The sequence below is a fragment of the Oryctolagus cuniculus genome, chromosome 11 (assembly GCF_964237555.1).
Source record: "Oryctolagus cuniculus chromosome 11, mOryCun1.1, whole genome shotgun sequence".
Taxonomy (NCBI): Eukaryota; Metazoa; Chordata; class Mammalia; order Lagomorpha; family Leporidae; genus Oryctolagus; species Oryctolagus cuniculus.
The window spans coordinates 103,489,934-103,562,022 of NC_091442.1; the positions used below are offsets into that span (position 1 = coordinate 103,489,934).

General features: G+C 38.5%; 1 protein-coding gene across 6 annotated transcripts; it reads left to right on the forward strand.

The window, feature by feature from the left end:
- Window positions 1-212: 212 nt before the first annotated feature.
- Window positions 213-41,847, forward strand: GAS2L3 (growth arrest specific 2 like 3). Of its 6 annotated transcripts, XM_051846578.2 has the most exons (11): window positions 213-358; window positions 6,151-6,292; window positions 8,528-8,616; window positions 10,585-10,638; window positions 14,944-15,112; window positions 16,788-16,903; window positions 17,945-18,086; window positions 23,584-23,647; window positions 24,279-24,417; window positions 28,047-28,154; window positions 30,337-41,847. In XM_051846578.2, the coding sequence occupies exons 4-11, from the start codon at window positions 10,615-10,617 to the stop codon at window positions 31,642-31,644; spliced, it is 2,070 nt and encodes a 689-aa protein (XP_051702538.1). In that variant the 5' UTR covers window positions 213-358; window positions 6,151-6,292; window positions 8,528-8,616; window positions 10,585-10,614; the 3' UTR covers window positions 31,645-41,847. The 6 variants fall into 6 exon arrangements, with proteins under 6 accessions (XP_051702538.1, XP_008255178.1, XP_051702539.1 ...); XM_008256956.4 differs by lacking the exon at window positions 8,528-8,616; XM_070051483.1 differs by lacking the exons at window positions 213-358; window positions 8,528-8,616 and adding an exon at window positions 478-748.
- Window positions 41,848-72,089: the final 30,242 nt, after the last annotated feature.

A 72,089-nucleotide genomic window follows, 5' to 3' on the forward strand; every position in this document is an offset into this window, starting at 1 on the left:
GGGCTGGGCCAAGGCCATTTTGGCTTGGCATGAAAAGAGGGGCTTGGCCACCAAAACCCCGAGACGCCAGGAAGTTCAGGGCTTGGAGCCCTGAGACAGAGAGAGAGCGCTCAGGATTGAGACAGGCGCGCAGGTCTCCTGCTCAATCTGCGACCCGGGGGCGGGGCTCCTGACCACGCCCCCTCCGCCTTCTGATTGGCCATTTCGAAACAGGCGGCGGCGAAGCGCGGGGGCCCTGAGGCCCAGGCCGCGGCGGCAGCCGCGGAGGCGCGGCGGTTGGTCAGGGGCGTGTCAGCCGGCACAGATTGAGCCGAGATGTCGCCTCGCGAGCAGCAGTGACCCTCCGGTGCCTGGACTGGTGAGTACTTTCTTGCTTATTTTCTCTTTTCCTTACGAACTTTTCTTCGCCTTCTCGGGATGGGGGGGGAGTCTCGAGCTTCAGCCTGAGGGCTCAAGGAACCCACCCACCCACCCAGCGCTCTGCGGGGGTCGAGCGGAGGTTTGGTTGGGTCCGCGAGCTGTGGAATTCAAAACGTCCTGCGATTGGTCGGCTGCGGGAGTCGCGCGCTCTGATTGGCCCCTGGGGCCGTCAGGGTGACGTTAAGCCTGCCTTCGCCTTCACACCCTGGTGGGGTGAGCCGGGCAACAGGTGCGGGGAAAGCGGTGGGGGCGCCGCCGGTGCGAGCGCGTTGGGCCTGGAGCGCCTGCCCGCCCTGCCTTGGAATCCAAAGAGGGAGCAGAGCCGGAGGCCAGTACAGGGGCTCCCTCCTTCCCCCTAGCTCTGGGACGGTCCCTGGGTTCCTCGCTTTGCCACCTCTTAGCTGGTCTCGCTCTCCGGTCTGTGCAGGACGCAGATCTTTCCTGCACGTACAGACCTAGGGAGCAGAAGCGGAGACCCTGCGCTGCGCCCCCACCCCACCCCACCGTCCCCGCACCCCTCCGGCTGGAGGACTGCATCGGGAGAGGCGTGCAGATGGCCCTGGGAGTCGGAGGAAGATTTGGGAGCACCTGCGTCTTTAGACAGCCACGCGACTCCTTCCTACTGTTTTCAAGCTAGGGCTTTAAACCTTGTCCGTTTAGAATGACTCGTGGTAGCAACACGGCAAGGGAGCTGATCCAGTCGTCACTCAAGGACGAGATAGTTTGTTTCTTTCAGGCAGGGACCAGGGCAGAGCTTGGGTTTTTGCCTGCTTGGGTGGAGAGCAGTGGTAGCCACTCTGAGAAGATGGGCAGTTTGTGAACGGCTGTTTCTGACCACCTCTGTCACCCGCGGGATTAGGAATTGGAGTTCTCAGCACGGCAGGTTCCCTTTAGGAAGAGCTTGCTACTGTTTCAAGCGACAAAGCGGAAGCTCCAGCGAGAATGTTCCGACATGGATTATGTCACATGCTGTTCCTCCGACTCCGTTTCAAAAACTCATTGAAACTAACTGGCAGTGGGCGTGCCTGCTAGTTTGACGTTATTGAAGTAACAGCAGCGTTTCTTTTTTAGCATGGTAGAGTGACTGCTAAGCTTGTGGGCTCTGCAGTCAGACCTTACCGTGTGACGTGAGGGAAATGGTTTAATCTTTCTAAACTTGAATTACCTAATCCGTAAAGGAAGGGTAATAATAGTTCCTACTTTATTGATGAGAGAGTTGTGAGGATTAAATAAAATAATCCATATAACTAGCACAGCGCCTGAGTCATAGCTCTTATTACTGCTCCACTGTTTAATGTCTTAAAAGTTGCAAGCTCTCAGCAAAGGGTGGGGAGAAGCAGAAGGAGAAGGCAGCCTCAGGGGTTATCATTCATTGAATAGATAGCCCCACATGGAAAGCACTTAGAACAGTGCCCAGCACTGTGGTAAACTCATTGGTTGCTATTTATCCCACATAGTATTACCTGGAATGTGCCAGGTGCTGTGTTCTGAATGCCTGCTTACATCGTTCCTAAACCTCTTAGTCATCCTGCAGTGTAGCTGGTGTTATCTCCATTTTCTAGAGGAGGAAAGCAAAGTTCAGCGAAAGGAATAACTTTTGAAGGTCCACCTGGCGTCCAGTCTGGACTGCCTCACTCCAGCATTCAGGCTGTTTTCCGTGTGGCGCCACTTCCGCATTACATTCCTAACATTAAGCAACTTCCCTGCACTGGAGTGTTTGTACGGCTCAGCTTCATTTCTGCTGTGGATGTGGGCTGATTTTGAATACTTTATGAATGAACAAATCGTGAGGTCACTCGTGATGATGAATCCAAGTGTGTGAGAAGAGAGTGATGTCCTCAGTAGACATGCTATTAGTAAAAGCGAACTTATGTCTAGAGAATTGGTCAGTTCAGAAGTAACGTTTCTTAATTTATACATTTTCTGTACCTCCATTTAGAGATAAAGGAAAGTTTCAGCTATTTCATTTTTAAAACTATTGATGAGAAAAGAATTAGTAAGTTAGTGTACACTTTTATTATATTTTGCTTTCTTGCAGTAATATGTGGGCGTATTTTACTTATTCCTTACTACTTTCCATACTTTGATATTAGTTATACTTTTATATACCTAATGATCTATGTGATGTACATAGAATGTGAGAAAACAAGAAACTTGATACTGTCAGCCAGTTTATCTTGCATTGAGTTTTCTTATTTTTAATTGGAATTTAATTTCATAGAGAAATGCTTCAGAAGTATTCTATTTTACACATATGCTCTCTCCATCACATAAAAAGAATCTCCAGAAAGTTCGTGGAAAATGCACATTGTGAAAAAGCTATATGTGAATTTCAGGTTTTTTGTGTGTGTGTGTGTGGATGTACCAAAATAAATATGTTTTTCCCACAGCTTTTGAAGTGCCTTCATCCTGTTCTACAGGTTGCTTTGGTTCACAGAATGTATAATAAACCTCTTTTTATATCGGTGGACATAGTTCTGTTTTATTCTTTCAAGTGGCTGAGTGTGTCCACTGTGTGAAAGACCTATACATTATATGTATAATTTTCTGTAAATGGACATTTACAAATTATTTGTACATTTCTTTATATTTGTGTATGTGTTTTCTATATAGTCCTTTAGCCTATCATATGTAAAGGAAAACTGGTTTTAAGTTATTTAAAAACATGTTTTGTATCCCACAAAATTTTATGCCAAAGCTTAAAATTCTATCCAAGATTAAATTAAGTTGACTCTCTCCCAGATATTGCAAGATGAAAATTTCAAATAAAGCAAAACTTCGCAACAGATAAAGTCCCTCTATTTTGTGAATAGCATGTTGTGTTTCATTAAACTGTAAAAATCTTGTTCTTTATCTAAAAGTCTTCATCCACTGTAGAAACTGCTTTTTCCTTAAATGAATATACCATAGGTTTATGTCATTATCATTTCCTATTCCCTCTAGTGACTTATGCAAAGATTATATTTAGGAGTAGTCTTAGTACTAATTTTAACATTGAGTTTTACAAAGAAGTAGAAGAAATGTTGCTCCCTTAAGGATCTTATTTTAAAAAGTATAGAGTGCAGTAAAATAGAAATATGTCATATCCTACTGTAGAATCTTTATTGAGGAGATGGCTCAGGGGATACTTTTGGAAGAACTGAACCTGAAGGATGAATAGAAGTGAGTCTGAAAAGAGGAGGAGGAAGAATGTGCAGAGATCCAGAGGTGAAGGAGCATGGTCTCCACAGGTCTAGAAAAACTTCAGCATTGGTAGGCCAGCGCTGTGGCGCAGCGGGTTAACACCCTGGCCCAAAGCGCCGGCATCCCATACGGGTGTCGGCATATGAAACCCGGCTGCTCCTCTGACAATCAAACTCCCTGCTATGGCCTGAGAAAGCAGTACAAGATGGCCCAAGTCCTTGGGTCCCTGCATCCACGTGGGAGACCCAGAAGAGGCTCCTGGCTGTAGGCTTCGGATCGGCACAGCTCTGGCCTTTGCAGCCAATTGGGGAGTGAACCAGTGGATGGAAGACCTCTCTCTCTCTCTTTGCCTCTCCTCTCTCTGTGTAATTCTGACTTTCAAATAAATAAATCTTTTTTTTTTTTTTAAGAAAACTTCAATATGGTAAGAACATAAGGATCAAGAGAGGAGATTTTTTATTATCTTCCTTAGGTTTGAGCTTTATCCTGAAGGCATTGGAGAGCCATTAGTGGTTTTAAACAGGGGAGTAGTAAATGTGCTTAGAGAGTTTGAGAAGGATTGCTTTGGCTGTAGTACATGAAGAACAGGTTAGGAGGCTTGCAGAACTGGAGCAAAGATGTTGATGGCTTGAGCTAGAGGAGCAGTGATAGGTATTGGAGATAAAATTTGGAGCTAGAAGCAACTAGAGTGGTTGATTATACTGGCTGAGGAGAGATAAGCAGTAGGAGGGGTGGACATGTGAGAAAGGAAGAATCAAGGATGGTGTTGGTGTTTTCTCTTAAGACAGTAAGCACAGGAACCTTTGTGAAGGTTTAAATGGTGGATCTACAAAGTCAGGGCCATTTGAGATGGTGGTGACCATGATCCTGATGGCACACACAGAGCTCTCAGGATGAGTTTTGCCTATCAGTTTTACCTCTGATGTTTGTTGTTTTTGTTTTGCTTTAGCTTGCTATTTGCAACTGGTGCCCTTTTCCTCCTTGCTTTAACATATCCGGCTTCTAATATTCTGGGCACATACTATTTTCTAGATCAAACATCCTGACCCTCTGAGCAAACCTTCCTTTTTTTCACTTTTGTTGTGTATTAGTTTCTAATCATGGCAATAAGAAATTACCAGGAACCTAGTGCCTAGAACAACACACACTTATTATCTTAGAGACTGAGGTCAGAAGTCAGAGTTTTAATGGCACTAAAAACGGTGTCAGCAGGGCTGTGCTCCTTCTGGAGCCTCTTGGAGAGGGCCCATTTCTCTGTTTTTTTTTTTTTTTTTTTTTTTTTTTCCCCAGCTTTTCAAGGGTACCTGCATTTCTCAGCCCTTCTTCTTCCCAGCCAGCTGTGCTGCGCCTCCGCTCTCTTTCTCTCCATCTTCCACCGTGACATCTCCTTCTCTCTCTATGCTTCAGCCTTCACACTGCCTTCTCTGGCTGACATTTCTGCATCCCTCTTCTGTGAGGGCTTTTGTGATTACCTTGGGCCCACCTGGCTAGTTTCTCATTTCAAGGCCCTTCATTGGACCAATCTGCAAGATCCCTTTTGCCCGTGTATTAGCTTTTCATTCCTACAATAAAATACTTTATTTTTGTAAAGAAAATGACTTTATATTGATTCACAGTTCTGGAGGTGCAAGGTGCAAAGGCCTCATCTGGCAGCGACCTCACTGGACAGTGGCATTCTTGCTGGCAGAGTCCTGAGGTGGCACAGAGCATCAAGTGATATTCTTCACTGTGTCTTTTGCCTAAGTCACCCCGAAAGGGGGGTGGATAAATGCTTGTTGAACAATTGAATGTTTGTTACATGATAAAGGTAATAGCCTGAACAATGATATAGCCCCCAAATAAGCAAAACAGAGGACATTGAGGAGATAGGCTGAATGGAGCCCAGGGCCTCTGTTAGACAAATTTCTGAAGGATTAACCAGCAGTGAGGTTAAGTCACAGACTCTGAGTTATGATGTATCTGAATATCCTCACAATTATGGTATGGGTATTTTAAAGCTTTTACTTTTATTTTTAAAAAAGCAATTTATTTTATTTACTTGAAAGGCAGAGTGGCAGAGAGAGGGAGAGAGAGAGAGAGATCTTCCATCTGCTGGTTTAATCCCCAGATGGCCACAACAGCTGAGACTGGGCCAGGCCAGAGCCAGGAGTCTGGAACTCCACTCACATCTCCTGCAAGGGTTGCAGGGCCCAGGCATTTGGGCCATCTTCTGCTGCCTTCTCAGGCACATTACCAGGGAGCTGGATTGGAAGTGGAGCAGCCATGACTTGAACTATTACCCTGATATGGTATCCAGCATTGTAGTTGGTGGCTAAACCTGCTGTACCACAATATCGGCCCTTTTACTTTCATTTATATTTTATGTTAGTAAGAGAAACTTTATGCTTAATGATGTTCAAGTATTAGCCTTTTTAATATTTTTATAATTTGATAAATTATATTAAATGAACTATGATTAGGTCTCAGTATTAATAATAACTCATTTGTTAAGTGCTAGTGATATGTCAGTTATTTTATCTGTGACATCTCATTTCATTTTTTCAACAGCCATATGAGGGGAGGTGGTGAGATACCGTTTTACAGATGAGAACATGGAGTCTCATAGAGGTTAACTACCTAGTATATGCTGGAGCTGGAATTCACACCAAATGTATCTGATACTTTCTACTACCACAGTGCTGTCTTTATGGTGAGTTATGTTAGTAATCCTTAAAAAACATGTGAAATATGTTTGGTATAAGTATAGCATTGCTCTTTTCTTTGTTAGGCAATTAGGAAATAGTCAACTCCAAATTATAAAGCTGAGAAACATTTCCTTTTCTGAATAAATCAAAAAGGATATGTCCTTCAGCTGCTTTTCTGAATGAAACATTAGCTCTGCTGAATTATCTTTTGATGTGCAGATGGGCTTGTGGACAAGTGTGGTGATTGGTGTGCTCTCACCACCGTCCAGAAGTGAAACACTACTGGTTTAGGTGAAAGGCCCTGTGCATTCCTCCCCGTCCTGTCTTCCTCCCTCTCCTCTCCTAAGTGGCAACCGTTATCTGGACATTGGAACGCTGGCATTTCGCTCACCCTGGCAGCTTATTTATCTTGGCAGTGATCTAGTGACTGCTGAAGGGAAGTGTGAACATTTAATGTTATTCTTTTTCTAAAGAAACTTACTTTATGTTTTTGCTTCTCTTCCTGGTTTTTGCTTCTCTTCCCCAGATTAGTCTCAGCACTAATACTTTGAGCTATCCCCATCCTATCTCTTAGAATGAGAGAGGAGTGAAAATATACTCTGTAATAGAACTTGTAGCTAAGGGACCAAGAATCAATTCAGCAGGTTGACTTTTTCCCCTGTTATGATTGAATTCAAATTGGAATGAATGGGGCTGGCGCTGTGGCGCAATGGGTTAATGCCCTGGCCTGAAGTGCCAGCATCACTGGGTGCTGGTTCGAGACCCGGCTGCTCCACTTCTGATCCAGCTCTCTGCTGTGGCCTGGGAAAGCAGTAGAAGATGGCCCAAGTCCTTGGGCCCTTGCACCCATGTAGGAGACCCGGAAGAAGCTCCTGGCTCCTGGCTTTGGATCGACACAGCTCTGGCCATTGTGGCCAATTGGGGAGTGAACCAGTGGAATGGAAGACCTCTCTCTCTCTCTCTCTCTTTTTGCCTCTCCTTCTCTCTCTATGTTACTCTGACTTTCAAATAAATAAATAAATCTTTTTAAAAAATTGGAATGAACAACCTGCCACAGATAATCTTGAGCACCTCATGACCGAAATAGTTTGAGTGGGTTAGGCCTATAATCTGGTCATGTTTTAGGTAGCTGAACACTTTCTGTGTTTCTAACATTTTATCTAGATTTTTTTTACATTTATTTATTAAGGATTGTATTTATTTATTTGAGAGGTAGAGTTACAGAAAGAGAGAGGGAGAGACAGAAAATAGAATTTTCTGTCTGCTGTTGCACTCCCCAAATGGTTGCCATGGCCAGAGCTGGGCAGATCTAAAACCAGGAGCCAAAGTACAGGGACCCAAGGACTTGGGCCATCTTTCACTGCTTTCCCAGGCCATCAGCAGAGAGCTGGATTGAAAGAGGAGCAGCTGGGACACGAACTGGCGCCCATATGGGATCCTGGCACTGCAGGTGGAGGCTTAGCCTACTACCCTACAGCACCAGTCCCCTTTTATTTATTTTTAAAAAGAAATTTCTGATTTATTTTCATTTTATTTGAAAGGCAGAGAGACAGTTCACCCTCCAAAAGTTCACAGCAACTGGGCTGAGTGAGGCCAAAGTCAGGAACTAGAAACTCAATCCAGGTCTTCCACAGGGGTGGCAGAGACCCAGTTACTTAAGTCATCACCTGCTGCCTCTGAGAGAGTGTGTATTAGCAGGAAGCTGGATTTGGAAGTGGAGCTGACATGTAAACCTAGGCACTCTGATGTGCAGGTGACACGAGTAGTATTTTTTTTTTTAAAGATTTATTTATTTATTTGAAAGGCAGAGTTACAGAGAGGCAGAGATAGAGAGGTCTTCCATCTGCTGGTTCACTGGCCAGATGGCTGCAATGGCTGGAGCTGTGCCGATCTGAAGCCAGGAGCCAGGAGCCAGGAGCCAGGAGCCAGGAGCCAGGAGCCAGGAGCTTCTTCCGGGTTCCTGTGTAGGTGCAAGAGTCCAAGCACCTGGGCCATCTTCCACTGCTTTCTCAGGCCATAGCAGAGGGCTGAATCGGAAGTGGAGCAGTCAGGATTCAAACCAGCATCCATATGGGATGTAGGCACTGTAGGTGGAAGCTTTACCGACTACAGCACAGCACCGGCACCACAAGTAGTATCTTAACTGCTGTTCAATGTCCACTTCCCCCAGCCCCCAAGATTTTCAAAGTTCAGTATGGTATGTATTCTTATGATCTGTGCATTAATTTGTCTTGTGATAGATTCCCAGCAAAGTTGTGGATTCCGTCACATGAGAGATCAGTTTTTGCCCCAGTCTAAGGGAAAAGACTCAAGTTGGCAAAGAATTAAAGTAAGTTTTTCTAGGAAGACAGAAAAACCTAAGGCAAAAAAGTTGCTGATTAAGATAAGGTTCTGAAAGTAAGGTGTTACAGTTCAGGATAATTGGTTTATATAAAAAAAAAATAGAGATTGCGACTTTTAGGAAAATAAAGAAAAGAGGGAAATATTACATTGAATGAGAAGCAAGAGCTGTAAATGTGACCAGATCAGAGGCTGTGCTACTAGGCAGCTACTCTTGGGTCATTTGCCTAAAACAAAAAAAAAATAGTTTCAAAGAGAGTAGTGAATGACTGGAAACTGTCAAAAGTTGGCTGTTAGTGTCTGGAGCATAGTGAGTACTCGTTAATTAATTGATGATTGACTAACACAGTCTTAACAGTTTATGAAACTTTTCCAAAAAGTTTATGTTCATGTCCATAATAGTTCTTCATATGTGAAGATACATTTTACTTATCTGAGTACCATTTTATCAAATAATTTCTTTTTAAAGGTAATCCAAATGATTGTTTTTATCATCTTACAAAGTAGTTATTTTTATTACACAAGAATGATTTGAAAAAAGTTATATATGATTCTTTTTATAAAGTTTAGTGTCCAGATGTTGAACACAAGTTCTTCATTTCTTTCATAAAAATAATTTTGTTAAATTTTCTATAAAATGCAAGTACTGAACATTCTTGTGATAGCTTCTTTGTGAATGTGTCAGTGTTCCTGATTTGCGCATGCCTTATAATTTAGGCTTTCTTTTGTTTGGGGTTGGCAGTTCCAACTGTTAAAGCTCTTGTCTGATTCTGTGGAACTCCATTTTAATGGGAGCAGCTTCTTTGCTGAATTTTTAAAAAATGGTCTCGGAAGCTTCTTACTGTGGATCTTTGTTGAGGACAAAGGATTATTTATGCTAAAGGAAAATGTATTCCCCACTGAATGAGCTCGTGGGAAGGATAACAAGCTCATTAATAATGCTCACTTGTACTTTGGCCTTTTGCTGTGGCAGAAAGAAGGAAAAATTACATCAAAAAGGACATTCTGTTGTCTTTTGCCTTCCTGCAAAGAAAATGTGGTATAATATTAGGCTCTTTAGTTCAGTTTAGCTCAGGTTCAACTTTGGTATCAGAAGAAATATTCCTGAAAGGAAAGGGATAGATGTAGTTGCTGCTGTGTATCAGGTATGTCCATTGAAACTTAGAAAATATTTTTTGTTTGGGAATTGCTAGTCTTATTATGTTGCTGTTAGCAATTAAAAATGCTAGTTTTATTATGTTGCTATTAGCAATTAAAAATCCTCGAACTTATATGGCCTGTATAATTTTTAAATTTTAAAGGGTTTTTAAATTCTTCATTTTTTTCCCCTTGAAAGTACATTGGTTACTTTTATTAACCTGGTTATTTTCTCCTTGTAGATTTCAAGAATAAAACTTCCGAGCTAAGATTGGTGTTTCTTTTGGATTTTGCCTTTGAAAAATTATTACAGAAAAACATTGAGTAGTTTTTTCCACAGTTAAATATATTTCTATGTTTATGACCTTATTGTGTAGTAGAAGAAACTTTTGGTTAAACTTGTAAATGTTTACAAAGTCTAGGTGACTTCTATGAAGGTTAGATACTTGTGATATCATTTGTTGTGGTATTTATATTATTATATTTACAAGGGAACATAAAATTCTTAAAGACCTTTTATTGTTAATTTTATTTTATTAGCTAAATGCTTCAAGAATTACTATGATACTAGTGCCAGAAAACTACATATTAAAGTGTATTTTAGGTTTTCCTCTTTTAAATGAGGAGTGGCTTTTATGAAACAAGAAGCCAGGAAGGATTATTGAATTCTCTTATAGTCTAACCATTCCAACTAGAAGAAAAAGTTTTAGATTTTCAGTAACACAGGAGAACACAGCACATTTCCAATTTTTGTGATTTGGGTGTTTTAAGAAGTAGGAAAATTGCCATTGACTATGAATTATTTTTTTTCTGTTTTCAGAAAAGCAACAAAGGAACTACATCAATATAGATGGCCATGCAGCCTGCAATTCAAGTAAGTGATTTATTGGAGAAAAAGATGCATTTAAATTTTGGGATGAATATAATTGAATTATAATCAATAAAATACTAAATTATTACACAATAATTTTATTATGCTAGTTTTTTAAACATCATATTTTAATAACAAGGAGACTACATTTTGACTTTCTAGTTCTGAAAAGATTTTAATTGCAAGCTTTTTTTTATACTGAGTATTTGTAAGAATTGGGTTGGGAGAATTCTTATTTTTCATACCAGCCTTGAGAAAGAATTGGAATATTTTGTAGTTTCCTCCTCTTTATGGCTAAATGAGCTTCTGGGGAAAACATGTGCAAATTTGTTTCATTTTGGTTTTCTGTTTTTTTAGATAATGTGCATGTAGTCAGCGCACATATGTGACTAGGCATTAAACTTTTTAAAGAATGATATGTGTGTGTGTGTGTGTGTGTGTGTGTTTTGGTAGGGGGAAACATGCAGTAGGTAATGAGACAAACCAGAATAATCCTAATTTTGAATGATTTCCAGAGTGGGTATTTGCTATATAATTCTTATATCCTTTTAAGTGTTCTTTCTTTTGATATAAATAAACATGATTATTAATTTAATAATAAACAATTTTAATTAATAATTAACTTAAATAAATTGAATATTAAAGGTCTACCTAGAAAGATGCAAGCACCTAACAGTAAAATTTCTCCTGGAAAGTGAGAATGTTAGAGTCAATCAGATTTCAGTTCTAATTCTAGTTCTGCTACTCTTGGCTGTGAGATTCTGGCAAGTTATTTTACCTCTTCAAACCTCTGCTTCCTTTTCTTTAAGGTGGTGCAGGGTAGTTGTGAAGAATCAGTGAAATAACATGTTCCAAGGTCCTCCCAGAATTTATGTTGTCTAAGAAGCACATTAGAAGTTTGTTGTGGGGCCGGCAATGTGGCGTAGTGAAAAGCTGCTGCTGGCATCACATACGGGTGCCAATTCGTGTCCTGGCTGCTCCACTTCTGAACTAGCTCCCTGCTAATAGCCTAGGAGAGCAGCGGAGGATGGCCCAAGTACTTGGGCCCCTGACACCCACATGGGAGATCTGGATAAAGCTCCTGGCCCCTGGAATTAGCTTGGACCAGCACTGGCTCTTGCGGCTATCTGGGGAGTGAAGGAGCAGATGGAGAATGTCTCTCTCTGTCTCCCTCTTTCTCTGTAATTCTGACTTTCAAAATAAATAAATAAATCTTTTTTAAAGAAAAAAAGTTTGTCATATGGTTGGTAAACCTAAATTATATAGATGTGGGGCCTATGCTGTGGCATAGTGGATAAAGCTGCTGCCTACTGTGCCAGCATCCCATATGGGTGCCCGTTTGAGTCCCTGCTGCTCCATTTCCAATCCCGCTCTCTGATGTGGCCTAGGAAGGTAGTAGAAGATGGCCCAAGTGCATGGGCCCCTGCACCCATGTCGGGGACCTGGAGGAGGCTCCTGGCTCTTGGCTTTGGATCAGCTCAGCTCTGACTGTTGTGGCCATCTGGAGAGTGAACCAGAGAATGGAAGACCTCTCTCTCTCTCTTTCTGACTCTGACTCTCTGTAACAACTCTGCCTTTCAAATAAATAATTTTTAAAAAAATTATCTAGATGTAAAACTGGAAAAGAAAGAGGGCTTATCAGAACAGTGGATGACAGGCTAAAGAAGGAGCATTTGTTTATCAAATGGTTAGGAACATCCCTGAATGTGTTGTTGCTTTTACACTTTCCTATGCTGTGTAGCTCTACTGTTCTCCCCTGTCAAAAAAGAGCTCCATCACGCTGTGTTTGTTTTGGGACTTGGGAGTACACAACAGCCGCCCAGAAGCTCATATTTTTTACTGTAGGCCCTCTCTCCTCCACTGTTAGTATGCTCAGTAACTCTTCATTACTTCAGACATTTTTATCCACATCTCAAACTGTCATTAGTTTCTTATTGATCACCATTTCTTAATTCCTTATTGAGTGTTTTTTTAATCACTGCCACACTGACCGTGCTAAAACTCATTAATATTTCTTAATTTTGTGATTCTTTTCATAGTTTTATCTTAAGGCTCCACAAAATCTCCTCTGGTCTAGATATACTGAACCATCTTCATTGGGTGTTCACCAAGAATAGTCTTGATATCTCCCATGGAGATTTTTGCTTTTCTCCCTGCTGAATATCAGAACTCTCCAGGACTTTCACCTTTTTCTCTGCTAACTATTAGACATTTATATTCATAAGTGCCTTTCACAGGGGATACATCTAGCAAATAGCTGTTATCAATTAATTTCTTATTAATTTAATATAGTAAGACAATTCATGCCCTTCTTCTGTGTCTCTCATTCTGATTAATCGATAAACAACCTAAAAGTTGATGTACAATAGTTCTTAACTTCTTTTGAATCATGACCCTTTGAGAATCTGATAAAAGCTACAAACATTGTCCCTGAGGAAATGTCAACTTGCACTTAGTAATAAAATTTTCCTTAAATGGAAACTAGTTTATATACCTAAGTTCATCTATAGACTGGCTATGCATAAGAATTTCTGCAATATAACAGTTTTTGGCATGTTTTAGAATAACTTTTACATAGTTTTTGCTATTAACATTAATATGCTATTGACTAGCCCAGGTTATTATAGTCTTCTGGTTATAATAATAGGAAAATCTAACATGTACTCTTCTCTCTAACATAGCAAAAAGTAACAATGACTTTTGTTAATGCTAACTTCTCCATTTTCACATGTAACTCTTTCAGAACCACCCTCCTAACACATGCTTCTCTTTCCTTGCCAAGCATATGTACCTGCTCTTCCCTTTTCTGCCTTAGCAAAATGGTTAATGGACAAATAGCATTTACCATTGGTTGTATAAGACATCAGGGTCTGACCCATTACACAAGGTTGTCCCCATGTGTGGTTGACCTCTCACCTCGCTCAGGCTCTGACTCTTCATTTCAAGCCACTCCCCGCCCTCTTGGAAAACCTCCTTTTCACATCACTTGGGCTCTAAAAATATCCTTCCTGAGTTGTTTAGGATGGGGACGGACAAGGGAGGAGTATTTTTATCTTTTTTAAAAAGTGACTCGAGGCCGGCGCCGTGGCTCAATAGGCTAATCCTCCACCTTGCGGCGCCGGCACACCGGGTTCTAGTCCTGGTCGGGGCGCCAGATTCTGTCCCGGTTGCCCCTCTTCCAGGCCAGCTCTCTGCTATGGCCAGGGAGTGCAGTGGAGGATGGCCCAGGTGCTTGGGCACTGCACCCCATGGGAGACCAGGAAAAGCACCTGGATCCTGGCTCCTGCCATCGGATCAGCGCGGTGCGCCGGCTGCAGCGGCGGCCATTGGAGGGTGAACCAACGGCAAAGGAAGACCTTTCTCTGTCTGTCTCTCTCACTCTCTCACTATCCACTCTGCCTGTCAAAAAAAATAAAAAAAAAATAAAAATAAAAAAAAAAAAGTGACTCGATAATGACATGATTGCTTCTTTCACAACTTGAAGAATTGAATATGACATTTTCTATAAGTACTCATATAGTTGTATTTTAAATTTTACAAGCTTTGATAGTATGCTTATGTCAGTTTTTACTCTCAACTAGGAGATGGCCTGATAGTGGTAAATATTTTAGGCTTTGCCAGCCAATAGGCAAAATTGAGACTATTTAAATAGGTACTTTTGTAACAACCATCTTAAAATGTAAAGACCATTATTAGCTTGTGTGCTAAACGAAGGCATGTGACTGAATAGAGTCAGCTTCATGGACTGTGTGGCAAACTACATAGTTTTAAGTCAGAATAGAAATTCTTCTTTTAAAGATAACACTGTTAGTATTTGAAGTTTACAAAATATAATTTATGTTTTTATGCATACATTTATCCACTCATTCAATAAATGTTTATTGAATCTCTGATACCTGCTAGGCCCAATGCCAGCTGTTATGAAGATGTATCTTTTAAGGCAAGGAGTCATAATCCACTTTATAATTAGAATGCTGAGACACTTGTGAAGTATGAGAACTTGTTAAGCTTACTGTGCTCACAAGTGAAGGCAAAATAATCTTGAATTGTTTTTTCTTGGCTCAATAGTAGAATCCATTCATTAATTAGGGGTTCATGTAAATTGACCACAGTGTTGAATATTGACAACATCTCAAGTATAGGAACATGTCAAGGGCTAATAGTGTACTTCTAAATAATATGTTTTCTGTGGTTTGCTGTAGTTTATATATATAGGGAGATTATACTTCATTATTTAAATGTAGATGTGAATTACTATGACTTTTAGTATAAGGCTGCATTCATTCAGTTGATCGGCATTTTCTTTAGGTATGGTTTGGAGAAGATCTGCCGTTAAGTCCAAGGAATCCTCTGACTCCCAGACATGGACCAGGATTGGCTGATGTTTGTCAATATGATGAGTGGATAGCTGTGAGGCATGAAGCTACTCTGTTGCCTATGCAAGAAGATCTGTCAATCTGGTTGTCTGGTTTGTTAGGTAAGGCTGGCAGAGATATCCAAAACTGTATTCTCTTGTTCCATAAATATTTACTGAGAGCCTTACTCTTTGTTGACAAGTAGTTGTTCTAGATGCCAGAGTACTGTGATTCTGTAGCAAATGAAATATTCAGTGTTCCCATTGTCACCAAGCGTGCAGTCCAGTTGGGGAGGTACTGTGATTCACCTTGAAACTTGGGTCTTAAATAGTAGGAAATTTGAAGTTTAACTGAAGATATCAGTATGTTTTGAATAAGCAATATTTTCATTGTTAATATTAAATAGTAGTTTTTTAGAAGTATATAGGCTTCATTTTATTTTGTTTTGTTTCACTGACCAGTAAATCTCTTACAGGCATGAGGTTCCTTACGAGTTATATATATATACTAGTAAAATGATGACTATTTCTGAGGCACTGAGGGCTGGGGACATATGAAACCTAGGAGGAAATGCCAGGTTGGAGAATGTCTGGCATTATATTTTTTACTCATTAGATATTTTGTTCAATGCTCTGAACTTTCTCCCTAGAAAAAATACACTTTATTTTTAACTTTTATTTAATAAACATAAATTTCCAAAGTACAGCTTTTGGATTATAGCGGCTCCCCCCCGCCATAACCACCCTCCCACCCGCAACCATCCCATCTCCCACTCCCTCTCCCATCCCATTCTTCATCAAGATTCATTTTCAATTATCTTTATATGCAGAAGATCAATTTAGTATATACTAAGTAAAGATTTCAATGATTTGCACCCTTTAAATACAGAATTTCATGTAGCATTCCAGTGTTTTCATGAAAAGATATATAGCCTAAAGATCTTTTTTTGTCCTCTGAGGATAATTAAACAAATACCCAACATTCACTGTAGTTGTGTGATATCAGTGTGGGATTTGGATCATTTTTATAGTTTATTATGTTGGGGCTGGCACTGTGGCACAGCGGGTTAACACCCTGGCCTGAAGCGCCAGCATTCCATATAGGTGCCGGTTTGAGACCCGGCTGCTCCACTTCCCATCCAGCTCTCTGTTGTGGCCTGGGAAAGCAGTGGAGGATGGCCCAAGTCCTTGGGTCCCTGCACCCGCATGGGAGACCTGAAAGAAGCTCCTGGCTCCTGGCTTTGGATCGGCGCAGCTCCGTCTGTTACGGCCAATTGGGGAGTGAACCATCAGATGGAAGAACTCTTTCTCTCTCTCTCTCTCTCTCTCTGCCTCTCTTCTCTCTGTATAACTCTGACTTTCAAATAAATAAATAAATATTTTTTAAAAATATAGTTTATTATGTGACAACAATGCTTTTAAAAAGGCATTTTAGAGGTGTTAAGTTGGTTATTGGCTATGGTATTATCTTTAATTTTTAAATTATAAACAAAGCCTATTTTATTTGTAGACGTTTTGTGTCAGCAATATTAATATTCAGTGTATTTATTTTGTTTTGAATGAATGTCAGTTTTCTTTAGTTTTTTTCAATACCACATCTCAGATTTTTTTTCCATTCTCTCATCTAGCTTGAAATTATTTGCCGTGTTAATTGTACCTTCTAGAGTGGATATTTGGAGTCTGAGTTTATATTTTTCTAGTGTTTGAACTGTAATCTGTTTCCATTTAATTAAATTTTAATCATATTGTTTGAATTTACTGTTTCTAGAAAAATGTTAACTTTGAAACATATTTGTAGGTATAGAAGTTAAGGCGGAGAGCTTATTGGAAGAACTTGATAATGGAGTACTGTTGTGCCAACTGATTGACATTCTTCAAAACATGGTGAAAACATGTAGCGCTGAAGAACCAGAGGTAAGTAAATGTCTGGTAGTGGTGGTTTTATAACTTGGTACATATTAATTTGTTTATGTCCATTTCTTGCCTCTCTGAGGTTGTAAACTTCCACCTGACTGTGACAATTTGAGTAATTTAACATTTTTTAGCTAGATCTGGGAAAATGTCTTCCTTTGTAAAATGAAGGTATTAACATTTACCTTGAGGGAGTTAACTGCAAGGGTTTTCCAAAACTAAATGAGATATCTGATTTATTTTCCCTTTTTGTAATGATTATGTATTATGTATTCAATGAAAAAGGTATTTTAGTTCTGGAAAATAATAGCAGCAGGAATAATATACAAGGACCGGACAGTAGCGGTTTATTTCCAGGGAGCTAGAGGAGCTGAAGGGTAGAGGTGAGAAAGACATTGTGCTCTGCAGTACCTTCTGCATTTAAAAATAATCATATTCATGAGTTGCTTATTCAGGCAAAAATTTAAATATAAAGAATCCTCAGTAAGATTACCTAAATACTTGGACCATATGATAAAAAATTAGGATTCTGTGAAATGTGAACCATCGGTTTTCAAAAGACTTGTATGAAAATGGGCAACTGTTTCCTTATTTGATAGTCTCCTGGAGAAATTCAGAACATCCTTATGAATATGCATATAAGGAAATAAACAAACATGAGTATGGCTGGTAACTTTTAACACAGCAGTAATTTTGTGTTTGTATTGAACTGTATGTGCAGAGTTATACTATAGAGATGTGCTTTGAAATTATTAAACTGGTTTTTTTTCAATTAAGATTCTTGTGTTATTTAAAATAGAAAGAGATTAGAGGTGTTTGATGCTGCTGCTGATTTTGTTTGTTTAAGATTATTTTCCTAGGAAATATTTTCTGGAATGTACTTCAAAGCATAGTAAACTTAAATATTTTTGAAGGTGGTTTTCTCTTAAAGTTAGATTTTTTTTTAGTTAGATTTAATGCATTGAACACTTACTTAGAAATATTCAAATATTTAATGAAAATATCTTTGATGCCTTTTTGAAATTATTCCATTTTCTTTTCCAGAAATTTCCATTGAGAAAAGTGCCATGTAAGAAAGATGCTGCACCAGGTTCATTCTTTGCCAGAGACAATACTGCAAACTTTCTTCACTGGTGTAGGCATATTGGGGTTGATGAAACTTACCTCTTTGAATCTGAAGGTTTAGGTAAGTGTTATTATCATCACTGTTGTTGTTTTCCATGTTTATTAGATTTTTTTTATCCTTCACTTCTAATTTTTTTTTTCAAATAAAGACTCAAATGGCACATCTCATTTTCCTAGAATAACGTGTACTTTAAGTATATGTGAGAGGCAGGCAGTTGGTCTAGTGGTAAAGACACTAGTTGGGATGCCTGCTTCCTAGATTGTCTGGGTTTGAGTCACAGCTCCACTCCTGATTTCAAATCCCTGCTAATCTGCATCCTGGGAAGGAGCAGAGGTGATGGCTAAAGTATCTGGGTCCCTGACAACCCACGTGGGAAACCAGGATTGAGTTCCTATCTTCAGGTTTGGGGAGTGCATCCGTGGATGGGTTCCATTACTGTAGCTGCATCTCTCGCTGCATCACTCTCTCTCCCTCGCTGTATGCTCTGTGTCTGTTTCTGTCTTTTTCTCTCTCATTACCTCTCAATAAATAAAACATAACTTAAGAAAATATGAAACTATTACTAAATCAAATATATTTTGCTTTTTTTTTTATCATTAAAGAGTTTATTTAGAGTGCCCTAAAACTACTTCACTTCCTAAATGAGTTGGCTGCAGGAAGGTTCTGGACTAATGCCTTACTAATAATTAATGTTTTCATCAAGAATTACTCTACCAAGTTTAAATTACTCATAATTTCTCTTTAACTCAGTAATTATAGAAATAACAGAAGGCCAAATGAAGGGTACTTCCAGTGTTTAGGTTTCTCTTGTAAACAACAGCTGAAACTTGATTAACTAAATGGATTAATTTTTGACAATTAATTTTGAGACGTCATGCTCTACTGAAGAATTATTGACATTTTTTTCATTTGTTTAACTAAACAGAGGCATCTGCAGTGACTAGATGGTAGCTGTTTGATTTAAATTTTGTACTATATAAATTGACAAGCATTTATAAATGAGTGTGTGTATATATATATATATGATACTTAGATTCTGTAAAATGGAATTAAAAGATTAATATTTTGGTGCAAAAATTTTTGAAATCTGTACATACTAGTGATATTCACAAAGTTCATGAAAAATGTGTATTATGAAAAACTATGCATGGATTTCGAAACTTTTATTGCACCAAAATGAACTTATCTTACGATTTCATTTTTCCACAAACCTTTTGAAGAACCTTGTACAAATATATGTGTCCATAAACAGGCACACACACATACACACAGAATTTATAATGTTGTGATAGGAGCAGTAGCATAAATGGTGGGGGCTGTGAGAGTTGTCTTCCCCGTAGAGAGAAGTTTTATCACTAACATTGCTTAGAATTGCTGGTTCTTGGTGATAACAAAAAGCAAACTGACTTTTAGTTGGTTTTATCATAATCTTCAAATTCTGTAGTGCCAGTTTATACTCTTTTAACCTTCACTCAGGGTAAACTGTGACCACTGCTCCACATTTGAAATTCCTCTGGATTCTCCCATCCAACATGGATAAGGTGCTGTAGATTACTGTTCCATTCCTCAGTTTACACTTTGCCTTAAATCCAGGTGTGCTGATTATTATTGACAAGGTAGTTGATTTAATAGCACATTCAGCTTCTTGAGATCAAAGAGAAGAGGAAATGCTTTCCTGTAGTTTCTCTGTACTTTCTGTTTCTGAAAGGATATGATTATGTATTTCTCATTCTCAGTAAAGGACATCGTCTGAATGTCCTGAAGGTCACTGTAGGACTAACTAAAGCACTAAATAAAGTGCTACCAATGCCATAAATTTATTTCTAAATTGAACTGATGAACTGATGTTTTTACTCTATAAATGCCTTTTATTTATTTATTTTGTTTTGCAAGGAACTGAAAGTAATTTTAAGGAACAGATATACAATTTAAAGGTATTTCTAATGATTTAAAAAAAACAAGCTTGCAATTTCTTCATCTCAATTCCTTTATTGGCATGAATTATAAGCTCACATAGGCTTCTTCTTTATTTTAAGAGATTATACTTTGTGCTGGGGGTATACAATATATGCTAGTCATAAATCACAGAACATCTGTCATTTCTATCAAGGAGCCAGTGTACTTGCCATTCATCACATATTGCACTTATTGGATTAGAATTCACAAGTTTCCTAGAGTTTCTAACTCTAAGGACTGGAACAGACAGGAAGATGATCCGTAGCTACTATATTGGTGCATTTAGCACAGATTCTATGATCAGGTTTGTTTTTTTTTTCCCCTGAAAGAGCTCTGTTTATCTTTACCTTACAATTCCTTTTAGAATTCTTTTTACTTTTGTTTTTTAGATTGTTTTAAGATATATATTTTACTCTCTTAAATATCTTTAAGTATAGCACGTTTGCTTTTAAAATAGTGCTTAAAAATTAAGATATGCTACCCCAACATAAAATACATAGTTTAAAAATGTATGTTTCAGGCCAGCGCTGCAGCTCAATAGGCTAATCCTCCGCCTGCGGCGCTGGTACACTGGGTTCTAGTCCTGGTAGGGGCGCCGGATTCTGTCCCGGTTGCTCCTTTTCCAGTCCAGCTCTCTACTGTGGCCTGGGAGTGCAGTGGAGGATGGCCCAGGTGCTTGGGCCCTGCACCCGCATGGGAGACCAGGAGAAGCACCTGGCTCCTGGCTTTGGATCAGCGCAGTGTGCCGGCCGCAGCGCACGGGCCACAGTGGCCATTGGAGGGTGAACCAATGGTAAAGGAAGACCTTTCTCTCTGTCTCTCTCTCTCACTGTCCACTCTGCCTGTCAAAAATAAAAAAAAGAAATGTATGTTTCAGTGTTTTTTTTTTTAATAAATTCACTATATTGTATCATCATTACCACTTGATAATTCAAGTACATTTCTGTCACTTCCAACAGAAAATTCATGCCTATTAACAATTATTACAGGTACTCCCCTGGCTCTGGCAACTACCAACCTAATTTCTGTCTCTATGTGTCTGCATATTCTGGACATTTCATATAAATAGAATCATACATTGTACAGCCTTTGTGCCTGGCTCCTTCACTTAACATAATGGTTCATTTATGTTGTAGTATATAGCATCATTCCTTTTTTATTGCTGATGATATTTCATTGTATAGATATACCACATATTTTAAACCCATTCATCAGCTGGTAGATATTTGGGTCATTTCCACTTTCTGGCTATTATGAATAATGATTCTATGAACATTTTTATACAAGTTTTTCAGTGAATTTATGTTTTTAATTCTCTCAGGAATACCTAGGTGTGGAATTGCTGGGTCATATGGTAATTTTATGTTTATATTTTTGAGGAACCACCAAGCTTCACAGTGGCTGGACCATTTACCATTCCCACCAGCAATGCCCAAGTATTCCAATTTCTCCATATCCTTACCAACACTTGTTATTGTTTATTTTTGTTTTCATTATAATCATCTTGGTGGACATGCAATGGTATCTCATTGTAATTTTGATTTGCCTTTCCTTAATGACATTGACAATTTTTTCATGAGGTCATTTCTGTATCTTCTTTGAAGAAATGTATATTAAATTCCCTTTGTTTGGCTATGTATCTTTTTTTGTTGACTTGCAAGAATCCTTTGTATATTCTAGTCACTAGTCCTTTATGAGATATGATTTGCAAATATTTTTCACACTCTGAGTGTTTTCACTTTCACAATAGTATACTTTGATGGACAAATAGTTTAAATTTTGATAAAGTTTAACTTAACATTTTTTTTCTTTGTTTGCTGATACTTTTGGTGTCGTGTCTTAAAAAGCATTGCCTAATCAAGTTCATGAAGGCTTTTACCCACGTTTTCTTATAAGAGTTTATTTGTTTTATCTTTACATTTAGGTGTTTGACATTTTTAGGTCATTTGGATATTTAGTGTGAAGCAGGTGTTCAAATTAATTCTTTTGCGTGTAGCCAGCTAATTGTCCCAATGACATTATTTGAAAAGACTGTTCTTTTCCTATTGAGTTCTCTTGGCACCTTTGTTGAAAATAAACATTTGCTTATATTTCTGGATGCTTGGTTCCATTCCGTTAGTCGATATGTCTATACTTATACCTATAAACATTGTCTTGAATATTGTAGCTTATAGTAAATTTTGAAATAAAGAAGAATCCTCTAACTTTGTTCTTTTTTGCTCAGAATTTTTAGCTATTTTGTGTGCATTACAATTCCATGTTAATTTTATCATCAGCATGTCCATTTCTAAAAAAAAAAGTTGTTAGTATTTTGATAGGGATTGCATTGAATCTGTCAGCTTGAGAATCGTTGACATCTTAAGAGCATTGTCTTCTAGTCCATGAGCATGGAGTATTCTTTTATTTATATCTTATTTTTTTTAACATTTTATAATTTTCAACATACATTTTTTACATTTCAAAGTTCTTTTTGAAGCTATTCTAAATGGAATTATTTTCTTAATTTCATTTTCAAGTTATTTTATCTCCAGTGTCTACAAGTAATTTCTATATGTTGATATTGTATTCTTCAACTTTGCTGAACTTGCTTATGAACTTGAATTTTTTTTTTTTTTTTTGGTAGATTCTTTGGGATTTTCTACACATAGGGTTATTTCTTCTGTGAATAGAAATAGTTTTCATTCTTACTTTCTAATCTGGATACCTTTTGTTCATTTTTCTTGCCTACATGCCATGGCTAGAACCTCCAGTGTAATGCTGAATAGAAGTGGTAAGAGTGATCATCCTCGTCTTTTCCCTGGTCTTGGAAGGGAGACTTTTTATCTTTTACTTTTAAGAATGACATTAGCTGTGAGTTTATTATAGATGTCCTTTATAAGACTGAGGAAATTCTCTTCTTTTCCTAATTTATTGAATCACTTTTTTAATCAGGAGAGGAGTATTGAATTTTGTCTATTGGTTTTTCAATGTCTATTGAGATAATTGTATGTTTCTTTTATTCTGCTAATTATGTATTACGTTGATTGTTCTCATGTTGAACTAACTTTACATTTCTGACATAAATCCTGCTTGGTCATGGCTTATACCCGTTTTTATATTTTGCTGAGCTTCATGTCCCATTATTTTGTTGAGAACTTTTATATCATATTTATAAGGAATATTGGTCTTTAGTTTTCTTGTGAAGCCTTTGTCTGGCTTTGCTACCAGGGCAACATGAGAATCACAGGATGTGGTAGGAAGCGCTCCCTCCTCTGTTTTTGTGAGTCTGAGAGACTGCTAGCACATAGTGCTGTGCTGAAGATAACCTAGACTAAAATTGTGGTGTTGCATCTCTTCTAAGAGCATCTCCCATTGAGAGAACTTAAATATAAATAATGCTACAAAGATCTAAAATACTATCATCTTCCTCTAAGCCAGTTTTTTAAAAAAATTTATAAAAGATAACAATATGTAGAGATTATAAAAGTGCTTTTTCCAAGTCTTCTCCAAAAAGTAAACCCACTGTTTTCTTTGTTTGTTTTTTTTTTTCCACTTTCTTCCATGACTAAAAATGTGTTTTCCTCTTTAATTCTGCTTCTTAAAATATGTCTTATTTCCACAGTTTTGCACAAAGATCCAAGACAGGTATATCTTTGTCTTCTTGAAATTGGACGAATTGTGTCAAGGTATGTACTCCACTGTATTTCAGAACGTCAATGTCGTAAACATTTTTAAGCTATTTAGTTTTAGCTTATAACATCATTTCCTCTTTAAAAACTTAATTTCCTATTTTAACTTCCTTTTGGTGTCTTTAACTTTATTCACTATGTGTGAGCATATGCCAGCATCTGTTTTCTCATATAAACTGAAAGAGGAAATACTTAAACTTTTTAGATTAAGACTAGGGTAAGGACGCATAGTCTTATTTATAGTTCTAGTCAAAGCAAGTCCTCTGAATGAAGAGAGGATCTGATAAGAAGACCAAGGCTTGGTGTCCCCTCTACCTACTTAAGCCCCATCTTTATTCACTCCCGATTTTAAAGCTGCCTTTCAGGGTCTCAGGAAGATATTGAGGGTATCCAGTAACCCAAGTTTATGCTGTGATATGAAGATTCTAACCAGGACTTTTGGCAATCTGAGAGACATTTAAAAGCGTTTCCAGATGTTCCAAACAACTGGTAGAAGAGAACTATACAGCTTTTGCTTTGAAAATGCGTGTGTGTGTGTTTGTATGTGTATCTGTGTATAATCTGGAAATGCAGGGAAGTGTTTGGGTCAACTTTGCTTGAATGATCAGATCTCCTGGTTGCTTTTCAGATATGGAGTGGAGCCACCAGTATTAGTAAAACTGGAGAAAGAAATTGAATTAGAAGAAACCTTGCTTAATACTTCTGGGCCTGAAGATTCCATCAGTATTCCCAAATCATGCTGTCAGCATGAAGAGCTGCATGAAGCTGTAAGTAATGGCCACATTTTCTTTTGATTTTGATACCTCGGAGTCTTCTGGTTTGCTACACATGATGCTAATGCTTAAAAGACAGTGTTTCTTGTTCATAACATATACCAGTTACTAATCTCCACTTCCTGATGAGTTCAAGGAAATACATATATTTATATATATGTAAAATAGATACGTATTTTCTTATTAAGATTTATTTATTTTGGAATTCAGAGTTAAAGAGAGAGAAGGGAGATATATAGAGAGGAGAGAGATCTTCCATCCCCTGGTTCACTCCTCAGATGGCCACAGTGATGAGGGCTGGGTCAGGCCGAAGCCAGGAGCTTCATCTAGACAGGTGCCCACATGTGATGCCAGTATCACAGGTGGTGGCATTACCTCCTAGACAGTGCCAGTCCCAAGGCACTATATTTTAAAGGTGATTGGTTATCATTTTTGTGTGATGAGGAATGGGTTTATTTGGGGGGTGATGGAGTCAACAGACTGGAACCCTTCATGTAGGATACTGTAGCCACGATAACTCATTGATTCTTTTTTTAACATGGTAGAATTATAATCTGATTTGCATATTATAAGGATTACTCTCACGGTCATGTAGAGGTTATGTTGGTTTTATGGTAGTAATCCATACATAAGATGATGAGAGCTTGAACTTGAACAGCAGTAGTGGGAATGGAGCAAAAGGAACAAATATAAGACACATTTAGGAAGTGGAATTGACAGGAATCCATGACTGTGAGGAAGGGAGAAAAGCTAGAGTGATGTCCAAGTTTTCTAAATATATGGTATACTGGTACTTGGAGAATCCAGGAATAGGAATATTTGTGAGGGAAAACTGATTTTTTTTTCTAAATATTGTCCCCTGACAATATATGTAAACTTGTTAGATGATAGATTGAGACTGAAATGTCTTCTTAACTTGATCTGTTCATTATATAAAAGTTAATAGAATTGCATTTCATTAGGCTGTGGGTTTTCTACAGCAACTGCAGTATTAAGTGATCTTAGGTGAATTTGGTATCAGACATTTTCTGCTTACTGTTGTTTAGAATAATTCAAAAGTTGGTACCATTTTTTTAGAAGTGCTTAATGTATAAAACTATTGTAAATAACAAGTAAGTCATTACCAATACACATTTAAAAAGTATTGCTTAGGTTATTTGTTTAACCATAGTCTATAATAAAACCTTAAGGCCTTGCAGGAGAGATGAACATGTCAACCAGAACAACTCTATCAGATCAAGATGTGTTTGTATTGTGTTACTAATATTTATGAAGACTTTGAATATCAGTATGGAAAGAAGAAATAATATACTTGATAAAAAACAAAATTGATTTTAAATCTCTTAAAGAATGATTAAATAACAAGGAAACTTCAGGAAAATATTTTTATTTGATGAGAATTACTAGGTTTTCATTTCCTTATTATATAAAAACCATACAAAATTTAGTAAGAAAAACATTTCTAGTCAGTAAATGGAGCAGGACTGTGTTCATACAAGAAAATAATAGTATTGAAACTTGCTGAAATCAGTGCTGTTTGCCCCATTATGAAAACATTTTTAAATTATGAAACCTGGAAAATTCTGGTGAAACTATTCCTATGTGTTGCTATTGGCAGTGGAAAATGATATAGACTTTTGAAAAATAGATTGACAAGTGGATATCAAGAGCTACAAGAATACTCCTTCCTCATTTTTATTGAAATTGACAAAGAAAATAATGATAAATGAAAATATTACCCTTTATTTATATTGGTGAAAAATTGTAAACAATATAAATACCCTCAAATAGGTTAATAGCTTGGTGAATTAGGATTTATTATCTCAACAAAATAATCATGTTATGTGATCATTACGATGCCTGTGTAGCAACAAGAAAAACATTTTGTGAAAAATATATACATACAAACCAACTGCATGAAAATCATAAGCTTGACAATAATCAATAGTATTGTAATGCCATTGTAGATGATTTCCTTTTTCCTTTAGTTATTATGTTAGTTATACAATAAATAAAACCAAAAGAAAGTATTTCTTATCCACTGCTCTAGTTTCTTATGCTCACTGCCTTGTTCAGATTTTAGGCTAATGCTGATTTATAGTGTTCAATGTAAGTGGTATTTGGAGATCTTAAATAAGGAAATAAGTGACTTATCAGAACACATTTCTCTAAACGTGTGTGTGTATGTGTATGAATACAATGTCCACCTATATATATATGACCTATGGATATCTTGAGGTCATGATTAAAAATAGAGTAATGCTCTGATTTGTCATTTAGGGTTCTGTTAAGAAGTATATAATTGCAGTGTTGTATACTTATGAAATTTTTATGGACAGAAAGTAGTGATTAAAAGAAATGTTTTCTTTCATATTGGTTTGATTAACTAATGCAAAACATGCTTCTAATAATTGTAAACTCTTTACCTGAGTTCATTTTCTTTTTAATCATTTCATGTATATGGTTATGTGGATGTGTGTGTATGAACGTGTGCATATGTATACATATACAAGTATCTAAGCTATATACATGATAATCTTGATTGATTCATGAAAATCCATTTTATTTGCTTATAAACATACCATTTTGTGAAGTGAATGATGTAGGGGAATAAATTCCTGACCTTTATCATTCATTTTTGGTAGATAATTAAATATAATCAAATGAAGTTCAATTAAGGCACAGCTAAATTGTATATATCTGAGGAAATATTCTTTAGATCATATCCAAGTTTAATTAAATGTTTATTTAAATATATTCTGTGTGACAAGATAGTCAAGAAAAATATTTTTGACCTTGCTTTTTCAAAAGTATAATTTTAGGTAAAGTCAAATATTTTCCAATGTGGCTGAAATGTCTTTTTTTTTCAATCAAATGTATTTCAATAAATATCTTCAATTTATTTTAATCTTCATGCTTTAAATATAGAATTTTTAAATATCTTTTTATATTTACAGAAATTTCACTTCTTTTGTTTTATATTTACCGGGGAAAAAATTCTTGAAGCGTAGAAGTAGGGTTCCCCTGGCAGACCATTGAAATGAAGCAAGCACTTTCAGAAAAATCCTTCCTGAATTAAAATTTTTAACAATTTTCTCTAGAGTTGAGTAAATAGAGGTCAGTCTATCTCTGCCTTTTTAACAATAGCTTTGAACAAATCTAGATATTTTCTTAGAATATTAGTTTAGCATCGTGGTAAGGGACAAATGCAAATTACTACTTAACCCTTTTGTGACTGGCCAGACTTTGATTTGGCACAGATAGATTACTAGTTCAGGTCTTAAAACAATTCAGGCCTGATAATGAACTCAGGCCACCTAGCACTCAGTAAGTGTGTTTGGAATCTTTGGCGCCGTCTAATCATACTTGCGTATCTCCTCCTGTGGTCATGAGGACACGGCAAGCCCAATGACACTGGGCAGAGGGAGGGACTTTATCACTGCTGGTATTTATGTTAGATTAGCAGTGTCTAATCTTAGTATGTGTTCACTAGTAAAGGAAAAGAGAAATTAAATGGTTGTACTGGATTTGATTTTCCTAGCTATCAAATGACATTGTATTTTAACTTTAAACAAACTACTTTTTATAACGGGCACTGAATTTGTATTTATTTTTAATCTTAGGTTAAACATATTGCTGAAGACCCTCCCTGTAGTTGTTCTCATCGATTTTCAATTGAGTACTTATCTGAAGGGCGTTACCGACTAGGGGATAAAATACTTTTTATAAGAGTAAGTATGCTATTTACATGTAAGTACATATAGATCTCGTTTTGAAATTGGGTTTATTGCTTTACCAACCTCTTTTTGCTTTGCTTTTAAAAAATTGAAATGGAGGGTGCAATTCATGGAAGAATTTCATTGTACAGGAAAAATATGCTCCATCAATGTTTTAATGCAAATCTCTTTTTTAACATGTATGTTAAATGGCATTATATTCTATTCAATTCTTAACTTTTTATAAGCTTTAAAAAAGGAAAAATATGGTATCCTTGCCTTTCATGATGAGTTCAGGTAAACACTTTAAACAGTGAACAGCTAACTTCAGGATATCTAAGGCTAGATATTGAAATATAATTGAGGGAACAAAACTTTGTGTACCTCAAGTAACTTATGCCATTTTTCAAATTTTCTAAAAGGAAATAATCTTTGACTATAAGAAGAAAAAACAGAAGCAAAACATCTAATGAACTGAAATATCTGTAATAAGTAAAGAAAATAGAAATGCACTTTATGATAATATATGCTTCAGACTTTATGCATAAAATCTTTTTCTCATTGACCCAGCATCAATATGTATATATACTGGTATATATGTATTCATTTTCTTCCTGTCTCATCTGCAGTTCATTAATTGTCCCTTCTCCTGATGAGATTGAAATTTCCTCTTTTCAACATTCTTCCAAATTCTGATACAATATTTCACCATCCAGTTTTCTTCTCTTTCACATATTATCATTACTTCCCTACCCTCTACCCAAGTCACACAGAAACACAGGTACTGTCCACCTAATTAAAGGCAATCTGGTATAGCCATAACGCACAAAGCATGGGATTTGGAATTAAAATTTGTGTGCAGTGGAAGGCATTTGACCAAGCCCTTAAGCTGCCAGTTGGGAATCCTGCATCCCATATCAGAATGCATGTGTGCAAATTTTGACTCTGTTCCTGGGTCCAGCTTGCTGCTAATGTGCACCCTGGGAGATAGCAGGCCAAGTTCTTGGGAGACCTGGATTGAGTTCCTAGTTCTCCTCTGCAGGCTTTTGGGGGGTGAACCAGTGGATGGGAGCTTTCTGTTTGTCTGTCTCTCTCTCTCTGCCAAATAAATACTTAAAGTTTGTGGGCAGTTTTATATAGTTGTGCATATTTGCCTATTCATGAACAGGTGCCTGAAATCCAACTTGGGCTGTACTGACAAAGCCAGGGTTTCTTATCCCCACAAAAGCATCATTTGGATTTCAGGCAGTCTAGAATATTAAAAGCCAGGCCAAGCTGTGTTACTTGGGAAACACTCCTTAATTTCAAGAGACATAGTTTTCTTGTTTGTAAGGAACTAATAATAAATCTTAGCAAAGTGCCTTTAAGATTAAATTTATATGATATATTAAAATAATTTATTAACTTGTAAAATTATTAAATTATAAATTGCTTTATCTTTTTTCTTCCCTGTTATTTTTTTTTTAATTATCAGGCACTTTTTTTCCTTAAGCCCTCTTTTCTTTCTCCTTCCAGCTCTCCTCTCTCCTCTTTCTTTCCATTTATTTATTTTTTAAAAGAATTACTTATTTATTTGAGAGGCAGGGTTACAGAGAGGCAGAGGCTGAGAAAGAGAGAGAGGTCGGTCTTCCATTCACTGGTTCACTCCCAAGATGGCTGCAATAGCCAGAGCTGTGCCTATCTGAAGCCAGGAGCCAGGGACTTCTTCCTGGTCTCCCACACAAGTGCAGTGGCCCAAGGACTTGGGCCATCTTCAACTGCTTTCCCAGGCCATAGCAGATAGGTGGATTGGAAGTGGAGCAGCTGGGACTAGAACCGGTGCCCATATGGGATGCCGGCACTGCAGGTGGTGGCTTTACCCGCTATGCTACAGCGCTGGCCCCTCCTTCCATTTATTTTTAACTCTTCATTGAACAACATTGCCCTTGTACTTACTTTTGTGTATTAATAACTTGAATTTTTAAGATGCAAGTTATTTGTAAATATCTTCCTTACAGATTGTAGGATTTTGATTGTTGTATAATTCAATATGAATTAAATTTATTAATACAAGGGACGGTCAATTTGTAGTGAAGATGTGGGCAAATCTCTGAATTTCATAGATCATAGACATCACAAATTGTTACTGCTAATGAATTGTAGCTATTATAAACTTCACTATTTCACAGCTTATTTTTAAATTTTCCTTTGGGGGCAGATGCTTCATGGAAAACATGTTATGGTCCGTGTTGGTGGAGGCTGGGATACTCTTCAAGGATTTTTGCTTAAATATGATCCCTGTCGAATATTACAATTTGCTACACTAGAGCAAAAAATTCTAGCATTTCAAAAAGGAGTTTCTAATGAAAGCGTACCTGATTCACCTGCCAGAATACCTCAGCCTCCTGAAATGAATCCTTTGTCAGCGGTTAACATGTTTCAGAAACAAACTTCAAAACCTGGCACGCCAGTTCCCAGGAGCAAGGAGAAGCAGGTGCATCCACCAGGTGTTCTGCAGCCAGCTTCTTCACGGAAAGGAGGTAATCTCGGCTCCACGTCAGACCCGTCTAAATTTCCAAAGTCCCCAGCAGTGTCTTCCCATCTGAAGTTCAAGTCTTCTAAAGACAAAACAAAAAAGCCACATGCTCCATCAAACAATGTCTCATCTTCACTGGCTTCTTTAAACCCGGTAGGTAAAAACACTTCTTCACCTGCTTTATCAAGAACTGCACCTTGTGTTTCTGAGTCGTCATCCTCCAGGACCCCTAAGGCCAAGGTTATTCCAGCCCACAAATCAAAAGACCTGCCTGAGTCTACTCTGTTGCCAAGTAAATATTCTGGAAAAACTGAGTTGAAGTATTTGAAGCAGAATCATATTTCTTCAAAGGATGAAAAAGTAATTCACTCAGCTGCACATTTAAGTTCATCGTCAAAGTATCCAAAGGTACCTAAAGCAAACGTACACGTAAGGCCTAAACCTTCTCCTTTGCAGTCCCCTGCAAAAATGACAAAATCCAGTTCTAAAACCAAAGCCACAGTTCTAGAAACACTGTCTCAGCCATCTGCTGGAGCCTCTCATGCAGGGGTAGTCCCTGCACAGAAACTTAAATCAGCCTTGAATCTAAATCAGCCAGTTTCTGTGTCCTCCATTTCCCCTGCGAGAAATGCACAGGAATCAAAAGATGCTAAAATTTCAGTTGCCAAAAAGCAGCATCAGAATAAAAGTACATGCCAAAAGGCAGGACCCAGTTCCTCAAAATCCCCTGGCCGTACTCCACTGTCAATCATGAGTGTTCCCCAGTCTTCTGCAAAAGCACAGTTGATACCAAAGTCAGCGCACAGTGCCACAAAGGGCCAGTATTCAGCCAAAGGGCCTCCCAAAAGCGACAAGACTCCAACTTCAAGCAGGAAACCACCTTCTTCTGGTAAGGAAGCAGATAATGGAGATAAGAAACCTACTGCAAAGAAAAAGGAAGATGATGACCATTATTTTGTTATGACTGGAAGTAAGAAACCTAGAAAATAAATAAATATATATATGTTTGTGTGTCATTTTAAGAAAATGGGACAGGAGCAGGTCAATGTGTTAGCTTTGCACATAAAAATTTCTCCTGTATGTATTTGTCCAAATAGGTGCAGACATTAAGTACAATGGAATGGATGATTAAGGTTGAGGTTGGGGTCAGAGGCTGGGATGAGGAGGAGGCTCCTCAGAATTCAGATCTCTGAATTCACCAGAAGCTACTCTTGTAAGGCATACTGTTGTAAAATCACCACATGGTTCTTATTGAAAAATAGACGTGCATGTGATTTCAGTCTATAGCATCAGTATCAGTGGCTGTCTTTAAGGGAAATGTACAAGTCAAATAACACTACTAGAATTACAATTACAGCAGGAGCGGGAAACCTTTCTTCTGTGAAGGGCCATTTGGATATTTATAATGTCATGCTTGGGCCATACAGAATTATCAGCTTAAAAAAAAATTTGCTTGCTGTTACTGAATTGCGAGTCAAGGCAGGCCAGACCAAAGGACCTGCAGGCCTTATATGGCCCACAGACTGGTTGTTCCCTACCCCTGAACTATGGGGACTGTTTTTAAAATATAGTTTTAAAAGATGGGGTTACATACTTGCTAATGCAGCAGTGGTGCTCTTAATATTAGATATTACATTTTAGTAAAAAAGAAACGGTTTGGCACTTGTCCTACAGAAGGCACCTAATTTAACTTCCTGGTCACCATTGCCTGGTCCAACAATGCCAGGTGACAATGGTGTGCATGTTAGCTTGGCATTGCTCTGGGCGAGGTACAGTTCTTAGTACTTACATGTTTTTAAGCTTTCAAATCAGAAGGAAGTGATTATTTTACCTGGCAATATTTTGTTACCAGTGTTTTTGGTATAAATAAATAAAATTAATTTATTGAAACAAAAACTGAAACTTGGTTTAAAAAAATCCAAGATTTTAACTATATTGTCTATAAAAACTTTGCTTATATTTTAGTAGATATTGTGCAATGTAATGGGGAGACTGATTTAATAGCTACTAGCATATTAGAGATATTTTAATGTTTCCTATGAATACAGATATGAATTTTACATGAAAATAATGTATTTAACATCAGAGTTATTTTAACAATCTTTTTTTATTTTATATTTTGGTGATCCAACACTAATATTTATTTTATTGCTCAAATTACTTTGCTTTTGTGTTTTGAGCACTCTTTTATTTTTCCCCAGAGAAACCTTTTATTTAAGGAAAAACAAACTTCATGCATTTCATAAGTACAACTTTAGGAATATATTGATTTTTCCCTCTGTGCCTGCCCTCCCACCCACACTTGCACACTTCTTCCACCCTTTCCTATTCCCAGTCTTATTTTATACTAATGTCTATTTCCAATTAACTTTATACACAGAATATTAAGTCTATAGTAAGTAAAGAACTTCTCAAAATGTATGAAAAAAGGAAACAATTTTTAAAAATTAAAAACTTTCTCAACAGTTGAAACAGGGATGTTCAGAGTCATTGCATCTCAAAGTTAAATTAACTTTTTTTTTTTTTAGAAACTTAATTAACTTAAAAAAGAAGCACCCAAGAATGATACATCTTTTGGAAGCACTTAGAGATAACTGTAGCTTATGAGACTTAAGAATAGCCTATTCCCTTACTACATTAAAAGAAAGTAAGTCTTTGGGAACAAGTTTTATCATTAAAGAAGCTCCTAAGAAAACAAACAATGGAGTTGGACACTTTGGCATAGCTAAAACTTATGAGACATAAGTATATCCTCTACTTAATATACTAAGATGGAATAGATCTTTGAAAACAAGTTTTATTGCTAGCTCTCCTAATATAACTCTTTGAGGGCAGAGGTCCTTCATGAGAAGTTAGTGCACAGTGACTCCTGTTGTTAATTTAATAATTAACACTCTTATGTATAATGTCAGTCATCACCCGAGGCTTTTGACATGAGCTGCCTAGGCTATGGAAGCCTTTTGAATCCACAAACTCCATCAGTATTTAGATAAGGTCATATGCAAAGTGGAAATTCTCTCCTCCCTTCAGAGAAAAATACATCCATCTTTGATGATCACTTTTTTCCACAGGGTTCTCACCCATAGAGGTCCTTCATTTTTTGCCATAGTGTGTTGGCTTTCCATTCCTGATGTGCTCTCATGGGCTTGTCAGCCAGACCAGAATGCCTTAAGGGCTGATTCTGAGGTCAAAGTGCTACTTTAAGTGATTGTCATTCTAAGAGTTTGCTGTATGGACTGTTTCACATGCTGGAGCATTCACTCCTTTTTATTTCTATCTATTATTATTACCAGATACTTAATCCTATTTATGATTACTTTAACACTTAATCTTATCCATATGATCACTCCAATATTCAAAATGCTATTTTTGCCCCCTAGCTTTAGAGGATTTGGGGTCCCATGGAAAGTTTTTAAACTGTACCATTAGAAGTAAGTCCATAAGAATGTATAAAGAACTATACAGCTTTACAATTACAGACTTCATACACTTCCTAATTACAACTTTAGGAATATAGTCATTCTTCCCACCATGCCCATACTCCAACCCCTCTTCCTCCTCCTTCTCTTATTCCCACTCTTATTTTTTACTAGGATCTATTTTCAATTAACTTTATACACATATGATTAACTCTATGTTAAGTAAAGAGTTCAATAAATATTAAGAAGAAAAAAAACTGTTCCTCAACAATCAGGACAGGGCTATTCAGAGTCATTGCTTCTCAAAGTGTCAATTTCATGTCTACAGATTGCCTTCTAGGTGTCCTGTTAGTTATCATGGGTCAGGGAGAACATATGATATTTGTCCTTTTGGGACTGGCTTATTTCACTAAGTATGATGTTTTCCAGTTTCATCCATTGAATTGTAAATCATCAATTTCATTTTTTTTGCTGCTGTATAGTATTCCATGGTGTACATATCCCATAATTTCTTTATCCAGTCTTCGGTTAACATGCATTTGGATTAATTCCATATCTTTGCTATTGTGAATTGAGCTGTAGTAAACATGGGGGTACAGATAGCTCTTTCATATGCTGATGTCACTTCCCTTGGGTAAATTCCCTGTGGTGGGATGGCTGGGTCATATGATAGATTTATATTCAGATTTCTGAGGTATCTCCATACTGTCTTTTTTTTTTAAAGATTTATTTATTTTTACTTGAAAGTCAGAGTTACATAGAGGAGAGGCAGAGAGAGAGAGAGGGAGAGAGAGAGGTCTTCCATCCACTGGTTCACTCCCCAGTTGGCCACAACAGCCGGAGCTGAGCTGATCAGGAGCCAGGAGCCAGAAGCGTCTTTCAGACTCCCACATGGGTGCAGGGCCCAAGGACTTGGGCCATCTTCTACTGCTTTCCCAGGCCATAGCAGAGAGCTGGATCAGAAGTGGAGCAGCCAGGTCTCAAACTGGCCCATATGGGATACCAGCACTGCAGGTGGCGGCTTTACCCACTACACCACAGAGCCAGCCCCCATACTGTCTTTCATATTGGCATTACCAGTTTACATTCCCACCAACAGTGGTTTAAGGTACCTTTTTCCTCACATCCTCACCAGCATTTGTTGTTTGCTGACTTTTGTATGAACGCCATTCTAATGGGGGCAATGTGGTTTTGATTGGCATTTCCCTGACAGCTAGTGATCCTGAGCATTTTTTCATATGACTGTTGGCCATTTGGATTTCCTCTTTTGAAAAATGCCTGTTTAATTCCTTTGCCCATTTAATAACTGGGTTGTTTGTTGTTGAGTTTCTTGGTCTCTTTGTATATTCTGGTTATTAATCTCTTTGTATATTCTGGTTATTAATCCTTTATCAATTGTATAGCTTGCAAATAATATCTCCTATATTACCTGTTCACTTTCTTGAATGTTTCTTTTCCAGTACAGAGCTTCTCAATTTGATGTAATCCCATTTATCAATTGTGGCTATGATTGCCAGTACCTCTAGGGTCCTTTCTAAGAACACTTGGCCTATGCCAGTGTCTTGCAGGGTTCCCCCTGTGTTCTCTAATAATTTGATGGTATCAGGTTGTAGATTTAAGTCTTTAATCCATTTTGAGTGGATTTTTGTGTAAGGTGTAAGGTAGGGATCTCGCTTCATGCTTCTGCATGTGTGGCGATCCAATTTTCCCAGCACCGTTTGTTGAAGAGACTGTTCTTACTCCAGGGATTGATTTTAGCTTCTTTGTCAAAGATAAGTTGGTAATAGATGCTTGGATTGGTTTCTAGAGTTTCCATTGAGTTCCATTGGTCTATCCATCTGTTTTTATACCAGTACCAGGCTATTTTGATTATAGCTGCTCTGTAATGTATCTTGAAGTCTGGTATTATGATGCATCCGACTTTGTTTTTGTTGTATAAGATTGCTTTATCTATTTGGGGTTTCATGTGTTTCCATATGAATTTCAGTATCATTTTTTCTACATCTGAGAAGAATGCCCTTGGTATTTTGATTGATATAGCATTGAATCTGTTAAGTTGCTTTCAGTAGTATGGACATTTTGATGGTATTAATTATTCTAATCCATGAACATGGAAGATTTTTCCCTTTTTGTATATTCTATTTTTTTCTGTAATGCTTTGGAATTCTTATTGTAGAGATCCTTGACATCCTGGGTTAAGTTTATTCCAACATTTATTTATTAATTTTTTTTGGTAGCTGTTGTGAATGAGATTGATCTTAGAAGTTCTTTCTCAGCCGTGGCACTATTTGTGTATACAGAGGCTCTTAATTTTTGTGTGTTGATTTTATATCCTTCTACTTTACCAAACTCTTCTATCAGTTCCAATAGTCTATTAGTAGAGTCTTTTGGATCCCCAAATATAGAATCATGTTATCTGCAAATAGAGATAGTTTGACCTTCTCCTCCCCAATTTGTATCCCTTAGATATTTTTTTCTTGCCTAATGGCTCTGGCTAAAACTTCCAGGACTATATTGAATAGCAGTGGTGAGAGTGTGTGTGCTTGTCTGGTTCCAGATCTCAGTGGGAATGCTTCTAACTTTTCCTCATTCAATAGGATGCTGGCTATGGGTTTATCATAAATTGCCTTGATTGCATTAAAATTATTCTTTCTATACCCAATTTGCTTAGAATTTTCATCATGAAGGGACACTGTATTTTATCAAATGCTTTCTCTGCATCTATTGAGATAATCATTTGGTTTTTGTTCTTGAATTTATTAATGTGGTGTATCACATTGATTTGCGAATATTGAACCATCCCTGCATTCCAGGGATAAATTCTACTTGGTCAGAGTGGATGATCTTTCTGATGTTTTGTTGGATTTGATTGACTAATATTTTGTTGAGGATTTTTACATCTGTGTTCATCAGGGATATTGGTCTATAGTTCTCTTTCTTTGTTGCTTCTGTTCCAGGTTTGGGTATTAAGGTGAGGCAAGCTTCATAGAAGAAGTTTGGGAGGATTCCCTCCTTTTCAAGTGTTTTGAATAGATTGATAAGAATTGTAATTAGTACTTTAATTTTCTGGTAGAATTTAGCACTGAAGCCTTCTAGTCATAGTGTTTTCTTTGTTGGAAGAGTCTTTATTACTGATTCAGTCTCCATCTTGGTTATTGATCTCATGTTTTCTCTCCATGACTCAATTTTGGTAGATTGTATCTTTTTAGGAATCTATCCATTTCTTATAGGTTTGCTAGTTTATCAGCCTACAACTCTTTGTAATAATTTTTGATGATTCTTTCTATTTTTGTGGTGTCTGTTGTTAGATTTGCTTTTTCCTCTCTGATTTCATTGATTTTGGTCTTTTCCTTTTATTTATTTATTTATTTTTTTGGTTAGGTGCACAGTTGTGTATCAATTTTGTTTATTTTTTCAAAAAACAGCTTTTTTAAAATTTTTTCTCTAATTTTAAATTTCTTTCTTTCTACTAGTTTTGGGTTTGGTTTGTTGTTGATGTTATAGGTCCTTGATATGCATTGATGGCTCATTTATTTGGTGCCTTCCCAGTTTCTTCATGTAGGTTCCAATTGCTATGAACTTCCCTTTTAACACTGCTTTTGCTGTATCCCATAGGTTTTGATATGATGTGTGTCATCTTCATTTGTTTCCAGAAATTTTTGATTTCTCTTTTTATTTCTTCTATGACCTACTCTTTATTCAGGAGCATGTTATTCAGTCTCCATATGTTTATGTATGTTCTAGAGATTCTTGAGTTGTTGATTTCTAGCTTCATTCCATGTGGTCCGAGAAGGTGCGTGGAATGATTTAGATTTTTTCGAATTTGGTTTCTATAAGCATGGACTATCTTTCCATCCATTCACTTTCAGTCTACATGCATTGTTTTTGGTGAGATGTGTTTCTTGTAAGCAGCAAATATATGGGTCTTGTTTTCAATCCATTCAGCCAGTCTGTATCTTTTAACTGGAGGATTGAGGCTGTTTACATTCAAGGTGACTATTAATAAGTAACAACCTGACCCTGCCATTGTTGTGTAAATATTCCTATTGTTTAATTGGATTTATTTTGGATTTCTATTGGTGGTTTTTCTGCCTTCTCATTCTTTCATAATGATGGCTATCTTTCTGTATCTCTGTGTAGCACATCCTTAAGCATCTTCTGTAAGTCTGGATGAGTGTCGACAAATTCTTTCAATTTCTATTTGTTAAGGAAGGTCTTTATTTTGCCTTCATTCATAAGTACAAGCTTTGTGGGGTATCATATTCTGAGTTGACAGTTTTTTTCTTTTAAGACTTGGACTATACCTTGCCATTCCCTTCTGGCCTGTAGGATTTCTGATGAGAAGTCAACTGTGAGTCTAACTGGTGATTCTCTGAAAGTGATTTGTTGGTTCTCTCTTGCCCATTTTAGAATCTTTTATGTTTTACTGTGGAAAGTTTGATATAATGTGTCCTTGGTGAGGGTCTTTTCTGGTCATGTCTTTAGGGGTTCTATGTGCTTCATCTACTGGAACATCCCTTTCTTTCTCCAAATTGGGAAGTTTTCTGTAACTGTTTTACTCACCCTGTCCACGGCTGCGGCTCTCTGTGGGTGCCTTAGCACTTACCACGCAGTTTCAAGCTGTTTCCCCTTCTCCCGTGGGGCTGCCTGGGTGGTTTTCTCTTATCTTCTCCTCCAAGTGTGTATTCCCTACCTTATTCCCCACGCTTTTTCTTCCTAGCCCTGCATAGCGTGCTGCTCCCTAATCCACCATTTTTTCCAGGTTTTAACAATCTTAAAATTAAGATAATGTTAAAAGAATCTTTGATACTATATGTAATTTCTATCATGTGATTATCATTTTTCTTGAGATTGTGCAATAATACCAGAGTTAGTTAGATTTTACCAATTATTTTAATGGTCTTTAATAACATCATGCTGCCTGCATGTTTCTGATGGCAAGTGGCTAGCCTGTGAGGATGTTTTCTGCTGTGTAGGAAGATTTTCTCAGAAATCTCCCCATCACATAATGGTGGCATAGACTCCATCTATTTAAAATTACACTTGCAAATAATTTATTTTTAAGGTTTGTGACTATTTAAAAATTATTAATATACTTTGAGAAGTGTTACAGTATTAGGTTATTATGTTCAATATTGAGGTTTGCACATCTATGTTTGCTTTCAACTAAAATGTTTTTACTAGAGAAAAATAAAGTTCATACAAATGTACAGTCATAGAACAAGCTTAAGTTGATTACTAACATTCTATAGATCATAAAGCAAGAAAACGTATAAAAATAAGTGCTCTAGGGGTGAGTGTCGTGGCACAGTGAGTTAAGCCACTGCTTGGGACTCTTTACATCCCATATCAGAATGCCTGGGATCAAGTCTTTGCTTCTGATCCAGATTCCTGCTAATGTACCTAGAGACAAACATAAAGCCAAGGCACTTGGGTTCCTGCCACCTATGTGGGAGATCTGGGTGGAGTTCTTGGCTCTTGACTTCAGCCTGGACTAACCATGGCTTTTTTTTTTTTTTTTTAAGAATTATTTATTTAAGAGGCAGAATTTCAAAGAGGGGAAAGACAGAGAGAGGTCTTCCATCTGTTGCTTCACTCCTCAAACAGCTGCAATGATGGAGCTGAGCCAACCCGAAGCCAGGAGCCAAGAACTTCTTCCAGGTCTCCACTTGGGCCATCTTCCACTGCTTCTCAAGCATTAGTTGGGAGCTGGATCAGAAGTGGAGCAGGGACCAGCACTGTGGCGTAGTGGGTAAAGCCACCACTTGCAGTGCCAGCATCCCATATAGACAATGTTTCCAGTCCCAGCTGCTCCACTTCACATCCAGCTCTCTACTATGGTCTGGGAAAGCAGTGGAGGTTGGCCCAGGTCCCTGGGCCCCGGCATCCACGTAGGAGACCTGGAGGAAGCTCCTGGCTCCTGGTTTTAGATCAGCCCAGCTCCAGCCATTGTGGCCACTTGTGGAGTGAACCAGCAGATGGAAGACTTCTCTCTGCCTCTGCCTCTCTGTAACTCTGCCTTTCAAATAAATAATAAAATAAATCTTTCAAAAAGTGTAGTAGGCAGGACTCGAGCCAGGGCCCATATGGGATGCTGGTACCACAGGTGGAGGCTTAACCTACTATGCCACAGCACCAAACCCCCAACTCTGGCTTTTGTGGGCATCTGGGGAGTGAACCAGATGGTGGAAGATCTCTGTCAGTCTTCCAAATAAATAAATAATCTTTAAAAAAATTTATCTTTTGCCTGACATACACATTTGAAATTTAAAAAAAAAAAGCAGGCTAGATTTTGGAATAATTGATGCTCCTCTTAAAAGAGACACATATTTGGCTTAACTCTCCTATTGATCTGGATATTGACACTAATAATATTTATGTCTTTGGAAAGTAAAGTCAATGCTCAAAAGGTAGAAACTTTACATTTTTAGTAGGCAAAACTATTTAATGCTTCTTTCAAAGGGGGCGGGAGTTTATTTTCAAGGAATTTTTTTTCCCTTGTAAGACCATACAGGGGACAGCTTTGTGGCATAGCAGGTAAAAGCTGTCGCGATGCTAGCATCCCATATGGGTGCCAGTTCATGTCCTGGCTGCCCCATTTCTGATCCAATTCTCTGCTAGTAGCCTGGGAAAAGCAGTGAAGGATGGTCTGAGGGCTTGGGCCCCTGCTACCCATGTGGGAGACCAGGATCCTGGCTTTTGGTTTCAGCCTGGCTCAGACTTGGCTATTATGGTCATTTGAGGTGTGGACCTCTCTCTTTGTAACTCATTCAAGTAAATACATAAATCTTTAAAAAGAAAAGACCAAACAATACTTGTATATCAATGTCTTTTAATTTGAAAAAAAGTAAATGGTATTATAGCCAAACTATGAATCTAAATAGATTTTGCAATTATGTGAACATTAACTTTTGTATTGAGCACAGAAATAAAAGTATTCCACAGACATCTGAAATAAATTCTAGAATTGACCAAAGTAATTGTTCATTTGGATAATTGGAAGTCAATTTATAAGTAACTTTGTTCTTAAATTGTAGGAAATTTCTCTAATTGTATTCACATTGAATGAATTTGTATACACACACACACACATATATATATATATATAGTTTACCCTTCCAAAATAAAAGTTTTGTTTGAACAAACAAGGCCTGAAAGAAAATTTCTTCAAACATTTTGGACTCCTCCTAGTGTTTTTAATCACTTAAACAAATTTTAAAGCAATTTTTAATGTTTTTATAGTTGGGAAGAAGTTCTCATCCCTTCTTAATAATATGCAAGATTTTAGAGGGTCTTTTTTGTATTTAATTTTAATAAAATGAGTATTAAGCTTAAATAAGTGAGAGAAGAAATAAAATTGGAATGTCTTTATTTTTCTTTGCTGTAGTAAAACTCCAGATGGAAATGAAATGTTGGTTATTTTCACATTGTTTGAGCTTAGAGTATATATTTAAGACATATCATCACAATGCCTTGATAAATTACATGACCTATAAGTTTCCTCTCTGGGGTGAGTTTACAGTTGTTAATGGAAAAATGGATTTTTTTTTTTTACAGAAAAATTGTTCCCTTCTATAATCTGTATCTTGTTCTGCTTTAAAATCTGTTACTTCTGCAAAAGGCTTTAGTATCTGGGTGTTACAATGTATTTTTACCTCTAGGTTCAGATACTGACTCCACTTTGAATCCAAATTTATGCAATTTTTTGTGCCAGCAGTGTTTGTATAGAATTTTGACTTATATTTTCTCAAGGATTAAAATTTACACGTGTATACTAAGGTCTCAATTTCTTTTTTTCATGTATTCTGAATATAGTCTGATCACCTGCTTCAAATGGGAGGTTACTTATATGAAACATTCATAATTTGAGATTAGTTTTAAATTCTAATTCTAAATTCTATTTGAAATGCCCTTTCTATACTGTGCAGTTTTACTGCTTCCAGGAGAGTAGAGAGTCTTGCCATTGAACAATAGTCTTTGTCTCCCAAATTGCTATATCTGCTAGAAAATTTGTTCTGGAAAGCCCAAGCCTCATATTTAGTAATTTTGAGAAACTAGAAATAATTTTTCAGTTATTCAGGTGGAATTCTATAGATTACACAAGTGTGTTCACAGAAGCTACTGTTCATAAAAAATTTCAAATTCTCGTAGTCCTACTCAATGTCACACGTTAATATAGTGAGGTTATTATTGAAGTACTCATCACTCATGTCCCAGAGCAATTATAAAAAGCTATTAATTTAATATATATTTCCAAAAAGAAAACAGTTAAACGTAAGTTACACAAAACTTTTCTTATGTTTTCCTATCTTTTTGTGAATATAAAAATTTAAAACAAATCCATTTTATGAAATTGGAAAATATTAGGGAAATATTAACAACATTTTCTAGTAAAATATGAAGACATGCTTTTTATTAAATTTAAGGTATTTTTCTATGAATACATTGTTTTGTTCTTATAGGAAAACACAGTAAGACTTGATCTTGAGGAAATAATATATACAAAGATTTAGTGATAGGGGTGTTGGTCATGCCATTATTAGTATTGGTATAGCCATAAATTAAATATAGATCATTAAAAGTGATGTAGAAATCGATTTCTCTTCAAAGCAGTGCATAGGATGATAAAGCTGTTTGGTTAGAAAAACTGTAGTCCTAAAACGTTAATATATACTATTTTTAGTTTTCCATATTCAGCCAGGAAGAACACAGTTCCTGTTGCATGGTATGTGGGCTCAATAAATATTACCTGTTATCATTGACCTTTTGTTAGTCTTTTGGGATTCCCTGTCATACATTTTATTTGATACAAGTGTAACGAGTTTTCCTAAATTAGTTTGGGTAAACTCACAGCACATTATGTTGGAATGAACAAATAGAATGAATTAAAGATGGCCGTGATATGTGAGGACTTCTACTAGTCAGATGCGACAGTGTGAAGCACTGTTGGTGATGTAGCAAATCACCATTTACTAATACCTCCTGAGTGTGGAGGGATGCTATAGGAGACGGAGGAATAGACAGTCATATTGAAGGACCTTAGGTCACAAAACAGTTATGTAACCTCTAACCTCCTCAATAATTCCGTGAGATAGGTATTATTTTTGTTAGAATATAAGCTCTAAGAAGGCAAGAATTGCATATTTTGTTTATCACTGTCTTCCTAAAGCCTAAACCCATTTCTGGCACATAGTAGGCATGCATTAACTTTGAATGAATCAATGAAAGAACTCTGTGTACAAATGACCCTACGATTCAAGAGAGTTGATAGTAAATACAAAAATACTTATTGATGTTGATTAATTCAATTTTATTTTAAGGATAATTTTTTTTAACATCTTTGTATTTTCCCATAAACTACTCAGTTGCTCTTTATGTTAATGTGATTCACAAAATAGAACTAAGTGGCATCTTTTAAAAATATGGAATATTGCTTCCTGCTTTTATGTTATTTCTTAGAAAAAAACCTTAATTATTTCTGAATTATCTTTTTTTTAAATATTTCTTTTATCCATTTGAAAGAGTTCCAGAGAGAGGTAAAGACATAGAGAGAGGTCTTCCATCGACTGATTCACTCCCCAGATGGCTGCAATGGCCAGAGCTGCGTCGATCCGAAGCCAGGAACCAGGAGCTGCTTCTGGATCTCCCATGTGGATGCAGGGGCCCAAGGACTTGAGCCATCTTCTGTTGCTTTCCCAGGCCATAGCAGAGAGCTGGATTTGAAGAGAAGCAGCCGGGACTAGAACCAGCACCATATGGGATGCTGGCACTTCAGACCAGGGCTTTAACCCGCTGTGCCACAGTGCTGGCCCCATTCTGAATTATCTTTTATTAAATATTGTAAAATTAAGGATTTAGAGATAAGTATATTATGCTTTTAGTTTGATAATTGTAAAACACTTTGTACAAAGCATTATTCTTTTTTTTAATGATTTATTTTATTTATTTGAAAGACAGAGTTACAGAGAGGGGTAGAGACACACAGAGAGGTCTTCCATCCGCTGGTTCACTCCCCAGATGGCTGCAGTGGCCGGAGCTGAGCCGATGTGAAGTCAGGAGCAGCCAAGACTAGAGCTGGTGCCTGTGAGGGATGCCGGCGCTTCAGGCCAGTGCTTTAACCCACTGTGCCACAGCTAGCCCCCAAAGCATTATTCTTAGAACAATGAATTATTGTATTCAATCATCAGGAAAAGAAAGTAAAGGTTGTTGTGTACATATTTGATGGATAAGTAAGAGAAAAATAAGTTAAATCTAGCACAAAATACTGTGATTTGTAGTTGTTAATTTCCTGATAGTGTAATGGAAATAGATATTGGTTAAAGGTACTATAGGTGGCCCTAGAATCTTTAAAAAAAAAATTTATAAAAGTAAGTGCTTGTTCTCTGAGTCAGCAGATTTTATAATGCTTCTTCCAAAAGGAATAAATTTAAATTTCTCTCACACAGCCTTGAAAATGTGATACAAAGTTGTGTTATGTCAGTATCTTCAATAATTCATTGCACTGTGCTGTGTGCAGGAATCCAATAAATAATTGTTGAAGAATAGGCTGTACTGTGGTATAGAGTGGAAAAGGAGTGTAACTTGACATTTTAAATTTTATTTTAATCTCAAGCACCAAGATAAAATGAAGGCAAGAGCCTTCATACAGCAATTTGCAGTGGCTCCCACTTACCTTGAGTTCAGCCAAAGCAGTTTTTGAAATCCATGAAACCTCAGGACTCTACAGGTGAAAAATAATCAACCCTGTTGAGAATTACAGCCTTTGAACCATGAGACTCAACAGTCAAGAAGTCAGAGTTTAGAATCTTAAGAGGACATTGCAAAGCCGGCACCGCAGCTCAATAGGCTAATCCTCCACCTAGCGGTGCTGGCACACTGGGTTCTAGTCCTGGTCTGGGCCCTGGATTTTTTTCGCCAGCCGTGGCAGCCATTGGAGGGTGAACCAACGGTAAAGGAAGACCTTTCTCTCTGTCTCTCTCTCACTGTCCACTCTGCCTGTCAAAAAAAAAAAAAAAAAAAAAAAAAAAAAGGACATTGCAGCAGGAGATGAGAACCAGGTACTGTTCCTTTGACTTCATCCACTCCTTTCCCTCACCCCAACTTCTCACCTGGCTCACAGTTTTCATGCTTGTCTCATCTTAAATATCACGTTCAGAAGCTTCCAAACCCTTTAAGCCTAGATTAAATGCCTCCAATGCACCACCTCACATTTTTGCTATCATTGCTTTGTATAACGGTAACATAACATTGTAACTCCCCATTGATTTGTCCAAATCTCTCAGCAAACTTGGAATAGGACTCTGTCTCACTTATTCATCATTGTATCTCCTGTATTTAGCACAGAGCCTAAATGTCTGTGCAATAAAGAATGGAAGGAAGGAAATGTCCTTTCACTAGTGGAAATAGGCCATCGATATGCATAAAGTGACCCTCTACTTTAATTTTTTTAGCCTGCCCTACAGTGTAAGGGTATTTTTCAGGAAAAAAAAAAAGTCATGGTAAATTTGAAGAAGTATGCAAATGTATCCTGACTTTCGGAGAGAAGAGGAAAGGTGATGAGGAAAAGGGCAGAAATAAGAGAGACCTTTCATTATGGATCTCATTAGTTACATTAACACTTAGAGATTGTGGCATTCTTACAAGAAGGGAAATGTTGGAGCCATCCCAATTCACTATTTGAGTTTTTTTCAATATTTATTTTCAGAGGAACTGTGGTATACTGTTGGTGGGAATGTAAATTAGTACAGCCAGTATGAAAAGCAGTTACGGGGGTCACTCAGAAACCTAGAAATAGAATTCCTCTGTGATCCAGCAATGCCACTACTGGATATGTATCCAAAGGAAATGAAATCAGCATGTTCTAGGAAACATCTACCTTTGTGTGTTTATTGTAGCATTATCTACAATAGCCAACATATAGAATCAAACTAGGTGTCCATTGACTGATGATGAATGGATAAAGGAAACATAAGGTATGCATAATTGGACATTGTTCAACCACAGAAGAAGAATGAAATTCATTTGTAGCAACTTGGATGCAACTGGAGGACATTGTTGGGCACAGAATGACAAATACCACATATTCTCACTTATTTGTGGAAGCTAAAATGTTGATCTCATGGAAGTAGAGACTACTAGAGTAGTTACCAGATACCAAAGGCTGGGAGGGAGGGAGGGAGAGGATTATCAATGGGAAAGTGGTCGGTCAGGAGAATTAAATTGTGATGTCTGTAGCACAGTAGGTTGAATATTGTTGACAACAATTGAACATTTCAACATAGCTAGCGGAGAAGATTTTGAATGTTTCCAACACAAAGAAATTAAATATGTCTGAGGTGCTGGATATACCAGTTACCCTAATCTGATATTATGCATTGCATATGTGTATTGAAATGTCACATTGTACCACATAAATATCTATGATTACTATGTGTCAAAATATATCTTAAAATACTAATTATGAAGGTTGTGAAAGGCTTCTCAGAATATAAAGTACTGATTAAAATAACAAATATCTTGCCACTAATGCAGTCAACACACTGAATAGATGTAGAAACTCAGGCACGGAGCTTCTTGACCATGGTCTGGTTTTTTTTGTTTGTTTGTTTGTTTGTTTTGTTTTGTTTTTTATTTTTTGACAGGCAGAGTGGACAGTGAGAGAGAGAGACAGAGAAAAAGGTCTTCCTTTTGCCGTTGGTTCACCCTCCAATGGCCGCCGCGGCTGGTGCGCTGTGTCTGGCACACTGCACTGATCCGAAGGCAGGAGCCAGGTGCTTCTCCTGGTCTCCCATGGGGTGCAGGGCCCAAGCACTTGGGCCATCTTCCACTGCACTCCCGGGCCACAGCAGAGAGCTGGCCTGGAAGAGGGGCAACGGGGACAGAATCCAGCGCCCCGACCGGGACTAGAACCTGGTGTGCCGGCACCGCAAGGCAGAGGATTAGCCTAGTGAGCCATGGCGCTGGCCCATGGTCTGTTTTAATTTGTTAAAGCCAACCTCTGAGCAGCAGAGTGAAGTCAACATGGTGGATGTAGTCTTCCTCGGGAGGTCAGGTGAATCCTAATCCAGTGCTTATTCCAATGAATCCTCTATGCCAGCCAATTTCTTGTATTACCCGTATTTATGATCGATTCTAAAGCAATATAATTGACCACAGTGCAGTGAAACATTCATCAATTCATTTGCTCACTTAGCAAAGATTTTCTGAGTGCCTCCTCTGACAGTGCCTACTCAGATACTAAACCTGGCACTAGGAATTGATACAACCTGTCACGGCTCTCAAGGAGATGGGTCTTCACTGAAGTGTTGTTTGAAAGTGTGACATATTTTGCCACTGTATCCCACTCAATGCTTGCTTTGTAATTTATTTCACTCAAGGCATAAAATATCTCCATGAGAACAGCTTATGTTTTCTCATGTACTAATGATCTGGAGTCCATTAAAAAAAAGGAAAAACTGGTATTTATATCTCAGCCTCCAGAACAAGAATTATTTCTTGCTAAGAATCATCACTCAGGAACAGAACAGTAAGGATCAAGCCCTAAACAAGTCACCAGAAGCAGAGAGGAATCTGAGCTTTCTGTGGGTAAACCATTTATTTAAAAATCAAGAAATGTGCATCTCTAATACAACGATGCTACTCAATTGTAAAATATTTCCTGTGACAATGAAGTTTGATTCTCCCTGCCCCATCCATTCACCACAGACTGAATAAGTGCACCACGATTACATGGAGTCTCCAAGTGGCTACTGGTGTGGAAGCTGGTCTGTGTTCAGCCATTTCAGTTATGTCAGAGAAGCGCAGCTTGGAGCAGACACTCCCTGTGATTTGACATCTCAGTGTCTTGTCTTGCTGCCCCAGCAGATGACAGAGGAAACTTGTCCTCTCAAACACATTCTGTCAATCACAGAGCAACACCTTAGGGGCCTTTGCATCTTCCTGGCTGGCCTGTAGTCCACACAACCCATAGGCATCCTGGGAAGACCTGGTGCATTTAGTTCAGCTCTCTTGGTTGCAAGATAGAGAGAGTCCTCTCAGCTTTCTCTAATAACAAGTTACTTCATGGATATACACAAAAGGACAGCAGGCAACAGGCAGCCGCCCAGTGAGCCTCACTGAAACTGGTATTAGAAAGGCATTCAGAAGCCCAGGGAGGGCTGGGGATGGGTACCTCCAGCTCCCTTTCTTCAGTCTGGGTTCCTACCTCTTCCTTCTGGTACTCTGCCCTGAACAGTCTCCTACCAGCCTCCATGTTTGTGTGTTTTCTTGCATCTTCCAAAAATAAACAGAAATAACTGATGCCATTTGCCAACTCAAGGTTTCAAAAATCCGAGTGATTTAATCACCATTGTTCCCTTGGGGACAGAATTTTTTGCTCCTGGACACTGTATGTAGGGCACCAGTGAGCCAACGAACTGGCTGCCTTCAGATCTCCCTTGACCAACCAATCTGTGGTCACATGGTCAGGTCACATGGTCCAGAGCACGGCTACCTCATCTCAAGGAACTGCTTTGCTTATTTGATTTAGCAGAAGCCACGGCCCAGCAGTTTCACTTAAATGGCTGAGTATGAGTGATTTGTCCAGGACTCTTGGAAAACAAGTCCAGATTCTGGTCAACTTTAGTCTGATCTACCTAGGGAGGTCTTGTTTTGCATCAACCAATTATCAGTTTCCATCATTGACCCTTGAGGTCATTGAGACTTGTATGATGTGTATGTGACTCTCCCCAATACAAACCTGCATTTTTGGTGACTGGAAAGGCTCAAAAACATCAATATTATTGAGGATGAGTAGCTATAAAGTCCAAATCAGCCAGATTGTGTTTTCTTCCTGAATCCTGGAGAATTACCAGCTTTTTCTGCACAGGCCCACATTGGGACCTCCCAAAGTCCTTTTCCGAGTAGGAGAAAAATGTCCTGGACTCTCACCATCCAACTTCTGGAGGTGATACTCCAACCCTGAAATCCTGACACTGCAAGGTCAAAACAGCCTACTGATTTAATCAGTTCATTTTGACTATGTGTTGGGGAGTTGGGAGTAGAGAGAGGTTATATAGCAGGTACCAAAATACAGTTAGGAGGAATTATTCTTGTGATCTATAATGCAGAAGGGTAATTATAGTCTACAATTTTATGATATATTTAAAAATAGCTAGAAAAGAAGTGTCTGAGTATCCCCAACACAGAATTGAGAAATGTTTGAGAAGATGGAAATGCTTAAGACTGACTTGATCATTACATTTGTATATAAGTATTGAATTATCATTCTGTATGACATAAATATGTACAAATATGTGTCAAATTTCAAAACTAGTGTTCAAAAGACTAATTATCTAAAATGAGAAACAAAACTCTCAGTCATACCATTGCTTGAGAATCATGTAAATAAAACAGGGGATTGGTAAAACTTTCCATGTTGGTTGTTTTGGTATTCTGTAGACAGTCTGTGGTGCCCAGAGTTTATTCTGTCAGATCCAATCATTCCTACCTCTAAAATTCTGTCCCAATATGACTTTCAAAGACTCTTTCAAGTGTTCAAGAGCTTTTTACCTGTTCTGAATCTTTGACTTTTTTTATTAGTTGAAATGGCACAACTGCAGAAGATAAATGGAGATTGATTTTCATTTAACAACACTGGCTTTGAAGCTGGTGGAGATGTTAAATATATGCATTGCTTACTCTGCCTGTTTGCCTCCTAATGTATCAGAGCTTCTTTTTTGCTCTTTGATAATTGCAGAAAGCAGCCGTTAGCAGCTCTCTCCACAACACTGACAGCTTCTTTCTAAAACCTGGAAGGGTTTTGAGAACACACTTAAATAGAACTCTCTTTGTGTCAGATGCTATTTACACAGAGTTAACTCACTTAATTTTTACAACTATATAAGGTAGGTTCTTCATTATATCTGCTTTATAGATAAGGAAACCGAGGCGTGAGAAGTTGTTTCTTCTGTTCCTCTGTGTTACTATTTGAATGCGGGTGCCCCTCCAAAATTCATGATGAAACTCAGACCCCAGAGCAGCAGGATTAAGAGGTCGGACCCAAAGGAGGTGTTTAAGCCCTGAGAGCTCTATCCTCATTAATGGAATTAGTGCCCTTATAAAACAGCTTGAGAGCGAGTTTATCCCTTCTGCCCAGAGTGGAGGAACACAGCAAGAAAATGCTATCTTGGAAGCAGGAAGAGAACCCTTACCAGACACCAAATCTGTCAGCACCTTGATCTTGGACTTGTTAACTTCCAGACATGTGAGAAAAAATATGTGATATTTCTATAACTACCCAATCTGTGGTATTTTGCCATAGCAGAACTAATGGGAATGACACTCTGCTTGCTGAGAAAGGCTTGATGACACTGTATCATCATAGACAATATTTGATTACGAGTGGGTGAGCTTTCTCCAGAAGTGGTTCCAGTGGGCAGGAAAATATGCTGGTGATGCCTGTCCCGAATGTCTCAGAGCCAGTGTATTGGCCACATATCCGGTGTGCCACTGCTCACAGAGCTCAGTCAGCCCTTGAGCTCCTCCATAGCCAAGTTCAAACAAGTGCACCCTCTTATATCTTCAATTTCTCTTCTCAGAGCCCCTTTTTTCCCTCCTTAACCCCCAAAACAACGCTCAAATCTCTGACAATTGTTTCTCTCTTCTTTTTTCCCCATTCCCTCAGCCCTAAGTTACCACCATGTGTTGTTGGGGATGGGCTAGGTTCTGCTGCAGAAACAAAACAGTCTGTGGCTTCTAGCAGCGAATGTTACTTCTTGCTCATACTTGATGTCCATTAGCGTCACCTGGGGCTCTGCTCACAGCAGCTGCTCAGGGACTTGGGGTGATGGAAGTTCCATTGACAAATGCTTAAGCAGTGGCCACAGCAGAGAAGCAGAGAGAGAATGCCAGCCCCTCCTTTTTGAAACTCCTCCCTTGGCCTACCTGCCATAGTTCTGACTTTTCTCATGATTCTAGATACCTCATTCCTGTTTCCTGATTTATCTTCCTTTGTCTCTTTCTATGTAGCTATTCCATAAGGACTATTTCTTGGCTTTATTCTCTTCTAATGAATATTCTCCCTCTTGGCAATTTTTTCCAAACCATGATTTCATCACTGTTTCCATATCTTTATTTGTGGCCTGATTTCCCTGAGACCCAGTTCCGTGGTTAGCAGTCATCAACTTTCTTCTGTTACTGCCTCACAGTCTCTTAACTAAAAAGGAACTTTCCATCTCCACCAAGTCTACATCTCCTCCTGATGCGGCTATTACTGTCAACATCCCTGCTCTCCCCACATTGAAAATCAAAGTATTTTAGAACGTGTCTCAAAACCATTCCCCACATTCTGTTGCTGCCCAAGTCCGCAGATTCACATCTCTCTCCTGGAATAGCTGTTTGATCATGCTTCCAGCTTCTCTCCATTGTTCAAAGACACACAGTACACAATTCTAGGGAGCACCATTTAGAATGTATTCTAGGTGAAGGACGCCCCCAGGAGTTGTGCACAGCAGCAACACTGTAAACCTCATTCAGTTGATTTTACATGCTGTATCATTGTACTCTGTGGACTTAAATCCTGTTCAAGAGTCTTCCTTGGCTTCCCTCTGCAACCAGAAAGAAGGTCCCGTGTCTTGACCGTCAGCACCTCAGGATGAAAGTGACCCTCCTCTTCTGAATTTCCTCATTTCCTCTGCACTAAGCCGCACTTTTTATGCTGTGTTATGATCTCAACACTCTTACTATGCCATGAGTGAGAAGTTACTTCTTAATCGAGGGATTAAATTAATGAAAGCTCATTTGTTGCAAATGATGGGAAACCCAAGTTAAATAGGCTTACATTTAGAAAGAGAATGTATTGGCTCACATAAATGTTTCACGCATAGCTGTATGCAAAGCTCAGCTGAGATCCTTGGGACACCCTCCCTCTCTTTCCATTTGAGGAAGTTGAAACCACAGCAGGGCTGTCTGGCAGGAGCTGCAGCCAAGGAGACACAGCTGCTGCCAGAGATGCTGCCCACCGTGGCAAGAGAGGAGGAAGGACATTCTGGCTTCTCCTTTTCCTGACCTCCAGTGGCCCCCTGGTGCTTTCCACTGGCTGGCCAAGGAGTTGGGGAAATGCGGCCTGCATGGCTCGGAGTAGAGCAGGCAAAGGGAGAGTGGAGGGCCTTAGAGCAATTGGGCAAACTACCAGCAAAAGCAGTTGTTCAAAGCCACACAATGCTAAGTGATGGAGCCTGGCCTTGAATTTGTGGCTAGAGCTCTGTATCCTGCCACACCATACTGCAAGGTGTCAAAAAGAGCCGTCCAGCTGGAGGCATCTGTGTGAGCAAAGGTGTGAATGGCAGTTTCTGGAATGTGTGTGGAAATAACAGTGACTTTGCTACAGTGTAAGGTGCTTGCACAGTAGTGGGAACCAGGAGTCCACACCATGTAAGGCCTGAAGGTCAGGCTGAAGAATTTGGCCTTTGTTCAGGAAGGTAAAGGGAAGTTGTGGAAGGAAAAGAAAGAGTTAAGGTCATTTATTCTATAGCTAAAAATATATCAGAAACAGGAAGTAAATACTTGGACTCTTTTCAAATAAAATCAAGATACAGAGTAAAATACTTCTCAAGAATAAAAATTATGAATATAACAAAACATGGAGTTTCTCCTAATTCTCGTGGGGCTACCATCTTTAATACTGATTTTAGGGATGAACATTCCTTCATTCTTTCACACAAGGACCTACTATGATCTGTGCACCATCCTGGGGTTTTGGAGTGTGTCAATATGAATTATTTGTTGAGCTTTCTAATATTTTTCTTGTCTTTTGAAGTTTCAGGACAATGCCCCTTTGGTCTGAAAAGAGATTTGTGGTATACAGAAAATACATCAATGGTTGTTCACTTTGCACTCACTTTGTGGTTTTAAATCTCAAGATCTTATGCACTGGCTGGCTTTATTTAAAGTTAAATGGTTTGACCTCGCTTTCAGATGACAGTGATGGAAGGCGCACAATGAAGAACTTAGGCAAAGACGGAAAATGTCTCTGAGTTAGGTCAGTTAGCTGGGAAATTTTGCAACTTTCATGGGGAGAGATTAATTATTTGAAAGTTCTATTTTTTTAATCACAAACAGAATATTTGCCATTTAATAATAAGTACATCATTGCCATCTAAAATAACACAGATACTCTAACTGAACACCTGACTGTGAGCCAGACATGAGGCATGTCACAAAGGGATATAATATGCTATCTAACCAGGGTGTCAGCAGGTGGCTGACCACAACTTTGAATCAATAAGCATGTGAATTCCTAGGTGGCTGGAACATTAAGTTCAACGTCCTTCCCTCCCCACCACCCAAATGCTTATTGCTCATTCATTACGCATTTATTAAGCATTTCCTATCTTCCATGAATTAAACAAAAATTTATTAATTGCCAGTATTGCCTAGCTTTCTTTAATAGTGCACAGAGGAGACAGTATGAACCAAGCCCTCAGGGAGCTTACAGTCTAATGGAAATAAGCACTATACTCATGATTTAGTGCAGATGGGAGCTGTTAAAATGTCCACCGTTTAGTAGGGAAGACAGACATGTAGGAAGCACAACCGCAAATACACTGTGATGAGTGTGTGGAGGTACTCATGGGGAATGAATGGGCATCTCACTCAGGTGTCCAGGGAAGGCTTTTCCAAGAAGCTAATGGCATTGAAAGAGTAGGAGTTTCAAGATACTTGGGGGAAATACATTTTAGGTAGAAGAAAGAGCAGGATGCTGAGGTAGGGAAATGCAAGACCTCATTTGGATTTGGAAATGCAGTTTCCTGAGGGTGTGGGAACAGATGGGCAAAGCCAGGTCCTGTGGAGCCCTGTGAGCCATATTATGGATGGTTTTTATTGTGAATCACAGGAAGGCAGTTGATGGGTATGAAACAGAGGAGTGACATGATTGGCTTTGCCTTTGCTTTAAAAAAAAAAAAATCTACCAGCATGGTGATTCCCAGAGCAACTAAAAAGACTGGATCAATGTAAATTGGCTATTTTTCTCTCCCTCCCTCCCTCCTCCCATCCCTCTCTCTTCCTCTGTCTCCCTCCTCTCTTCCCCTTTGTGTGTGTGTGGGGGTGGGGGGGCTGGGGGAACACAGGAGGCTCCCAGTCTTCTGGCTATTCTAGCAGTGTCTATTTGACCTGCACACTCCAGACTTCACACACTGAACACATCCTGCACAGCCTGATCTATCTCCCTTGAATACATCTTTTCCCATGTTACTTCCTCACTCCAAAACTTTGAGTCAGTATTTTCTTAATTTTAAATGTAAAAAAACAGACATATAGACATTTTACATATTTATGGGGTGCTATGTAGCATTTTGTCACATATATACATTTCTGTAATGTCTATTCTAGGTAAATATATTTATACTTTCAAATATTTAACATTTTTTATAGAAAAAATATCCAAAATCCTATTTTCTCATTTTTATAGAGAAATACATGGTAAATTAACATTATCTGTCTTCACACTACTATGCACTAGAACTCCAGAACTTAATCCTATCTAGCTATAGCCCAGTACCTGTCAATCAGTTTCCCAGTCTTCACCTCCTTTTTTTTCTCTCCCCAGGCTCTGGTGACCACAATTATATTTTTAACTTCTATGAGATCATCCATATTTTTTGAGACTCCACATGTGAGATCATGTAATATTTGTCTTTCTGTGCTTGGCGTATTACACTTAACATAATGACCTCCAGTTCCATCCATGTTGTTGCAAATGAGATTTCATCCTTTCTTATGACTGAGTGATATTTCACTGAGTGTATGCACTTCTTTTTCTTCGTCCACTCATCAGTTGATGGATACTTAGGTCGTTTCCATTTCCTGGCAATTAAGACTAGTACTACAGTAAATATGGGAGTGAAGATGTTTCTTCAACAGTTGAGTTTCATTTCCTTTGGATATACACCCAGCAGTGGGATTGCTGGATCTTAGGGGAGTTCTCTTTTTAGCTTTTTGAGGAACATCCATAGTTTCCCACAATGGCTATACTAATTTACATTCCCACAAGCAATGTGCAAGGGTTCTCTTTTTTCCACACTTGGTAATACTTTTTATCTTTTGTCTTTTTTATAATAGTCAACCTTACTTGAGTGATGATATCTCACTGGGGTTTTAACTTGCTTTTCCCTTGTAATTACTCATTTTGAGTGGTTTTTCATGTGTCTGTTGGTCCTTTGAGAAATGCCTGGATCTATTGCTCATTGAAATGATAGGATTCTTTTAAAAATTTTTATTTACTTGAGAGGTAGAGTTACAGTGAGAGGGAGAGACAGAGAGAAAGGTCTTCTATCCACTGTATTACTCCCCAAATGGCTGCGATGGCCAGGGCTGAGCTGATCTGAAGCCAGGAGCCAGAAGCTTCTTCTGGGTCACCCATGCAGGTGCAGGGGCCCAAGGACTTGGGCCATCTTCTACTGCTTTTCCAGGCCATAAGCAGAGATCTGGATCAAAAGAGGAGCAGCCAGGACATGAAATAGTGTCCACATGGGATGCTGGCACCACAGGCAGAGGCTTAGCCTCCTATGCCACAGTGCCGACCCCAAAATTGGATTTTTTAAAAAGATTTATTTATTTATTTTTAAAGTCATGGTTATAGAGAGAGTGAGACACACACACACACACACAAACACACACACACATATAAAGAGAGAGAGAGAGAAATCTTCTATCTGCTTGTTCACTCCTCAGGTGGCCACAATGGCCAGCATTGAGCCAGGCCGAAGCCCCAAGCCAAGAGCATTTTCTGGGTCTCCCATGTGAGTGGCAGGGGCCCAAACACTTGGGGCATCCTCTGCTGCTTTTCCTAGGTTATTAGCAAGAAACTGGATTGGGAGTGGAACAACCAGGACAAGAACTGGTGCCCAAATGAGATAGCTGAGTCCCAGGTGGTGACTTTAACCTCTATGCCACAATACTACCTCATGGATTGGTTTTGTTTTGTCTGCTATTGAATTGTTTGATTCTGGATAGTAACCCCTTGACAGATGTACGGCTTGCAAATGTTTTCTCCCGTTGTGTTGGTTGTCTCTGCTATGTTAGATTGTTTCCTTTGCTGAGCAAAAGCAATTTAATTTGAGGAAATTTTACTTTTCTACTTTTACTTTTATTTTCTGTGATTTTGGGGGTGTAAGCCAGAAAATCCTTGTCCTTTCCAATATCCTGAGTGTTTTCTCTATTTTCTTTGAAAAGCCTCAAATTTTCAGGTCTTACATTTAGGTTTTTAACCCATTTTGGGCTGCCTTTTGTTAATGATGAGGGGAATTTAGTTTCATCTGTCTGCATGTGCCTCAAGTTTACCAAGTAACATGTATTAAAGACTATCCTTTTCCCAACGCATGTTCTTAGCATCCTTGTCGAAGATCAGTTGGCTGTAGATGTGTGGGTTTACTTCTAGAGCTTAACCTATTATGCCACAGTGCCAGCCCCCTTAGCACTTAATTCTAAGACACAGCCCCTGGACCCTTGCTGTCTGCTCAGAATCAGAGGAGGGTGATAAAGGCAATCCACTGGCTACCCAGATTGGTTCCAGGTTGGTCACACCTGGGTCCCACCTTTCTGAGGGTCCACAGAGCCCAAAGGATGCCCTCAAGGCCCACCAAAGGTTGGCAGGACACAGGTCAAAATGAGTCAGACCCACGGGAGTGCAGATCTCCACCTGATGTTAGTGTTTCTTAAACCACAAGTGTGAATTTTTGAGTTTCCTTCCAAGATCATTCATTGGGTTGACTATGTGGTTTGAACCTAAAATCCTTCTATTTACTTCACTTATCCCTCATACTAGCATTCCAGTCTCTTCTGCCTCAGTGCCTTGCTGCCTTCCCACTAGATATCTTATGTGCATCACCCTCTAGAAAGAATTTTGGCTTCTTCCAGCAGATGTTTTCTGACACTTTATGCCCACTTGATCTACTGGGTCTTCATTAACTGTCACTTGGAGCTGAGTACATAAGTCTAGAATATAAGCTTCACAAGAGAAAGTTTTGTATAATTTGTTCACTGCTGTATTTGTACACTTAACAGTACTTGAAAGATAGTAGGGAATTAATAAAGCTTGGTTGAATGAATGAAGGAAAGACTGTAAGGACCTATGTAAAATCTTAAAAAAGAAAAAAATGATCAAGGGTAGAATACTCAATGAATCTCATCGTTTAGTAAAGAAGCATTCACAGAGTGGTTGCAATGTGTCAGGCACTGTGATGGTTTCCATGTACTCAGAACACTGGAGACCATCCTCAAGGACTTTACAGTGAAAACAGTATCATTATCCTGAGAACCAAAACCTGGAGAATACTTACATTTTCACACACACAAAGATAAGTAGATAATAGTACTAATGGTACATTTTTGTTAAAAGGAAAATGATTTCAACATTTTAAAATTCTGAGAATACTAACCTTGGTGATGATGTGTAGCAAACATGACAAACAGGGAGGAAAATTAGTCAAACACTTTGGAGAGTTATGTAGTAAAGGGGAGGATGCACAAACAAGATAAGCCAGCAAGCCCAGTCGTCCATAGAGAAGTTCTCAGACAGCTGCACATGGAGATGTGAAATAATGCTAATTGCAGCCCTGTTTCAAAGAACAGCTAGAAGTAGCCAAGATGTCCTGTCAATAGCAGAATTGATAAATTACATTTATATCCAAACAATGGAATCTTCTGGAGTTGTGAAAATGAATGAACTTGAATATATATATATATATATATATGTATAGTCATATATATATGGTCATATATGTATATGGTCACTCTAACTGAAAAAGATAAACACCACGTGTAGGATGGTGGTTACTTCCTGAGGGAGAGAAGGAAATGAGATTGGGTGAAAAGTACACTGGGTATCATTCAACTGAATTGGCAATGTTCTGCTTCTTAAACCGGATTATGGGTGTGTGCATGAGACAGTGCTACTCCACCAGGTTTGAAACATGGCAACAAAAGAGCAAAAATCAATCAGAAAAGGAAGGCACACCTATCCTAAGCTTGACAGATCATGGAGAAGGGACAATCATTTGGTCTTCCACCATCACCTAAAAACTGCCAGACCAAGAGCCACCTCATCTGAGACATTTCTTCCTTCTCCCTCCATTTTCAATACCATCCCTGCACACTCTGAGCACCTGGATAACGTTCAGACTCCAAGACTGTAGGACTTCCTCTCAAAGCAAATACAAATGAACCACACACACACACACACACACACATACACACACGGGGGAGGGAGGGAGAGCCAATGTTTCCATAGTAGTTTCCTAAACTGCCTGAAAATGTCTCGTCTCCCCAGCCATGTTCCCCGATGAATGGGACTGTTGTAGTGATGCTTTCTAAATTTTGCTGGCAAGAAGAAGAGTGGTCCAGGACTAGGGTACTAGAAGTGACTTTAAATTCTGCTTCCATCACTTATTAATGGTGTGACCTTGGGGAAATCAGCACACTTCAGTTTCTTCCACTGTAAACTAAAGATAACACTCCTTCTAAGGTAGATATGTAGACAAAGCAAGAACACACTACAAAGCATTAAGTGCAATGCTTGCAAAATATAGTGAGTTTAATATATGGTTGATTGATTAAATTATTAGAAACTAAAAAGAATGATTCTAGTGAGTAGGAACAAAATATATCTCAGACTTATTTCAATACTATGCAAATTATTTTAAACTGTGATGTAGGATTAAAATAAATCTAGTGAGGAAAGATGAGAAGAATCAACTTCACATTCTTTCCAAACCATCTGTAGAAATGCTAAAATTAGAACATTCTTATGACAGAGAATTGTCATATTGGTTGAACTAAATTGTGGGGGAAAAAAAAGCACCCAGGTTCTGTTTAATGTAATGATTCCCATGAGAGTAATTAAAATCTAAATCTCAATTTCTTTTTTTGGAAATAATGTCTGCTTAAAATGAGCTCTAATTGTCCCTATTTACACACTGACTGCAGAGGCCCATTCTGCAGCCCAGAACTCTGTAATTAGCTCCATTCAAGAACAAAGCAGTGACCATCTTTCAGCTGCTTTCTGGCTTTTGAGCTTAGGAGGCAAAGGAGAGTTTTTTGGCTCTGTTGCAAAACGGAATTTAAATCTGCCATAAACAGTCAGTTGCCAGAATGATAATTGCACAGTTTGCTTCAATTGATTTATACAAGCCTCAGGAAAGAAGGAAGATCTCCTGGCTAAAATTGCCAAATGAGTAATCAGTGATATGTGAAATTCTCCTTCCTTGGAATTTTAGTGGCTGCAACTAAAATCAACTGCTAATGTTGACCTATTTCCCATATAGTACACAAACCAGCTAATATTTGAGGGCTGTCTCTTCCTCATTCTCGTAGCTCTCACTGTCCTGAATGGTCACTATGATTTATTTCATATTCAGGATTCTGTACTTTTCCAATGAAGAACTTTCAATGACAAAAATATTATTACAACTTATAAAAGAATGTATGCAAAAGCTAAAATTGTGTTATGGGGTCCACAAAATTTTTCAGTGCCACCAAAAATTTTTTTATAAACAGCATATAAACTGAATTAGTGCTTCTCCTGCCCACAACACACACACCACACATCTGCACAAATACACTCAACTCAGAGGAGAATGGAATTATTCTATTTCTGTGTCTTGTTCAAATATTTTACTTTTCTTGTTTAATTCAATCTAGAAGTATCTATTGTATGAATTTAATCAATCTTCATTTGTTGTAATTGGTGATGTGTTTGGACTATCTGTCATCTTATTCTGAGCTTCTATATTCATACTTTTTTGTTTGTTGTCTTGTTCTCCTTCTGTCTCATTTTCCCCATTTTACCAGTTTGCGAATATGCTATTTCTATTGTTTTAATGATTACATTAAATTTTTTAATGCCCACAAAAATACAAGGATCAAACAAAGCAAAGAACTTAGTGTATTTATCTTTTCTTTTAACCCTACCCACCATTCTCTTTCATGTTATTATTTAGAATTTAAGATCCCTCTTTTTTTTTGAATAAGAGAAAGTAATTGTGATTTCTATTTTTGCAGCCAGTGATTATTCCTTTTTTATAGCCAATAATTGCATCCCCCACTTTGTTGCGGATTTATTTTTCTTTAAGTAATTATTGGTAAAAGTCTTTGGATGGCAAATTAGCTTGATCTTTGCACAATGTCTATTTTACTCTCTTACTTTTAAAAAAGTTATGCTTCACACTCTAAGAAGTTCATAGAAATACACTTAAAATATTAATTTATTTTGGTGTAAAATATTTTCAGAAATCTATATTTTTATAAGCATTTTCCATGGACATTTTGAAGCTCATCCATTTTTACTTTGTGAAAAAATAATACCTTCACATGACACAAAATTCAAGTAAGTTAAATGATTTTTTTTAGTTGAGTATGGAATTCTACACTGAGTGTTGCTTTCTCATGTACTTTGGAAATATTACTCCATTTACTCTGCCATCTATTTTTGCTGGTTAGAAATTTTATATCAGTCTCATTGATTGTATTTAGAGCTTCTCTTTGGTAGCTTTTAAAATTTTTCACTTTTATTGGTACTTTTCATAACTCAATGTTCTTGATCCAACTTCTGTTGTTGGATGCATCTTTTGTCTCTTTCAATATTTTAAACATTATCCAATGTCCTTTGGCAATGCTATATTTATATTCTTCAGCTTTTCCTACGTGTTGACTTTCTTGTGTATCCTCAATGCATTTAGACTGCCTCAGGAGTTGTAGCTGAGGCTCGGTCTTGTCATTACTCTGGAGACTCCTCTTTCCCTGTTCCACAAACACTTTTATTTATTTAATCATGACTATACATTTTAAATTAAAAAATATAAAACTTACCATTCTGATGCATCCAGGCTAGGGAGAAAATGTTCCCTGTTCTCTTTGTCCTCCGTTGTGACTAGAAATTAATGTATTTGATTTTTAAAAAAACAAAGTTTGGGGCGGGCATTGTGGAGCAGTGAACATGGCCACCACTCGATCCACTTCCCATATTGGAGTCAGCTTTGAATTCTGGCCACTCCTGATCCAGCTCTCTGCTATTGCACCTGAGAAGGCAGCAGATGATGATCCAAGTACTTGGGCCCCTGACACCCATATTAGAGATCTGGATGGAGTTCTGGGTTTCTCACTTCAGTCCAGCCCAGACCAGATATTGAGGCCATTTGAGAAGTGAACCAGCAAGTGGAAGATCTCTCTCTCCCTCTCTCTCTTTCAGATAAATGAAAACAAACAAACTTTTTTAAAAGCAATGTTTTAGAGAAAAGATAAATCAGAGAAATACATCAAATGTATTTGGATAGAGTTAAATAAGACACATGCACACACACACATGTACACACATACACCCCACAGATAAATTATAGTTCTAGGACATTTACTAGTGAAGTTGGGGTTCTATCTCTTAGGATTAGAAAAAATTAAGTGCAATGTTTTTTCAAATAGAAATACTTATGAATTATAGAGTAATTCATTCATTTATAAATTCAGCATTTATTAAATGCTTCTATCTGGATTTTTTTTTTACAGGCAGAGTCAGACAGTGAGAGAGAGAGACAGACAGAAAGGTCTTCCTTCTGTTGGTTCACACCCCAAATGACCGCTACAGCCGGCGCACTGTGCTGATCCGAAGCCAGGAGCCAGGTGCTTCCTCCTGGTCTCCCATGTGGGTGCAGGGCCCAAACACTTGGGCCATACTCCACTGCCTTCCTGGGCCACTGCAGAGAGCTGGACTGGAAGAGGAGCAACCGGGACAGAACTGGCACCCTGACTGGGACTAGTAAACTATCTGAAAGTGTGCTAAATGTGATTATACAAAGTCCAGTGAGTCTCAGCTTTTTCACCTGTAAAATGAGGATTATAGTACTTGTAGATCCCACATAAGATAGTTGTAAAGAGTAGAGATGAAGAGTATAAAGTGCCTAACAGGATAACTGACATATTGTAGGCATTTAATAAACAGAATAATAGTTATTATGGATATCAATTGTTTCTGTCTTCGCAGAGACCATGTCAGTTTGGAAGACAAGTGGACAAAGTGATATTAAACACACGAATACTTACAAAAGGAAAAGAAGGGAGTTCTTATGGCTGGGAAGCATCTGTAGAGTGGAAGGCACTGACTGGGCTATGAAGACTCCATAGGAGTTTGCCAAGTGGAAAGTTTAGAGGAAATAAAAATGTACATTCAAAGACATGAAACTTGAGACCACCACGTGTATTCTGGGAACTGAAGACACTCAGGATGAGTGGAGGATGTGGGTGAGCAGAGAATCTGTTGGAATAGGTAGGCAGAAACCAAGAAAAGAGGGAAGGACGTTCCATTGAGAAGCTTTAAGCGCCCGGAGGACAGATGAGAGCCTCAAGTAGATAAAGATAACAGAGGAGTGAAGATACAGGTTTGAAAACCATGAGGTAAAACATACAGGAGTTGGCAATTGGTAGAATGTGGAAGTTCATGTGCCAGTAGGACCATAGCTGTAACACTGGGCAGGTTATTGAACCTCTCTGGGCCCTAACTTCCTCTTCTGTAAACTGGGGATACCAATAGGGCTTGCTTTGTGATATTGCATTGAGAATTACAAGAGACAAAGCATGTAGAAACTTAAAAGGTCGACTAACTCACAGAAAGTGTCAGCAAATGTCTGCTGTTTCCATATGAGGATGCTTTGGGAACTAGCTATGAAGTCTAGATCTCTGGCTTAGCAACTAAGAGGTTGCTGTGGCTATGTGTGTGGACAGATCTTAGAGAAGGAACAGGTTTTTTTCTTCTAATATTCTTTCCATTCATTTAGAAGAATCAAGTGTATCAGGCCTCCAAAGAGCTAGGTGTCCATTCCCATATTTGGACAAACCCGTTTTGGAGCTTCATCTACACCATGGCTGTGGAACGCAGAATGCATAGTACAGGGAGAGAAATGTAGGTCCCTGATGGGATGATGCCCGGGGGCACCTCCTGACACCTCAGAGTCACAAAAAATGCACAGAAGAGACCTGAAGGGACTTAGGGACATTTTAGGAAATAAATCTAAAACTAGCCATACTCTGCTCAAATGTTAAGAAGACACCATCCCCCAAAAGGTCAAATCCTTGATCCTGTGATTTTCAGTTAGGAATTTGTGTACATTTCTATTTGCCGATATCACACAATGGTACTTAACAATTCCTTTAGGTTAGTTGCTATGATAACCACAAGGATGCTATATGGGTCAGTTAATATATTGGATATAAACACAAGTTACCTTGGAGAACCTACCGATGATATGAATAGTAATTAATAGATGGCAATTCTGAAAATGAAACTCACTCTTTTAGGATAAAAATCAATGGACTAGATAACAAATTGACCTCTATTCACTGCTTAACTCTCCAGGAGAAAAATAAAATCTTAATTTATACCAAGTATATAGAAGTTCTAAGAATTAGCATCAGAAACAAAAACAGGTGAAGCTTACATTTTTGGGGAAAAGCGATTTCTATAAAATAGCCTTGTTCCTGAACTTCCTTCCTTCAACAGCATCTTAAGATGCAGCCTGCCTGGATTAACCTCATCTCACCCCTTTTTATCTTTGTTTCTTATTATACACCAGACACATACTCATACATAAAAATATACAATTACCTGGATAAAAACAGAAAGTTGTTCCACGTTGAAGAAGGAAGTTCAGAAAGCTTCTCAATTGGGAGTAAAGATGAATTTAGGGTGAGAAAAACCTTCACTTTGGACCAGAGCTAGAGAGCCTTATGTGTATTTGTAGATACTGGTTCTTGCAGATTGCGGGCCCAAATGTTAGAATATCAAATATATCTCTGTGCAGGTGACAGTAGATACCACCTAGAGAATCCCAGGTGGAACAAAGAAGCTCTGGATCTTTCTGGATCTTTCTGCCTCTCCTGCTTCTCTCCTAGAAGAAGCTTGTGTCTGTGTGTGGCCAGTGGCTCATCTCCTGCCCACTATACCTGAGCCTCTGACAAAGATATTCACCTTGGGGAAGTATGTTTGCAAAGAATCTCTGCTAAGTTTCTGTTGCTTTCTCATTTTCACGTGAAGTCACATGAGACTAGCAATGCGTATCATTCTATGAAGCTTGCATTGAATGTGGTATGCATGCACACAGTACAGATTTCAGAATAGAAATATCCCAAAGCTTTTGATATTTTTGGCTGGCGCCACGGCTCACTAGGCTAATCCTCCGCCTTGCGGAGCCGGCAAGTCCGGGTCCGGTCGGGGCACCGGATTCTGTCCCGGTTGCCCCTCTTCCAGGCCAGCTCTCTGCTATGGCCCGGGAGTGCAGTGGAGGATGGCCCAAGTGCTTGGGCCCTGCACCCCATGGGAGACCAGGTTAAGTACCTGGCTCCTGCCATCGGATCCGCACGGTGCGCTGGCCGCAGTGTGCCGGCCAGTGAACCAATGGCAAAAGGAAGACCTTTCTCTCTGTCTCTCTCTCTCACTGTCCACTCTGCCTGTAAAAAAAAAAAAAAGCTTTTGATATTTTTAAAACATTTTCTTTTTAAATGTATATTTCATTTTTTTCTTGTCAATTAGTCATTCATAAAACGTTTTTTAAGATTTATTTATTTAAAAAGCAGAGTTACACAGAGAGGGTGAGATGAGAGAAGAGAGAGAATATCTCTCGAGAGAATATCTTCCATCGGCTGGTTCACTCCCCAAATGACTGCAACAGCCAGGGCTGGGCCAGGCTGAAGCCAGGATCTTGGAACTCTGTAACTCCTTCCAGGTCTCCCTCATGGGTGCAGGGGCCCAAGCACTTAGGCCATTTTCTGCTGCTTTCCCAGGTGCATTACCAGGAAGCTGGATCGGAAGTGGAGCAGCCAGTTCTCTGGCATGCATGTGGGAAGCTGGCATGGCAGGCTGCGACTTAACCTGCTATGCTACAGCACTGATCCCTGCTTTTGGTACTTCTAACATTGATTTTTGTTTCCTACTTTGAGTTTTTGCCTGGATGCTCCTAAGCATGACATAAAACTTTTATTAGGCCCTAAGCCTCATGGGGGCAGGAATTACACTTCATAAATCTATGGAACCCTCCCAGGCCTGGCACAAGGATCATATTTCAACAGATACTTGTATGAACTGGCCACGTTATTAGAGAAGAAAGGACTCTATGACACCCTGAGATTCACTGGTTACTCTAACTTACCATCAGGTAAGGCATCTTAACCCCTGGACTTAACACCTGCCTCTGCTACTGATTTTTTTGAGTTATTTTATATTCACCTTTGTTTATTGCTTCACATGAATATTAAAACATCTTCCTTTCCCTTTTCCACCCACAAAACCATTCTGTTGGGATTTTGTCTGGATGTTGCTAATGTATAAATAAATTTGTGCAGAATTGACCTCCTAAGATATTTAATTTTGCCATATGATATGATCTTCCATTAATCTAAGAATTAATGGAAACTATTTAAGTTCAGTAAAATTTTGGATTTTCTGATACAGCTCATACACATTTCTCATTAAAATTACTTCCAGATACTTGATCTTGTTCTTGCTACTACAACTGGAATATCTTTCTCATTAGATTTATTAATTGCTTCTCAGTGGTATGTAGCAATGCTGCTAATTTCCACAAAATGCATTTAATTCTCATCAATACTTAATTTTTTAACCATATGTCTTAAGTGTTGTTGAGGAAAATTAGGAGAAACATTCATGAGAATATTTCTGTATTTTATGAAATTAGGAGAAACATTCATGAGAATATTTCCGTATTTTATGAAATTCAGAGCCACATGTTGCAGTGTTACTCCATGGTCCGTTATAAAAGATGAATATAAGAATAGGTTGCTTTTATGACACAGAGAGATGAGTCTGCGTCTACTGTGACCTTGTCCTTGAAATACTACTTCCCCTCCCATCCCTGTGGCTACCTGAAATTCCAGATGTGGCCAACAGCTGTTACTCAGGCATGCTTTTGCCTAATTCCCCTCTGGCTACTCCTGGATTGTCTCCTTGGTGATTCCATTGCTCTTTTGCAGCTGCTGGCTTGGCCAACCCATTCAGAGCACTCTCTGTGGCTTATACAGGTTGATTTTTCACCCTGGTCCTGGTCTTCATAAAGCCGCTCTTGAAGCTACCATTGAGAGATTCTCTTTCTGCTTGTGTCTTACTTGCCTGGCAGTTCTCCAGTCAGAACAAACCCTGGCTCTCCTTCCCAGGTGAGGATATGGAAGTAATAGCCTATCTTGTTTCCCTCCCCAACTCCAAGCCGAAATTGTGACTAAGAGTATTTTCCCCATGTTTGTCTCTCTTCGGATTATTTTTTTGATCCTTTGATGTTTCCCATGTATGGCTTAGTATTGTAAAACATCTCGAATCTTTTCTTTAAATAGGTAGGATGTCAATCATTTATAAATAAATCATGCTATATACATTACGAGCTGAGTTTCCCCTATCTTAAATATTTGGAGCGGAAGTGTTTTTGATTTTTTTTTCAGATTTTGGGATATTTGTATTTACATAATGAGATGTCCTAGAAATGGGACCCAAGTCTAAACATGAAGTTGATTTTTTTCATAAATGGCTTACACACATAGCCTGGAGGTAATTTTGTCCAATATTTTAAATATCCTATCATGAAACAAAGCTTCACAGTGTGGAATTTTCCACTTGTGGTGTCATGTTGGCATTCAAAAATGTTTCAAATGTCAGAGCACTTTAGATATTAGTAATTTTAATAGGAGATGTTCTACCTGTAACTGGATTAACAACATTAAAAGGAAAGTACGAAGCAGTGAGGAACCTAAAAGTGTTAATCTATGGCAAATTTCCCATCCCCCAAACAAGTGAAACTATCTTCTGGGTGCCTGTGTGTATCAAATGTGCATGTATGTGTGTATCATATATACTCATTTATCTCCATATATACATAGACATTCAAACAAAAATATTTTAAAACAAGAGGGTAATCTAGATTAATTTACAGATATATGTGTAATTTTTAAAAAGCATGGTCTTTTGTTATCTAATAAAATTACTTTAAATGATATAAGTTGGAGGAAAAATAGTATATCAAGTAATTATAATAATTTCTAAGGTGTTGGCTGCTATTTAGAAATTGTTGACGTGGTCTTCCTCTGACCTAGATGTCTAAGATGCTCACTCTGAGCCATGATTGGACAGCCAGAACTGCATCAAACTCTTCTAATATTTCTCTCATTCAACTGATGGTCACTGGGTTTCTGTAGCCAGCAGCCTCATTGCAGGCAGCATGTCCACGCCTGCTGCCTAATATCACAGCCAATCCACATGGACGGGACACGGGTTGTCTTCACCTCAGACCCTGCCACAACATACAACTGCTTGGGACCCAGCAGAAGGGAGAGAAAGTCTCCTCACTTCCAGAATACCACTGTGCGAACTCCCAGATAGTTCTACCACTTGGTGATTTCTGGAAATCCATATTGTTAGAAGCCAGAACAATTATCTCCCTTAAGGCAGATAACTACCACCAGGTGGCGCCAAATGCAGCCACCGAGGCTCCCACAGATTTGGATTTTGCAATCCTGGATGTTAAAACCTTGAATATTTAATTAACCTGACAATTACCTTGCATTTACATTCTTGAAGTTTTTGGACTTGAATTTCTATGTTATGGGCAGGGAAGTTAAATGTTAGATTGTTATGAGGTTGTATCTTACATTTTCTCCCTTCCCATCAATGTTTTATTTGGAACATTTGGAATTTGGAGAAAGGTAGAATAGCACAATATATAATGCATACCTGTATATAATTCACATATAGCCACAGATTCTTAAAATTTTGTCACTTTTTAAGTTCTCTATCTCTCTTTCTGTCTCTCTCTATATTTATATCTATGGGTAATCCTAACATTCCCTGCACCAACTGAACTCTTTGAGAATGAGTTGCATCATCATAACTCTCTGGCCCTGAACATTTCAACTTGTGTCTCCTAAGAACAGGGACATTTTTCACGCTTGGGAAATGTACCATGAGTGCAAGATTATCATCTGACATATGGATATTAGTATGAAATGATATAAATTGTGCTGGTCATAGTATTTGTGTGTGTATATATATATATATATATATATATATATATATATACTTAAATCCAGGATCTAATTGAATGTCACAGGCTGTATTTAGTTGTCATGATTTTTGAGTCTCCTTAATTTGGCGTGTTTTTTTTTTCCCCCTGTCTTTTTATGAAATTGATGTTTTGGAGAGTCCAGAGTGCTCTTTTTGCATTTGCCTCATTCTTTCTTCAGGAATGAATTTTGGCTAAATGTTTTTTACAAAAATACCATAAAGGTGTTATTGCATTTTCTTAAAATATTTTAAAGAAAAAATGGCATTGGCCTGTGTTGCAATGGGTTATTGCTTGCAATGCCAGTGACCCACATCCTGCACTGAAGTGCCAGTTCTGGTTTCAGCTGCTCTGTTTCTGATCCAGCTTCCTTCTAATGTGCTTGGGAAGGCAGCAGATAATGACTCAAGTATTTGAGCCCCTGCCACCCATGTGGGAGGGTTGGATGGAATTCCAGCCTCCTGGCTTCATCCTAGCCCAGCCCTGGTTGATATGAATGAACCAGCAAGAGAAGCTTGCTTGCTCTCTCTCTGTCTTTCAAATAAATAAACTTTAAAAATAATTTAAAAAAAGATTTAAAGATTCCAGAAATTCTCTTTCAATGACATACTTTTTATTCTAGAGATGAAACTAATAATCACTGGTTCTGCAATTAATTTTTAAGCACGTACACGAATCTTACTGATGTTTCCTGGTTTGTCCTCCTGATCCCATTTTCACAAGAACATCCTAGATAATGGAGAAACTATAAAACAAGAGGAAATTAACACCATGGAAACTGGTAGGTCCAAGCTCACCAGGAATTGCATCTAAGCCCTAACTAGTTCTGTTATATTCTGTTTGTAATGGACACCCGGGTTGTTGCTTGTTCAGCACTTTTCCTTTCAGAGAGCTGCCATTCCATGTGACCTTGGTGAGCCATCAATCATGGGACTCAACTTCCCCACTGTGATGACTGATTCAAGCATGAGCATTATGTAACCCGAACGGAGCCAGTGTTTTCCCTGAGAGTTTCCGTGTAGACTCTGAGGTCAGGAAATAATGAGTGTTTTCTGGAACCCTTTGTGTTCACCTTACAGATCTCGTGGAGAAAGCTCTACAGGAGAAGAGAATAGTTTACACAGAACAATGAAGCTGTGGTAAGCTGAGATAGATTAATGAAGAGAAATGGAGTTGGTCCTTATGACATTTTCTAGTCCAGTCATGCCTGTAGTCAGAATTTTAAAAAACCTTTAAGCTCTTTTGAGTTGCGTTTCTGTCTCTTGCAACTGAGGCTTGACTAATGTGTCCATGATTTAAGGACTTGGTCAGAATGCTTTGGAGATATTTTTTCCTTGCTACTGTAGAAGCCCAGACAAGGTACTGGAGAGGCTCAGTTATCTTGGCATTAAGTAAGGACGATGATACTAGCACTAGGGAGTCCTGTTGTACAAATTAAGGAGGTAACTGAGTGCCACTTTGCTACGCCTGGAGTTTATTAGGGAACTGATGAATACTGGAAGCACATTTAAAAATCTAGGGCATCTGCCAGGCTTCTGCCATTTGCTCTGTGCCCTTGAATTTCCCCTCTCTGCTCAGCTTAAATCAGGCTTTGCTGAGAACAGTGCCTGGTCAGAAAGTATCCATTGCTCACTGTCAATGTCTTGGTTGCATTCTCTCCATTTTTCATATAAACAACTTGAGCAGAGTGTTAATATGACTTGGGGGTATTCAGCATTTGTCTGCTTATTGTTCTTTTTCCAGGTGAGAGAGAAGCCACAGGCGAGGTGAAGCAGAACTTAACTGATCTGACATTTTTGGCAGCAGGCGTTCCCAAGGTGAAATGGGGAGAGCCAGGTAGGGGCAGGGAGAAAGAAACATTCGAGTAGCTGTATTGAATTTTGGCCACTCGTTTGTACTTGTTTTGGCCTCATTTGTCCTCCTTCTGTAACAATCAGAACCCACACTAGTATGTTTCCTGTTGTCAAAGGGGCTAGGGGCCAACAGTCTTCCAGAAAAGCAAAATCTCCAGGGAAGAAATCATGGAGTTTTTGTTTGCACTTTCATAATGCAAACAAAGGATCACAAAGATTCTCACAATGGTTGCGTTTTTCTTGGCTCCTGCCTTAAGCACCTTAGCAGTCATGAAGAAGAGGCCGCCTCAGATGGGAGCCTTGACCTTCTACAGACCCAGAAGATCAATGGAGGTGGTTCAGGATTTCCAGCTGGATCGGAGTCCCACAGAGAATTTTTGGTTTACTTGAACTTTCAGTCCTCTCCCTTGTGTGACTGAAATGGGTAACAAGAACAGCAGTGACCTCCCCTGCCTAAAAACCCTCACCTCCACTGGGGCTGATCTGGCCTTGCTTGGAGTCAACCAACCCAGTTTCCTAATGATCCCCTTTGTGTTTTACAGTCAAGGGGTGGGCGTGGGTGATTGAACTGTGCCCTGGTTCCCAGGATCCTGGTAGAAGAGTAATATCTTTCCCTAGCTGGATTCCCATGCATAAAGCAGGCGTGTAGGAGCATCTTTACTAGAAGGGCCATAAGCTCCTCTTGGAAGAGACCTTGTCCCAAGGATGGTGACCCAGGCAGACAATTCAGTCCAAGACAAATGTCCTGGTGGTCTGAGGCAGGAGTGATTTGAGTATAGTACAACCCACCTCTCAAACACTCCCAGCTGAATCCTAGAGGAGCTACAAGTTAAATCTAAGAGCTGGTTTCACATTTCACATCTGTGAACCTCTGCAGCTCACATCAGTATTGCTTTGGGCTGTGCTTTGGAAAGGGCCCAAAAGTCACAGAAAGAGCATTTCCTCCTTCTAGCAGAACAGCTGTAGGCATCATAGTGAGATTTCCAGGATTCAATGAAGAGCTCATTAGTGAGGGTGGCAGGAGTGGTGGACCCCAAGGTACAATAGACCGGTGGAGCTTTGTGGGGTCCCAAGGCCTTCAGGAGCAAAGACAGGCAACAGCTGCCATATAAGACAGTGCCCTCTAGTGGGCACCAGAAGGAGTATCATGCTGGCCTAACAGTGGTGTTGAGACTCCCAATAAAGACTTCCATGACCAGTCCTGTCAGGGTGTGGCACAGAAGTCTGTAGTGGGGAGCCCCCAACCCAGGCTCTCCAGAAATAATGGGAAAATGTTAAGACAGGATTCATGGTCCTATAGTAGGGCGGGTGGTGGTGATGGTAGGAGAAGTCTAGAGCAGTAGGTTTTGTTGCTCTTTTCATCCCAGGAATCATGACCTTGAGTAGAGGGAGGGAGGGGGACACAAGTGGAACCTGTAATTTCATGTCCTGTTATTCAGATGATAAACCATTGTGCCACATAAGAGGAGAAATGACAAATGGCACCCAGCTGTTTCACTTAGTTGGCTGGCAAGCAGATTTTGTAGAAGTCTGACTTGGTGCCCTGGTGCCCAGGGCCAACATTAAAGAGCTACAAAGGAACTTTTGAAAGTCAACTCACAGCTTTCCTTTATTCTCCCTGAGGTCTGAGGGTCTAGAGCTACCTTGAGAAATGTCTGGGAATTTTTAAGCAATGAATCTCAGGAGAAGGTTTGAGCTGAAGTTTTGACAAGAGGGATGGCCACATAAAATCACAGATAAGATTTCAGGGCTTTTGTCTACTCAGTAGTATTAGTAGCCTGACAATTGCATAATTGACCATAAAATGAAGTAAGTTAATACCTAGGAGAGTTAATACCTAGATTGCTCTGATGTAGGATCTTTGGAAATACCAACTGCAGAAATATAGGCTATATTGCATTGTCAATGTAAAATCTATTATACTTAGAGTAATTTGTACACTGAAGTGCAGATCTATAATATGATGTGCAAGCCAGAAAATCTAGTTTTCTGATTTGATTCTCATAAGATTCAGTGTAATTCCTGTACAAAGGACATTTACAGTGTAATAATCATTGTAATCAAATCAACTTGATTTGCTCTTT

Bases quoted from the DNA above. Each gene is read 5' to 3' on its own strand.
- GAS2L3 (XM_051846578.2), top strand. From the start codon at position 10,615: ATGGCCATGCAGCCTGCAATTCAA. The intron at 15,113-16,787 runs GTAAGGCTGGCA...ACATATTTGTAG, and splicing joins CTGGTTGTCTGGTTTGTTAG to GTATAGAAGTTAAGGCGGAG. The intron at 18,087-23,583 runs GTAAGTGTTATT...TTATTTCCACAG, and splicing joins CTTTGAATCTGAAGGTTTAG to TTTTGCACAAAGATCCAAGA.